Consider the following 72,089-nt stretch of genomic DNA (forward strand, 5'->3'; position numbering starts at 1 on the left):
AGGCGGGGAAGCTAGCGAGCTTGTGGATCCAGGAGTTGCTGTGTGGCTGGCGATGTGCGGAGGCACGAGGCAGCGGAGGTCACGGATGGTGAAAAACAACATGGCACCAGCCTTCCAGAAGGCAGGAGCTTAAGAGCAGAGCGGTGATGAGCTGATCTGCTACAGGTGTGGAGGAGAGCCAGGTGCCGAGCCAGCTGCCACACCCCCTGCACAGAGATAACTACAACTGAGAGAGAGAGCACACATCCCAAGCAGCCATATAACCCAAGTCGTAACAGTTGCTCTGCAGCTCTGTGGTTTATTAATGAAGTGTCTGAACTGCACTGCAGACTGGAGTCTGTTAACAGTGTCTTCCATCAAATGTCTACTCTAAACTATGATTAACCGATTAACATTAGATCCTTACCGATCCTGTCGGAGTGTCTGGAGATTTTAATTATCAATGAAGTCATTCTGCTTTGCCTTGTGTGTGAATGTGCACAGCGTCTCTCTTAAGAGCATCTTACTATTGGAATGATGCCCCCTAAAATAACAAAATAACTTTGAAATACTGTGCCATTGATCACAGACCTGTTTTTTTTTTTTTTTGTCCACGGTGCAATCGCTTTCTGCTCAAGATAGCAAAGTGCCAACAATTTGCCTGACCACACCTTATGTTAAGACTAACACTCTCATGGGCGCACAGATGGGCGCAAGTGCATTTGCTATTTAAACAACATGGGTGCTGGACATAAAAATAACAACTGCATCAGTTGGAAACTAGTAATGACAACTGCGATGCGCTTTTTGCTGGGTGCAAGATAGAGCGCTTGTTGTCTTGATGCACATAATTATGCAGAAAAGCGGCAGTGTAAAAACATTCACTCCCAGGTGGAATTCTACACGATGGAGTTGAACTCAAATGCTACAGAGAGTAGGATTGCTTCATTTTACTGACCGCAATTCAAAGATCCTAGTAAGTAGAAAGACTACAATTAGCAGAAAATGGTTTCGATCCATCGACCTCTAGATGATGACCCAGCACGCTTCTGCTGCACCATTCTGCTCACTTTACTGAGTATCAGGGCTAGCAAAGGGTAACTAATCAATTAGTTGGGCAGCTTCCAGCTCATGAGGTTTGAGAGGATTCCGGCTCACAAGTTAAGTTAATTTCCCTCAAGAGTCTTGTAAATCCAGAAAAGTGTCCATATATCCAAAGGAGTTTAATTGAAATCAAAGAGTTGTCACAGGCTTGGACAGCAACAAAATTTGCATCAACTGCTTGGAATGAAAATATGGCATTTAGCACTAAAGAAAGGAAACATTTCACAATATTAGCTATTTGCAAAAAGGTACAAAGTAATGCTAGCTCGATTAGCATTATTCAGAGAAGGAAGCTGTTCACAGGAACCCACAGATAACAAACTTTGCTAAATGGCAGTGGTGGGATTTGAACCCACGCCTCCTGAGAGACTGGAGCCTTAATCCAGCGCCTTAGACCACTCGGCCACACTACCTACAAGGGTGCTTTCATTGTGCAGTCAATGAACAAGTGAGGAAGCAAATAGGCAAGCTACTTGGAGATGTCAGTGAAAATAAGAACCACCATAATTAATGAACGACATCCGTTTCCACCTTACTGCTTTTGTGGACTGCACAGGTGGGAGATTACAATCAATCTCCTTGTGGGTTAAGGTAACAACATGCATCAGATTTGCCGACTCTGCTCGCCTTTTCATGACTTGCACACCTGTGGTTTACTAACCAATTATCTATGTGTAAAGATAGTGGGAGCACACAATTACTTCACTGGAGAGAAAATTGTAATGCAATGGCAATGAGTCGCTTTTAACTGGTGATCAAGGTTTGGGAGGATTCCAGGCAGGGATGTACTGGGACTGAAATTCAGCCCGGGACTTTGAGACGGCGAGGCCTTTTATACGAGCGCCCTTTTGGGGGCGGGCATACATATTTTTTGCTAGTTATTTTAATACGTATTACTGTTTTTATTGTATTCAGTGAATCAGATTATGCTGAAGACCTTCAAGAAACTTCGGGATGACACCTGGCTCTTCAGTTTGCAAGGTAGGTCTGCACTGAACAAGACAAGGTCAGTCAGAGGGCTAAAATAATTAAATATACTCAAAAACTACAAAGCATTCCCATAAAATAGAGCAGTGTGTGCATAACAATCAAATCCCTCAGCTTCAGCTCTGAGTAGGCCTCTCTCTGGCTCAGCTTTCTCTGTGCTGGACCCTCTGCTTTTACTGATTGTACAGTTACATATACACTTTGATATACACTATTGAGCCTATCACACAACCCAGCGCTGCCTTCAGCCCCGACGAAGCGTTTGGAGATTAAACTCGCTCCAAATGGAAAGTAAACTTCTTTGATCGGCCCTGTTGAGCCAATCAGATTTCAGCAAAATGAAGATCGGTCCAAGTTGGGAGGGGCTGCTCGTACACCCCCTCCATATAGAAAGTATTGGTTTGGCCCAGTCAGACACACAGACAGTGTTCGCTGCAGCAGACTGGCCGGCCGGCGTGGTCGCAGATCAGATAGTAAAACAGAAACTGAAAAATAAAAACTCCTGACCCCAGTCCGGTTCGGCCTGAAATGGCCATTCGGGATTGCTCCCGATTCCGCAAAATTTGCATCAACTGCTTGGAACGAAAATATGGCATTTAGCACTAAAGAAAGGAAACATTTCAGAGAATGTTAGCTATTTACAAAAATTAATAAGTGACTATTCCTGCCTAGACTCCCTATGACCTCCTCCACCTTCCCCATCCGGTTATGTCTCACTACATACACTCTTAGGACTCCTGGAGGGTGGGCAGACTGCGAGGCATTTGGTGGGTATTGCTGCTTTATTGCAGCCTCACCATTCTTTCTCCCCCACTGATTGCCCCTAAATTTTAATCACACAATAGACACAGAGGGCGTGGGAAGGGCACGTTGGGAGGCTCCACTACCTGCCAGATGTGGAGTCCCCATGTCGCTATTACCCTATAATTTTAACTGCACCTTAGTTACCACGCTGTGGGGTCGGTGTCGGCCTTGACTGGCCTGTCGGTGTGTGCCTCGGGCTTTTGCTCATGTCTGGGGTGGGTGGTGTTTCCCTAGGCCAGGGATCCATTGTCTCCTCTCCTCTCCGGGGCCCTCCTCATCAGTGGTGGGGCTCCCAGTGCTTCCCCCTGCCAGCTCTCTCACAATGAGGGCGTGCGGTAGTCCCGGGGGCACATGGCCGGTGTTGCCGGGGTGGACAGTGTCAAATATCCAATTTTCTGCCAGTGACATTAAACGTTACAAACAGGCTGCGCTGCGCCATGTTGCACGTGTGCACAGAGAGTAACCTCCTGTCGCAGCCACACACACACACAGGCTGAAACACGTCTTAGGTGGAAGTTAGTCACGAGTGAAGAAGACGCAGCAGTCACTACATCTGCAAAGAAACAGAAAGAGACACGGATGTATATTTAAAGCACGGAGCAGGTAAAGCAGCAGTGAACACAGCTGTTGGTGACGATGTCATTCAGACCATGGTGGTCTCTATCGGTAATCAACAACCATCCTCCTCCACACGCTGCTCATCTGCTGCTGTGAAAACGGAATCGTGGGTGAAAAACCAAACGTGAGTTCTTTTAAATAAAACTGCAGACAAAGTCAGAGCAGACAGAGAGAGACAGACAGGTGTAGGTGTGTGCTTCTGTGTCTGACGGGAAAAACAAGGTGAGCAGATTAGCCTACTGTGGTTTGTGATTAAACACAAAAATATTATTGGAGAATTAAGTAGAATTAAAATTGTATGCAATTTATTTTCAGCTCCTTTCAGTGAAAATGTTAATGTTATTTTATAATTAATGTTTCATTATGACAATATAATTGAAACCAGAGAGAATAGCTAACATTTCCTATCCTGGTGCTGATGGGGATCCTAATAAAAATGTATTTTTCCAATAAACAGTTACAAAAATGTTTGTATGCTGTCAGTTACAGATCTTAGAAAGAAATAAAATAAGAAATTAGAATCGGCATCTCTGACCTTTTAAAAAATCAGTAACTGGAATCAGCCAGGAAAAATGTAATCTGTGCATCTCTTACTACAGCGTTAATCCTGTATGTGAACCGATATTAGGCTGATACCGTAGGTCTACTGTTGTAGAGGCAGATCAGTTAGCCTGCTGCCATTAAATATCTTGTGTGTACTATTGCTTTGTGTTGTTGGCCAGAAAAATAGTAGTAAGACTTCTCTCTCTGTACACGTATCCTATACAAATACAATTTTGGCTCTTGAGAAATTATATGTTTATTGTCCCCCCCTACTGTGAGACGCCCATGGTGACAGGCTTATGCACACACACACACACACACACACACACACGCACAGAGACAAATTTATGTTGTCCATGGTGTCTACAGTTAGAACTATTATTTATGCTTTCATTAGATTGTTTATTTTAATTACTTGTTATTATTCCAGCTCTCATGGCTGTGCTGTTTTTATTTATTTTAATTGACATTCTCCATCAGTTGTTTTCTTATGTCAGCTGTTTATTGCTGTTTTTCGGCTTGTTGTCTCTTTGTTTTGTTTATTTGTTTGTTTGATTTTTTTCTTTTGTTGTCTTCTCCTCACTAAGCCCCCCTCCCTGTTCTCCTGCAGATGTCTTTGCTTTCTACAATTGGTACTTTCTCCTCCAACCAATTTACCTCCAGTTCATCCCTTCCAGCACCCAGGTCTGATCCCACCAAATGCCTGCTCCTCTTCACATCCACCCAGATCTTTAACCATTCTTTTCGTCGTCAATGGGGTCTAATCGCCTATACTATTCACATTCTCATCTTTATTGTGCACATGTCAAATAAAAATTCATTATTTCCTGATTGAACTGTATTTGAAGTTTGGAAGTTTTGAAGCTACTGATACACTCGCCTTTAACAGACAGTGAGGCAGCAGAGGGACCTGTGGCCTGAGAATGCTTGGCACTCCACCACACTCAGCACATGTTTTATATCTGTTGTGGATCATCACTCTATAGCATCTTGAGTACATTCATTAATGTGTCTGCACTGCTTTGCTGATGTTCATGCCTCTGTACGGCATGATTGGCAGGCTAACAGGGAGCCTGTGTGCGCGCGTGTCCCTGGTGCCAGCAAATTACATCTTGCTGTCCTGACAGTTCAGTTAGTTAACATGAGCTGCCCTGTCCTACCTTAATTAAACAAAGTAGACTGGTGGTGTAAGAGGACCATTTTCTCCTTCTATTCTAATGCCACTTCTTATTAGAGACTGGCTGTGTGTTTCTGGAGGCCAGTAATTACAGAGACTCCACTCTGAAACAGTTTAGATGATTGTGGAACATATTTACTTTACTGACCTCGATACTGTGTCTGTACTCTTTTGCTCACTGGTTAAATTAAACCAGGTTATAAGGATTGGAAACATCAAAGAAACCCATAGGCAGCTGGAAATTGTGTAATTTATTATAAATAACTGTCTGAATGACTCAGCCGTAGCTTTCTTTCAGTATCTACGTGTGTGTGTGTGTGTGTGTGTGTGTGTGTGTGTGTGTGTGTGTGTGTGTGAGAGAGAGAGAGAGAGAGAGTTTACGTTAATTTGCATACGTTTGTGTCCAGGGGTGTGATCTAAACCCATCAAAATATGTGTGTGTGTGTGTGTGTGTGTGTGTGTGTGTGATAAACATCTGAACATGAACTAGGTTATCTTCTGTAATTTATGCAACCTTCTCAGGTGTATTTACAGGACATGTGCGCAAGTAGGACAGGTGGGTGAATAATGGTGTGTGTATGTGTGAGACTGTATAATCAAGAGTCTTCTACATGGAGGTGAAAATAACATGTGGAGAGAAGATGTGTGTTACAATATGATAACGGGGTTTGTGTGTGGTGAAATGATGGGGTGATAGGGTAAAGGGGCTTGTATATATGTCTGTGGTTTTGTGTGTATAGTGACTGTAGTTATTCTTTCTGTCCACATAGCTGTAAATAGATCCCATTATGAATAAACTGTAAGGAACATGGGACAAAAAAAATACATTCCGAAGTTTACCTTAAGCTGAATCTATGAGGCTTCAGAAGTAGCCTAGGGATGGGTATTGCTACTCGATACCTTTATGGTATCGACCGAAACAGCCCAATACCCCATAGAATCGAAACGTCACCAGTCAAACCAGAACTTCATTTGCTACTTTTTATAACCAGATCTATTACTATTTGTAGGGTTTTGCTTGCAGCCAAACAAGCAAGCAACACACCAAAGAGAAGAGTACCCCCTTTTTTCCTTATGTGCCTGCACCATAAACTGTATTAAAAAAGTCCATGCGTGATTTTAATAGCCGCTCACCTTTGGCCACGGTCTCAGGTATTTTTGTCACAGTAGCAAGTTTATCACCACAAGCTTGGCTTTCTGCTGGTTTCATCTTCTGGTGTCATTTAACACTTCTCTGTACATTTTTATTTGCTAGATCACTTGTCACCGATCGATCCATCAATTAAACGCTTTTGTGGCGCAGCGCACGGAGCCTTTGGCTGCAGCTACGGCTGCTTCAGATGTAGTTGGTTTGATTGGCTGGACGTGCATCCTCTCCTTTCCTCTGTTTGCTTCTTTAGACTCTTTAGTTTAGTGACTTGTTGAAACAGACTCCTTACGTCCTTACTTGTTACTGTTACTTTGGAGGACCCAATAAAGGTAAAAGCACTCGCGGAGATCTTTCAGTTCAGTCTATTGGTCGAACGTTAACAAAATCAATTTCCCGTATAACACTACCTGTGATTGATCTGACACAAGTTCGCAATACTTTGATGTAGGCCTAACAGTTATTTGAAAAAATAATAAAATAAAACAGATAAAATTGCTTGTCTATAACAACTATAAAAATAATAATATGGCTACCAATTAACTACTCTGGCTTCAACAGGTAGTTGTTTTATTAGTAGTTGTACTTTGATTTTCACACACACAGCAGCATAAATCCATGATCAGGGTAAGGATTAGGTGTAAGGGTTAGGTGTATCAGGACCCATCCTTTGTTGGTGTGTTCAGAATAAACAGGAAGCAAATTTCACATTCTTTCATTTCAGTTTGCTCAAACTTGACTCCTGCAGTCTGTGTTTATTCACCCCTGAGTGTAAGTTCTTTATGTTGTTTTTCATTTTTTAAAATCTTTTTTCTCATGTCTCTGTTTATTAACTGGAGTCCTACCCTTTGGCTTTTTATACAATCACACTACAAAAATGTTATTCAAATGAAAACATCTTTATTTTCATATGCAAGTAGCTAATTACGGTCTTTTATTTTATTGTTTGTTACCAACAAAGGAAACTGTATTAGATGAAGGACGGTATGAAGGAATTCCAAGCTTATGACTACAATGCTGCTACAAAGTGGGAGATGAGCGTCACTGCCCCTTAGTTAACAAAATATCCAAAAGCAAATCAAGGTGAGTTAATTGGAGCTGCAGATTGAAAAGTTTTATGTGTAGCTTTTGCTCATCCGTAGTGGAGCATGCAGCAGAATCTGAAGCTGCTTGATGTATGTATGCTTGTATGTTTCTTTACAAAATGCACATTGGGAGTTGTGGTTAGTATGAAGGTACTACTGGAGGAAAACAACTGCCCACTAGTGACTGAATTTGTAGATGTAGAAAATAGTTAGGCATGTAAATTTAAAGTCAGGGAAACTGCTTTAGGATTTTTTTTTTCTCTCCGACAAAACTGTTACACCTTCTCAAACTCTTCATTGCAGGTGCACAAGTTCTGTTCTACAATCACAAACTAAGAGACTCACGCTCACATGTTGCCAAGTTGCCAGCCGTATCAAAAAAGGTGAAGTCATGGAAAATTCAGTATGTGGATTCATGCAAGGAGAGTTGCATGCATGTATAATATTTCCCCACATGTACATTTTTTTCTTGGATCTTTTTCTAGCACAAACACAAGTCAATAACTGTTTGAATCTGCCTGAAAGTCTCAAATGCTGTTTTTTTGTTCACAAATGACAAGTTCAGCTTGCTCTCATTTTTGCACCACGTCTCAGTATTTCAGTGCTTTTATTTCTGAAACCCTGCCTAAAAATAACTCATCCCACTTTGCAGCTATGTGGTGACATAATGTTCAATTTATCATGCATGGGGAAATCTTTCACATAAAGGTCAAAGGTTGAGGTCAGCCACACAACAGCCAAAACCAACCATAAAACTTTACATTACCTTGCTATTTAGTGAGTATACATGGCAGCCTGAGCTGCTGTCATCTTTATCCCACCCTGTCATCCTACACAGCAGGCTTGGGGTATTCTAACTTGGCTACAACTTACATAATAATGCAGAATAAACACAGGGTGGGGCACTGCTACCACTGTTAGAAACCCTGCTCAAATGTAGGGAAGATGAAAAGTGGGAGGCTTCAACTGTAGAGAAGCCAAGGCATCAGGGAGTGATGGTAAGTGTAAGAGAGGCTTAAACTCATTGTCTTGCTCCCATTGGTAATACAGGGGTTAAGACGGAGTGGTCCATGTTTTATCCACGCTTTGATGGACTACAGCAGCAGCATTTCAATTGTGCCAAATTTACATTTCTTTCCATCTATCCTTTAGTCTCTTTGTCTCTTTCTTCCACTTTCCACTTTTTTCTATCTCTCACTCTGCACCTTTTCTTTCCTTTTTTTTGTTTTTACCTCCATGCTCTTCTGTGTCCATCTTTCCCCCCCTCCCTCCGGCACTTTGTATAAATTTCAGAATATTCCAGAGAGTAGGATTGAGCTAGCATGAAATGGGATTAGCAAAAGAGACAATTTTCACTACAAAGTCTCTCCCTCTTCAGCTCCTCAGTTCTGTCAAAGCCAACATTTCCCCAAAAAGCTTGTGCATTTTCTGCTCCACTGTTTCGTCCTTCTTCATTTCTTCATTTCTCAGACAGCCATGCCTACCATACCTTCCTTTAATGATTGGCTGCCTGCATGTTACCTTTTACTTCCAACATCAAAAACAAAAGTTTGACCACTAGAATACACAATGTGGAGACTATACAGATGTAACTGCACTTGATAACCAGTTTTCTATATAAATTGTCTCACGCTAGTCCTTTCCACTCTCCTTTCTCCAACTTTTTCTCCTTCCCCACTGTCTGATCCAGCAAGTCCTTCTATCACTCCAGCTCATTAACAAGCTAATCAGTTAGCATGTATTAACTCTAAATGATTTCTAATGCCTAGTGGCAGATTACAACGGGATTATGGGATTCAAAAAGACATTAACGACAGTGGTGACATGCAAAACAATATGGCACAGGGCTATATGTTTTGAGTTGTTTTGTCTCGCAAATTAATTTATTATGATGATGCAAAATTTTCCTTTATCTTTTTTGCAGAAAACATGTTAGGAGACATTCTTGGTTTTTTACCTTTCGTTGTAGTGGTCTGTTGATATCTTATTTAGAGGGGGTAAAATTGTAATTTGAGGCAAAAGTTACCTGTGTACATTTTCTGGTGTCTTAATGTGCATCGTTAAATATTCTAATAACCTTTGGTACATTGAGTAGTTCCATTATAAAATGCCAATGTAATTATGTCAACTTTAAAAATGCCATTCCACTGCATGCCATGCAAGAAAATAAGTAAAGGTGATTTTTTTCCCTACAAAATGTTTTAATGATTGTCCTTCACTATTATTACTTTGAGCCAATTATTTTGCGGTGTAACCTCCACTGTATTTGTTTGCCTTTAGTTTTATCCTCAACAAGATAGAACAGGTTAAAAATGGATGAAACATTAACGTGTGGAGTTTACCTTTTGCGGCTCATTGCACGGAAAGTTCAATTCACCAATTATTTCAGTTGAAAAAAGTTATGAGGTAGCACCCACTTTTGCCTAGAGGTGTATCGACTGGAACAAGAAATATGTATTGTCCAACAGAGTGGCTGTCAACACACTAAAACTGAAATGTGTTTGAGAGTAACACCAAACCTTGCAATATGAACAGACCAATACACACAATACAATGATGAGATCCCAAGGACTCACCTTCTGTGCGTCTTTTTATTATTTTTTCCATGATAGCATAAATAATAGCAAAGTAGCCACAAACAGAAATCAGAAATATTTTATTAGTCCCCTAGGGGAAATTTGTTTCGTTACAGTTGCTCATGTAACAAGGCATTTAAGAAATGGACTAGAAATAATATAATAATAATACATATTGATAATATAGAAATATAAAAAAATATATAAAAATAAAATAATAATATATTAAAATAATTAAACTAATCTAAGTTACAGTTTCTCAGTCTGACTCTCTGAGGGAGGATTTAAAACATTTTGGGGAAATTAGTCTTGCACTTAAAGTACTTCTGTGTTTGACCAGCACATCATAGAGTAGGTGGGAGCCATTGTCCAAGATGATATGTAGCTTGGCCAGGATGCTTCTCTCTGATACTATAGACAGTCCATCTCCACCCCCAGAACACCACTGACCTTGCAGATCAGTTTGTAGAGTCTGTAAGTGTCTGCTAACCTCAACCTGCTGCCCAGCATACATACAGCAAACAGAATAGCACTGGCCACCACAGACTTATGAAACATCTTCAGCATTGTCCGACAGATGTTGAACAACGTCAGCCTCCTCAGAAAGTAGAGACTGTTCTGCCGTTCTGTTCTTGAAATCTGATTCTACTTATTGAATCCCTTTCTTATTGAATTTCGTTTCTAAATCGAACACAAATCATGTCACCTCTCAGTGACATTCAGCCATTTTCTGTAGGAGAAGTTTCTTTTCTAGAGGGGTGCCTGCAACTCGTATCTAAGAAAAAATATATATTGGATTAATTTGTAGACAATATTAAAGGTGAATGTCAGCTCATCTGTGCCACTGTACAGTTCGCTGTAATGGGGAACTGGGTATTGTAGCTGGGAGATGGAAACACATGCATTCTTTCGTATTTACACCGTGTCAAAGTCAATGCGTCGTCATACTGGAGGTGCTTCCTCCCTCCTTGCATGACATCTTCTTACTGCAGGTGTTGCATTTTGCTGTGTCATAATCGATTTTAAGGAAGTTAAGCCAAACTTTTGAGCATTTGCTGCGGTCCGCCACGGCCCAGGAATGTAAACACAGGTACTCTCTTTTCTGTCACTGCGTAACAAATGATGTGACCTTAGGTCCATGTAACTTTTATGTACTGTAAAATGCTCACAGCATTTCAATTGGGGGTGCAACTGAAATGCAAAAAGTTAGGAACCGATAAGCAGAATCAAAATACACGTCTTAACAAATCCACACTTCTTGGAAATTTGGTAACGGTTCCAACTTGGAACCGGTTTGTTAATATCCAACCCTATTTGCAGATGAAAGTGAAACTAGCAGTGGCTCCTAGGAGAAGTTAATGTTTTTTCACTATTAGTAGAGATAATTAGTAGAGATAATGGTTATTTCTGTAAGTCGACTATGACAACCTGTGTATTCTTGTTCTCTCATCTGTGCTTTTTGCTATCTTTCATGAATGTAGCAAGTTAGCTAGCTAGCTAATCCCACCTTCTAAGCTGTGATTGATTGACTGTTTTTCCAATTGGTGGAAACAGCCGTCAATATGGGCACAACACCAGATGTACAGTATGTGATTGCTGAAGAAATCAGAGATATGGGCAGTGACTGAGTGGCCTGAAGAAGGCTGGAGAAAATCATACCTCTATTGTACACATCCGTGAAAATTTTTAATTGAAAACACAAATATCAAAGAGTGACAACACTGCTGCACTTGGAGATTGCTATATAAATAAACAGCATTAACCTAAAAAAGATATTTTTAGCTTTGTGAACTTGTTGAAGCTTTTAAGCTGACCAAAATTAGTGATGTCACCACTAAGCACAATGCTTCCTATGAGCTGCAACACCTGTAAAATGCAAGTATATGAACTGTAAAGAGGCAGCTATTATTGCATTGCAAGTGCTTTAAGCATACACCATACAAAAATGTTGATGCAGTGACAAAATGCTGCTCTGCTGTGGAATAAATTCAACACATCCAAACATCTGAATGTACAGCATACTCTGCAGTCTAGCTGGTATCTAGAATCAGACGGAATTAAAAACGTAGATAAATAAAATGAACATGGTCGTTAATTCTAATAGTGAAATGCAGACAACAGTTCTGCTGATGCATCAGATTCTGAGTCTAGACTCTGTTGTTACTGTGAAATATACCACACGAAGATTTCCTTACCACACATAATTAGATTTTAGCTAGCATGTTAAAATTCACCAAAACACTCCTTTACCAAGACACACTGGTTTACAGCATCACTTTGTCTCTGAGAGTTGAAATGCTGTTCAGTGTGTTCATATATGGGACTGCAGGGAGTTCTGCTGGAGTTCATTATTATGACTTATACTGTAAAAAAAAAAAAAGACAAAAAGATCAATCTCTGCTCGAATGGACATTATACTTGAATTACACTGGCACACTGCTCTACAGTAAATACTCCCTAAAACCTGAGCTGGAGTATGTTTTTTCTGTGTGCGTCTGTGAGCCAGAAAGAGGTTCTCCAGTATCTGTACTAAATTGTGGCTGACAGGTCCACATATGACTGCATGAACTATAAGCTGCCATACTGACAAATGTGTTTTTGCATGTTGGTGTGTGCACACGGACATGTGAGAGGCTTTTGTTGGTACATATGTCTGACAGCAATAAATTCTGCTTGCCATATAGTCAAGCCTTGTTCGTATGGTGTGTGGGTGTATGTGTGTGAATGTGCAATTACCATGTGTCATTTCTGTCACACATTGAGTGTGAAGGTTCCCTTTAGGTTCCCTTTTCAGTAGTTACGCAAAAGCATTTCCATTTACTGCTAATGAAACGTAGAAGACATATGGGGCTGAACAACGACTTTTAATAGTACCAATAAAACCTAACAATAAAATACACGTGTAATTATGAAACTAATAATATAAACCCATAATTTTTACCCTATTACTACCTTCAAAGCACAAAGTCTCCCATCCAACCACATACATCTTCTTGGAAGAATAGTTCTTTCCCTTCTAAATCACCTCTGCTGCCAATATAACCATTAAAGGATGTCACGGGTGCACTCTGAGTATAATAATTAACAATCATGGAAAGTAATGGTAAAACAGTAGCTATGTATTACTTATGTAGGATGAAGTTCTACCTCAAATTATACAGATTTGATTTAAACAACAACTCTTATGTGCACATTATGGACATAATATTAGTATGTTACCATTAATCCCTTAAGTTACCTTTATAGGGCCATGGTGACACTAGTGATTTTGTTGCCTTTATGTAAAACTGATACTTAGAACTGAGTACTATATCAATAGTTGTTTACCATGTTCACTATTGTCTACAGTGCGTTTGCATGCCAACTGAACACAAAGTATGGCTGAGTCTGATTATTGAAAAAAATGATATTTGGACTTGAGGATGGCACTAGATAAAAGTTAGAATTATAAGTGATTCCATCTAATAGTAGTTAAGATATTTCACTTAAAATCACAGGTGTCAAACTAATGGTGGCGCTACAGGAAAAGTCATCCCATCACCAAAGTTGTCTGTACAAAACTTTGTGCCAATCCATCCAGTTGTTCGGTTAAAGCCAAACACATCAGCCTTTTGGGCAAGGCCAGGGGATCACCAAACAAGTCAATATGTAGGATTCATTCTCTGGGATCCATGAATAACTACAAAATTATATAAAAATGATATATTATTAATACATGTATTAGTTATTAACAGCTGTCTGATAGACAGAAAGAGACATCCATGGAGGCACTTAATAGCCTTTAACCAGAACAAAGAAATATGACCACATTACTCCTATTTTAGCTTCACTACACTGGCTCCCAGTGTGTTTTAGAATTGACTTTAAAATTCTATTGATCACTTTTAAAGCTCTTCATGGCCTCTCGCCTTGTTATATTTCTGAACTTTTAGTCCCATACGCACCAGCACGTACCTTGAGATCCTCGGGCAGAGGTCTGTTGTCTGTTCCAGAGTCTCGACTGAAAACTAAAGGGGACAGAGCGTTTGCAGTCAGGGCCCCGAGGCTCTGGAACAGCCTGCCCGAGGAAATCAGGTCAGCTGAGTCAGTGAACTCCTTTAAGTCCCTTCTTAAAACATACTTTTATAGGAGAGCCTTGCCCGATCTTATTTGACTTTATTTTATCCCTTTTATTTTGTTCTATTTTACTAATTTTATATTTATCTTATATGTGTATTTTAGTCTTTTCAATGTTTTCTTGCTTTTATCTTGTATTGTTTTTGTATTATTGTCTCTTGGGTATTATTGTCTTTACACTTGTTAAAGCATTTTGTAACTTGTTTTTGAAAAGTGCTCTACAAATAAAGATTATAATTATTATTATTACTATTATTATAATGTTACTGAACAAACATTGTTGCATGACCATAGAGCCACAAAAAACCAGGAGTCCTCATACCTAAACCTAAGTCACTTGTTAGTGTCCTCCATATGTTAGTAGTTTGGTGTAGGTACATTTCAAGGTATGTCTTTGTACTGTAGTTAAGTATTCCCATTATTTGTTACTTATACTATACACTACATTTAAAGGCAAACATTGTGCCTCTTTTACATTTATTTGACAGCTACATAAAAAAACATAGAACAGGCTTATAAAAGTAATTGTTAAAACATCCCAAACTTTTTGGCATGTGAAGCCTTACTGCCTTACTAGTTGGGGACCCTTGTCATATTACAGATATCTATGAGTTGTTAGCAGTCCCACCAAAGAAACATTTCTAAACTTCTCATATGGTTTCATTTTAATAACAATTTTAGGCTCAAATTATAAATACTTCACAAAACACAAAGGTTATAAGAGTAATAACTTTTATATCTATCTATTTTTTTTATTCTTTATCTTTCTCCCAATAATCATCTCTCAGCCCCCAGATTTATCTTTCTATCTTTGGAGGTCCCTAGGTTTGGAACCTCTGGATTACCCCACCTTACTGTACTTAAAACTAGCTACAGTGTGATCAGCTGCACCAGTAAAATGCTGGCAGGGGGCCACTTTTATGTAATGAGTACTTTTACATTTGAAGTATATTTTGTTGAAAATACTTATGTATTAAGTCAGAATTTGAAATTAGGGCTTTTACTTCTATTCTTATATTATGGTTACTTGAAATCTGAGTACTTCTTCCACCACTGCCACAGGACACATGGTGATTTTATCCAAATGTCATTGTAAACGTGATAAGCTTTTAGAGGTGCTTAAGAAGATATTTAAAATGTATTTGGACACATTAGCAAGAATTTTTGTTTGCTTGAGCCATCCATGTTGTGGACTACACATAGGGACATTTAGATGTAGGCAGAACAAATGCACATGAACGCAATAATTTATACTTGCAACATTTCACCAGCTCACTTCAGTAGTGTGTACCGTACTGTAAATAAATGCAGAGTTAGCAGTGGATGTGTATTCTGTAATTGTAATGGAGCATAAGGGTTTGGTTAGTGTAGAAGTGTATCTGTATTACTGTGTTTAATCTGTTCATGCTCAGTTGCGTCCATTGGCATCCTCATACACCAGGTGCTGAGACAGGTGCTGTGATGGGCGCTAAATGTTCTGGAGATGTTTCCTTGATTGAGAACATCAGGGAAACAGGACTTTACTTGCTTATTAGTTTGGCATATAGCTCGAGCAACAGACAGTAAGTATGTGGTACTTTGTGGTACATGGTAGGGTTCCAAGTATTTCCAGGAAACACTGTCACATTACAGTAAAGTATGTAGTGGTGCATAATGCATATTGAATTAGTAAACAAGAAATAAGAGGGCAATTATTATTATTAATTAATGGAAATACAATATAACACCACTGTAGTATCCTACAGTGATGATATGGGAAAAGGTACTGGTTAATGACCAGATGGTAGCGCAAATAAAAATAATGTGCTTTGGGGATTGAGGTGAGGATCCACCTCAAGGTAAGTTTTCCAATGGAAACATTACCATAGTCATTTACCAGTGCTGTAGACAATATAAGAGCATTTCAAACACTCCTAAGCAGTAAAATTACATCTTAGAAGAAGACATCCATGAAAGACTCCAGATTACTGTATATGGGGACAAAAATAATTCTTCTTGCCACCGCAAAGTAAGGGCAGCCTGGAAAGAGTTGGCTCCTGCATTAAATAATTCACACGTTGGCCTACTGATGACTGCTGCTCAGTGTGGGGAACAGCTGGATGATGTAAACCATATCCAAAGTTAAAACAAGAACCAGCCGAGAGAGACTGGACATCCTTTAGCATCCAACAGTAGCTCTAGACGTTGCAGCCTCCACCCTCCTGCCAGAGAGTGTAGAGGAGTTCAAAGGTGGGAGGACAGATTTCCAGAACAGAATCTTTTGAAAAGTAATATAATTGCAACACTGCTCAAAATAATTAAAAAAAAAAATCTTCGACCAACACTCTAACCAAATAACCTTGTTAGCCATACAGCTGGCAGCTGCTGTCAATACACCTGCAGGAGAAGGACAAAACTTTATTATCCATTTCTGGAAACTTGTCTTTGGCATATCAAATACACATAACACAGGACACATATGACCATACATTTGAAACACAGAACCCAATAGGAGCTTCAAGTAGACCAGTTATCAAGATACAATAGAAAAAGGGATAAAAGAAGTTTTGAAAAGGTTTCTTGTTGACCTGGGTACGCTACGCCTTCCTGAGGGGAACTTGTCAAATTCAGTAAACAGGGGATGTGACGGATCTGCCACACACAAACACTATTTTCAGCTAACAGTGAAACTGCCTTACTACTGAAAGTAACCAGTGATCTTCTGGCAATTGCAGTTCTGCCACTGAACATTATTCATGCTGCAGTTTTCTATGTATGTTTAGTTACAATACTGTATTCATTGTGGTGTAGTTGATTATCTAAAATGGTGTGCCACAGGGGTCCCTTCTTGTCCCCATTTCATCCATTATTATAAATACTGAATTCCACATAATACATATTGATTTTACATAAATGCAGCAAGTGTTTGAGTAAGCATTTGGTAGGAACATAAGGTATAAAAAAGTGCCAAGTGGCATCTTGCCCTCAAACTCTAATCCTTTGTCTTTTATCTGTAGCACACACGCACGCACACGCACACACACACACACACACCAAATGTGCCCTTTGAGAACCAGCAGTAATTTCAAGTTGTTAAGATACCGATCTGTCTCTCAGGATGGCAAGACAGCAGGATGCATAATGTGTGTGTGTGTGTGTGGGGCGGGGGGTTATACATTATCTTTGTGACTGTGAGAATAAGAGAGATATTGTAGGAAATGTAAAAAGTAAGCCAGATAATGTTTTATTATGTATTTGTTGGTATGTTTGTGTCTTCGCATGTGTGTTTGAGTGTGTGTGTGTGTGTGTGTGTGTGTGTGTGTGTGTGCTTGGGCTTTTAAAATGGCAGTTGGTGTGTGACAAGGATGGATGTGGTGGGCTTTCTGCGATCAAATCACAGTGAGGGAGAAGGGGAGGGGTATGTATTATTGCAGAGTTAGTGGGAGTGTGCAGTAAATGCATTAGTTTGTGCGTCCTTGGTAGCTCTATCGATTTTTGACTTTTTTCACAAGGGCATCTTCTGCTGGTTGTTATGACAGAAGGGCTACGGCAACAATCCATAAACTACATAATTCAACATTCCAAACTTCAAACTACAGTTTCTAGTAAATTCAATTACTGATCAGTGTAGGAATGTGTGTGCATTCCTCTTTTGGGCTGGAAATTTGTACAGTAAATGTAATGTATTTCAAGCATATCTTTAAACCTTGCGCTTGATGTTAGTGTTTGACATGCTGTATGTTACTGTATATTACTGTTGTTAGAGCAAGTAAAACCCACTGCTGTCACTGTTGAATGCTGAGGCCAATGTCTTACAGATTTAAACTAATCATTAGGGAAACGTTTCATAGTTTTGGCCATCATTTGCCTTTGCACTTTGACATTGCTAGATTGCTAGAATAGAGCACATTAGAGCAGGTTGCTATGTGTTCAGACCTTCACAGGTCGTCAATAGGCCTCCAGTTTTAGCAAACCTATATGGAAAACAAAACTAGGCAATGCTACTGGTCTGTATTTTAAGTTAAGTTGGATGTGTTGAGTTCATAAGCAGCTGTTGATTTCCAGAGGAATTTCTTTGAAAGAGCTGCTTCATTAAGGGTGTTTCTGGTGCATAACTTTCCCAGGGGACCAAGAATCTTTTAGGGAACGGAGAAACTAAACCTGTGTTTCCAACAGAGGAACTGGGGACTAAATTTAGTTCCATTTCAACAGTTCCAGATCGAAAATTGTGCCCACAAAGATGGGGGACTATTCTTGTACTTTCTTATGGCTCAGGAAATGTTGGGGAAGAGTTTGCGCTGCTGGTTGGTCAAAACATTGGACAATATTAGACATTTCTTTTTGTTAATTAACATAAAACATTGTTAGGCTTTGTTGCCGGTTTCCCAACTAGTTTTAAAAGAGAGAGTGACCTCTAATCGAGTGAACAACTATAAAGTGTTTTCCCAGTCTTCTTTTCCTCTTCTGCAGGTCACCTTTTGTGTCATTCATTGCATCCAACTCAAACATCATAGTCACACTGCAGAAACTACATGTACAAAAAACAGTGACGCTGATGTTGTTTCCTTGTGTGTGAAAACTACATTTCAAACACTGCTGCTGCAGTTTTTTTATTTTGTCATTGGTGTAATTTGCTATCATGGTTTTCAGATATAGTGGAAGTGTAAACAGGACTTTTAGATCTTACTTCAGTTCCTGAGTTTAGTTCTTCTGGTTCCATTCCTGGAACTTTTTCGACAAAAAAAACCCAAAGTAAATAGTCATTATGAATGTATTATTGCTTGTCTGTATGTTGTTCACACTGCTGTGCACTGTTATAGCCATTATTGCTGTTAATTAATTAGGTGAACCAAATGAATGTTGTCTCCATTTATTCTATTATCTTATATTAAGCACCAAATTACATATCTTTCCAGGAGCCCTACTAAGAAATTATTAAGAAAATATACGGATACATAATGCAGTGTCATTCAAAAGTGACGGGCAAATATTTAGTTCTATTACATTTTGAAGAATCAGTTGAGTACGTTTTTTCTATATACAGTATTTCTATACCACATGAGGTTGGCATTTGTGGTTTTGATTTAAATATTTCAACAACTATTGTATTTATTGCCATGAAATTTGGTTCAGGCATTCATGTCTCCCTCATGAAGAATTGCAGTAACTTTTTTAAACATTTGTTTAACCGGGAGACATTTTGGTGATCCACTGTCCTTTCAGCTAGCGCCATCATTGGGTCAAAAGATGTTGAATTTGTCCAATAGTTTGATTTATGACCAAACACCTGCAAAACGAATTCCATCAGCCTCAGGTGTACTTGCGTTTAGTGCTAATTAGCTAAAGTTAGCATGCTGAGAGACTAAACTAAGATGGTGAACATAGTAAAAAGTTATACCTGCAAAGCATCCACATTTAGCATTGTCATTGTGACAAGTATGCCTGTGTAGTGGGTAGCCTCCCAGAGCAGACTCTTGTTAACAAATATTGGGTTCACATTTAATGTCGTGTGTGGTTTAGATAATAAAGTATAAACCTGACAGATAGCCTTGTCTGTCTTACTTTACCTACCTTGCCTTCATAAATGATGCCTCAGTTCCAAAACTCAGTAATGTGTTGGTGAGTAATATGTGTTTGATGTTGGAATTAATTTTCATTCCTCTGCTTCTCAAGTGACATATGGTGAATTGCAGATGGGAAGTGAATAAGGGCTTTTCAAACCAATATTGAATCGAAAACAAAGCTTTCTTAAATTCCCTTGTAGGGGTTGCTGTATCTTTGTCCATCCTCAGCTCCACTCCTCTTTACTCACATGATTTTGGCCTACTGTAGGTGTAACCAGCTTCTCCCAAGAATGTACTGCACGGTCCTGACTCGAACCGGCGTCCTCTGGTACGGGAGGCGGACGCCCTGAGAAGGAGGCTAAAACCCATGGGCACTAGCGTCACTCGCCAGTGCGTCTCTTGAGGTGTCAGGGTCGCTGGCTTCCGTCACACTCACCCCCCGAAACCTTACTCCCATCTGGGTCACGACACCAATCTTGTTGTGGGTCTTATGTACAAATCCAGGACACACGTTTCAGGATTATCTTGGAGCAATTGATTTACCAGCAGCTGTAGCAGCTGCAATATGTCTGTAATTGTGGAGAGACAAAACATTCAAAGTTTCCCTCAAGTAGGCTACATGCTCTCAGTCCCCAAACCAAGAGACCTTATAGCATAACAATAAAAAAAAAAACAAGTAATAAAATACAAAGAATAAGTCTGCAGCCATGCTACTGGCTCTGACAGACTGTACTTTGGCACATAGGCACAGTGGTGCTTTAAGCTAAATACTCAACATTTCACTGTTTTCTGTTTGGACAATTTAAAATTTTGACCTGATGATGAAGGTAGAGGACAAATCAGGGGATGACCAAAAATGTTTCAAATTACGCTGAATGGGGCATAAATGTGTAACAGTTTTGTAGACATTCCACGTAAAACCAAGAATATCAACCTCAACATCATAGTTCTGCTAGAGGAAAAGTCAGGGGATCCTGAGTTGCAGAAAACATTATTCTTCTATAGGCGGAGTACTCAGGATGAATAAGCTCTCCTCCATGTGTTAAATATGTCCCCCTTTAAATCACTAGCAGTGGCTAACAAAAGCCAGGTTGTTTAAAAAGTCACTCAAGGTGTCTCTACAACTGCAGGTTGTATGGTATTGAAATTAAACATTTAATAGTATTCCCACAGAATCCCTTTTTATCTGACCACTATTTGATATCTTTTGAGTTTGTATTGCTGAACTACACGCCATTAGGCAAAAACTTCTATGCAAGATGTCCTGCTGCTCCAGCTAAATTTAAGGATGTGATTTCATCAGCTCTAAATTCATTATCAAGTCACAAAGTAACGGAGGACTCCTATGCTAATTTCAGTCCCTCCCAAATCTATCATCTTGTTGATAGTGCAGGCTCGCTACGAATGACACTTGACTCTATTGCCCCTCTAAAAAAGAAAATAAACAAAAACCATTAGCTCCATGGTATAACACTGAAACTCGCAAATTAAAGCAAATATTGCAGAAACTTGAGAGGAATTGGCGTTCCACCAAACTGGAAAATTCTCCTTTAATTTAGCAAGATAGTCTTAAACTTATAGGAAGGCCCTCCGTAATTCCAGAGCAACGTACTACTCGTCATTAATAGAGGAAAATAGGAACAACCCCAGGTTTCTTTTCAGCACTGTAGCCAGGCTGACAGAGAGTCACAGCTCTATTGAACCATGTATTCCCATAGCTCTCAGTAGTTACGACTTCATGAGCTTCTTTAATGATAAAATTCTAACTATTACAAACAAAATTCACCAAGACCTGCCCTCAACTGGCACTGACTTATTTATTTAACCTTTATTTTAGCAGGAAAGAAATCCATTGAGATTTTTAATCTCTTTTACAAGGATCTCTAAACACAGGATATATGTAATGCAATAAGGATAACTGCACCCTGGATAGGATTGTGAAACAAAACCCATTCAAAAATGTGGGGGAGATTCACAAAGAGTGGACTGCTGCTGGAGTCAGTGCTTCAAGAACCACCACGCACAGACGTATGCAAGACATGGGTTTCAGCTGTCGCATTCCTTGTGTCAAGCCACTCTTGAACAAGACACAGCGTCAGAAGAGTCTCACCTGGGCTAAAGACAAAAAGGACTGGACTGCTGCTGAGTGGTCCAAAGTTATGTTCTCTGATGAAAGTAAATTTTGCATTTCCTTCTATAGGGAGAGAGGAGAGGCACAGAATCCACGTGTCCAGTGTAAAGTTTGCACAGTCAGTGATGGTTTGGGGTGCCATGTCATCTGCTGGTGTTGGTCCACTGTGTTTTCTGAGGTCCAAGGTCAACGCAGCCGTCTACCAGGAAGTTTTAGAGCACTTCATGCTTCTTGCTGCTGACCAACTTTATGGAGATGCAGATTTCATTTTCCAACAGGACTTGGCACCTGCACACAGTGCCAAAGCTACCAGTACCTGGTTTAAGGACCATGGTATCCCTGTTCTTAATTGGCCAGCAAACTCGCCTGACCTTAACCCTATAGAAAACCTATGGGGTATTGTGAAGAGGAAGATGCGATAGGCCAGACCCAACAATGCAGAAGAGCTGAAGGCCACTATCAGAGCAACCTGGGCTCTCATAACACCTAGCAGTGCCACAGACTGATCGACTCCATGCCACGCCCCATTGCTGCAGTAATTCAGGCAAAAGGAGCCCCAACTAAGTATTGAGTGCTGTACATGCTCACACTTTTCATGTTCATACTTTTCAGTTGGCCAACATTTCTAAAAATCCTTTTTTTGTATTAAAAATTTTTGGAGATACTGAATTTGGGATTGTGTGTCTGTGTGTAATGAATGAATGTAATATCCAAGTTTCACTTTTTTAATGGAATTACTAAAATAAATCAACTTTTGATGATATTCTAATTATATGACCAGCACCTGTATACACTGGGGTAAGGGAGACAATGAGGCACAGTGGAGCACATTAGGGTAATTACACATGAAGGGAAGGCAGACGAAGACCTGGAACAAGACACAAGATGAGTCACTGAAGCACAACAGGAAGTAGTAACAGACAAAAACTGAACACATAACCTAACCGCAGGAGCTGGGCGTGACACTTAGTCAGCACTTCTTTACTAGATATGATCAGTCTGTCTTTATTAAAAGGCTATGTACAACAGTACTTTAAAGTAGCTGTAATTAAACCTCTTCTGTAAAAAGCCAAACCTTGATCCAGATGTTTTAGCCAACTATAGACCTATATCTAACCTTCCATTTCTCTCTAAGATCCTTGAGAAAGCAGTTGACAAACAGTTGTGTGACGTTCTACATAGCAATAGTTTATTTGAGGATTTTCAGTCAGGATTTAGAGTTGATCACAGCACAGAGACAGCACTGGTGAAAATGACTAATGACCTCCTAATGGCATCAGACAAAGGACTTTATTACTCTGTACTGGTTTTATTATATCTTAGTGCAGCATTTGGTACCATTGACCATCAGATCCTATTACAGAGACTGGAACATATAATTGGCATTAAAGGAACCGCTCTAAGTCCTATTGATCAGATCGATCTCAGTTTGTACATGTTAACGAGGAATTCTCCATGCAAGCCAAAGTTAGTCATGGAGTTCCACAAGGATCTGTGCTTGGACCAATCCTGTTCACTTTATATATATACTTCCTTTAGGCGATATTATCAGGAAACACTCCATAAACTTTCATTGTTATGCAGATGATACTCAATTATATCTATCGATCAAGCCAGATGAAACTAATCAGTTAGCTAAACTTCAAATGCTCAAACCTTCTGTCACGGTTTGTGGTGGTTAGGTAGGTTGGTGTACCCAAACGCAGGACACAGAGCGGAGCAGGTATAGTTCGAAAAAGGGTTTATTGAAGCAAACAGAAGGCGAGCACACTAACTGGTTGAGTGGCTGATAACAGAGTCCAAAATCAAAGTAATCCAAAGGGAAATCCAACATCCAGAGAAGGCAGGGAAACACGACAAGTAAGGCTGGCAACACGACAACAGGAGACAGAGCATATACACGCGACAAAACAATGCAACGACCAGGCAAAGACTAGACAGAAACAGCAGGTATACACACACACACACACACACACACACACACACACACACACACACACACACAGGGACTAACGAGCGGGGCGGGAGCAACACAGGTGACAGACATGAGACTAACGAGACACAGGCAGGCAGGGAGAGAGCAGAGGGGAGAACAGAGAGACAGCCAGGCAGAGGGATACTGGAAGGAACAGACATGACAGGTTACCGAACAGATAACAGATCAGAGGAATAAATATAAACTAATAAAGACACAAGCAGACAGATCACCAAGAACTACAACCAACATGAAAAACAGACTGAAGCTGAGATTAAAGTGAAAACAGAGCAGACAAGGGCAACATTACACAGAGGTAAATAGACCAAAAGTAAACACTAAGACGTGAACCGAGACACAGAACGAGGAGCTAAGACACAGAGCTAATCCTAAGATACAAGACACATACTAAGTAAACCTAAAGATGCGGATGAATGAAATAATAAACAAGGCCACACGGAAACTAAAGCAGAAAGATCACAGTCATAATAAACTAAACGGATAATAATCCCACAACCAGACACACAGATAGTAACAGACCACCCAGCACAAGCACACAGAGTAACTGGACACAAGAAATAACTGAAACTCAAAACACAGACTAACTATATAACAGATACTGGACACCGGGCAACAGACAGGACAGAACCCAAAACTCAACATACTATATGACAGATACTAACAAGACTACAACAAGACCAAATACTAATAAGACAGATACTAACAAGACCAAAGTAGAACAGACCACAGTGTGACACCTTCAGCATGTTAAAACCTGGCTGACCTGTAATTTTCTTATGTTAAACTCAGATAAAACTGAAGTTATTGTTCCAGGGCCCAAGCACCTCTATGACGCATAATCCAAAGATATAGTTTCCCTGGATGGCATCGCCTTGGCCTCCAGAACCACTGTGAGGAATCTTGGTGTTATCTTTGATCAGGACATGTCATTTAAGTCTCACATTAAGCAAATTTCAAGGACCGCCTTTTTTCACCTACGTAATATTGCAAATATCAGGGACATCCTGTCTAAAAATGATGCAGAAAAACTAGTCCATGCATTTGTTACTTCTAGGATGGATTCCTGCAATTCCTTATTATCAGGCACCTCGAAAAAGACTCTTTGTCTGATCCAGAATTCTGCAGCACATGTTCTGACAGGAACCAGGAAAAGAGATCATATTTCTCCTGTCTTAGCTTCTCTGCATTGGCTTCCAGTAAAATCCAGAATAGAATTTAAAATCATTCTTCTTACCTACAAAGCTCTTAATGGTCAGGCACCATCTTATCTTAAAGAGCTCATAGTACCTTACTACCCACCAGAGCACTGCGCTCCCAGAATGCAGGGTTACTTGTGGTTCCTAGAGTCTCCAAAAGTAGACTAGGAGCCAGAGCGTTCAGCTATCAAGCTCCTCTCCTGTGGAACCAGGTTCCAGTTTGGGTTCAGGAGGCAGACACCATCTCCACATTTAAGAGTAAGCTTAAGACTTTCCTCTTTGATAAAGCTTATAGTTAGGGCTGGCTCAGGTGAGTCCTGAACCATCCCTTAGTTATGCTGCTATAGGCCTAGACTGCCGGGGGATTTCCCATGATGCACTGAGCTCCTCTCTCCTCTTCTTTCTCTCCCTCTCTTTGCAAACTCATCCCATTGTTATTAGTCCTATCGTTATTATTGTTATTATTATCATTAAGATTGTGATTATTATCATTAACACTACTATAAATATCTGTACCATTATTCATTAATTCTATAGCAACACCTTTACTGTCTGTACCACTGTGTGTATATTGTGTAGGCTGCCCCCCCCCCCTCTCTCTCCCAACCGGTCGAGGCAGATGGCCGCCCACCCTGAGCGGTTCTGCTCGAGGTTTCTGCCTCTTAAAAGGAAGTTTTTCCTTGCCTTTGTTGCCTAGTGCTGCTCTTGGTGTGAATTGTTGGGTTTCTAAATAATATCACAGAGTGCGGTCTAGTCCTGCTCTTTTATGAAAAGCACTCCGAGAGAACGGTGATTTGGCGCTATATTAATAAAATTGAATTTTACATGTCTAAACACATTAGAGCCCACATAAACCTAAGGTCTGAGTTTAACATGCTATACAGTTTGTTTTCTGAATAAACAAAATAAATGCAGAGTGGCATGCAGGTATGAAATGCCAATGAACAAAATCTGTTCTCTTTTTTAATTGGTTTTTCACTACCAACAATGCCTCTGCTTCAGTATCTCCAAAGAAACCTTTACTCCAGTGAAACCTCTTATTTGCAACAATTGTGTAAATGGTAAAAAGTAACAAAAGTATAAACGCTGATTGTAATGTGAATATACTGCTTTGATTCTGTGAGCCTAAAATGACTTTTAAGGAAGCAGTGCAATGGTGGACAAAACATTTCCAATATGTAACAACATAAACCAAAAAGGCTCTTTACCTAATGCTAAAATGATGTGAATGGAAACTGATTGCCAATGTGGACTTCCAGTCTTTCTCTCTATTGTTACTTCATTAAAGCACCAAGCCTAATGTTTTATATATCACAAATTACAATATATTTGCAGGGCAGCATAAAATATGTATTGTATTGTTCTGTGTGTGTGTGAGAGAGTTTCCTTGTTCCCACTTTCCTATGTTCTCTGATATTCACCCCTAATCTAAGAGGGAGGGCTAGTTGTGATGCAGAGAGAAAAAGATTAAAAGAGAAAATGAGAGAGAGCAAGAGAGAGAAGTCAATATCACAGAAATAGTCTGTTCCTTGTGGCAAGACAAAAGTGTTTCTATTGATCCATTACTCCAAAATGTCACTAATCTTTTTACCCTATAGTCAGCACGAAGTAAAGACAAAAGCTGGAAAAGAAAAAAGGAATGAATTGAATGAATTTGCCTGCATATGGCGTACAAAAGTGTCATTCAATTTTCCAGTGTTCCTTGCAATTTAGTCAATTGCCCAGGAGAAAAGAAACTGTATTTCAGGGTGGATTGCAAGGTTCGACAAACACTGACCCAAGGTACACATAGTAAGTGATCAAATGATTTGTCTCTCTTGCTAATTTAAAAAAAAAAAAAATATTGCTTAAAAAATCACAATGTGTCTTTTTTTGACCGAAGCTCATTTGATTTACTGTGTTTGGAGGCTCTGTCATGTTTATAAACCCTTTTATTTTAACTTTTGTTGTAATCTATTTAACCAGATAAATCCCCTTGATACTGAGATATTATATACATGTTTTGTTATTACATTTATTTATCAGGAATTGGAGGAGCGCTCTATCAATGCACATTCACAAGTTCCTGGTGCCTTCATCATTTCTCCTTTATTTAATCCAATCCACTTTATTTCTATAGCACATTATACAAACACAAAGTTACCAAAGTGCTGCACATAAGACTCAAACATACAAAACAATTAATATAAAAATTTGTACAAACAATAAGAGCATCAGGTTTAAATACTAAAATACAGTAAAACAATAAAAGACATCAGAGGACCACACAACTCATGCGGAGTTAAAAGCCAAAGAAAAAAAATTTGTCTTTAGACGAGACTTAAAACACTCAACTGTAGGGGCTGTTCAGACATGGCGGGGCAGAGCGTTCCAGAGTTTAGGTCCAACCACAGAAAAGGCCCTGTCCCCCCGAGTTTTAAGTCTCGTCTTGGGGTCCGCAAGCTGGAGCTGGCCCTCTGACCTCAGTGACCGCGCTGGTGTATAAATTTGGATGAGGTCCGAGATATATGTTGGGGCCAGTCCATTCACAGCTTTAAAAACAAACAAACAAAAGCTGCAGAATTTAAGGAGCACTTTACAACAATCTAATCACAATTCTGCACACTGTCGTAATACTGTGTGTTGAGAACTGTTTGCCCTTCCACTCCCGGTGAGCAGCTGTTCACCTGTCCTAAGTCAACAGGCCCACCACACCTCTCGTCACACAATCAGACTGATCATCATGGTTATTATAGCGCCAGCAGAGCAACCAATCTTCAACACAGCATAAACAGAAACTGCACAAGGCTGTAACATAATTTTAAATAACTAAGGAAAATCAGGAATTAGAGGCCAGTGCATTGCAAGTAGTTGCCGACTCAGATCCTCACTAGTCTGAACTGGCTTTTTGTTGATAATGTAGATGACAAAATGGAAAATACTAAATATGTGTGTTTTTATGTATTTTTGATGTAATTAAGATGTTTTTTATTCTTAAAGCAATAATAAAAACATGCAAAACCTGCAATAAAAGCCTTGAATGGTTTTTGAATGATGCAGTCTGACATGATCTCAGTCATCATAGAATGGATCCATATGGCTCTTTGTATGAAGGCGTCAAGTGTGACTGCGTGTCTTGGGGATTGTGGGTTATTGTTTCCAACCACCCAACAACCTCACACTGGGTAGTTTCACGCTAGGAGATTCTGTAACATGTCTTCCTGTTTAAATGTTCATGCAGAGAATACAAATCTACCGTTATCATATGAGTGTATGAGATCTGTGCCTTTCTGTGTATTTGTGTGCATGTGTGCACGTAGCTCCTACCATCAGGTCTAGCAGATGTTTAGCTGCTGGTGAAGATGACTATCACCCAGCATGATAATAAGGTCACGTCAAGGAGCATTTGGATGCAGATGTCTACAAGCTGTGTGTGTGTTTGTATGTGTGCTGGTGTCTGTGTGGTGTGTGTCAACCTGAGCTTTGCCAAGTGTAAAAACTGACATTCACGCAGTCCACCTTACAGAGACGGGCAACACACACGCACACACACACACACACACACACACACACACACACACACACACACACACACACACACACACCTACTTCTAGCTCACATTAACAGTACTCACATACACACAAATACACAAATACACAAATTCACACAGAGATGGCATAAGCCTTCAGGGTTGTAGATCCATATGGTAGCGATGGTAGGAGACAATTGTTGAAGGGATTTTGGAGCCTTGTATTTGAGTCCCTGTTTGCATCTCTGCTGTGTAACATATGCTGTACACACACTCTATTGAGACAGACACAAAATAACTACTCCACTTGTGGAGTTAATGTTGTGTTTTTGCACTTGATTTACATGAATGCATTGCATCTGGCTGCAATAAACATTCAGGAAATTACCTATGTATTGTTGAATATTTACATGTAAAATGTCACACAACGTACTATCTCACTTTTTGGTAGATCATATCATCACTTCTGGCTGGCAGTTTATTTGAATTGCGGAGATATGAAAAATCAGCAAATTTGTTTATGTCTGTTGTCATTTTCAGCTGTAACTAGGTAAATGCGGTGGTCTGACCTATCTGATGTTTCTACTGTGCTTATTTTATGTACTGTGTTACTTGTTACTGTCTTTGATGTACCAAATCTACTAAACAGAGACATCTTTCTGCCAGCTGGATTTATTTTGGGTAAGCCCAAGCCTTTATTTTCTGTGGCACAACAGGTAAATTAGGTCTCCAAACGATTGTGAAAGTGGGGTTATTAATAAAAATTAAGACATGAAACATGCATTTTAGATTGAGATGAATACACTTTCAAATGACATTGTGAAAAACGAAAATATTCAACATGTTACTGCCATTAACTTCTATATCAATATAGTTATATTTAATAGAATACATGATTCAAAGTCGACTTTGTGGCCAGCTGGAGAATGTAAGTCTAATATTCACTCTTTTAGGTCTGCTTTTGGTCTCTGAAGGAAATGCTCCACTATGTTCACCAGGTAGTTGCTAACTGTCTGTCTGCAGACTGGTGCGGAGTAGGTATTTTACAGTATGTTTTGGGAGCTTCGAAAACATCTATTTCTCTGTAAAGCCAAGGCAAGTGAAGGCACTTTCACTTCTAGAATTTTTGTAAGATAAGAATTTGACCTTTGCGGCATTTTGTTGTGGCGGCGCTGGGCGGATAGTTTTGCCGTTCAGGACGAGGAGGTGTGGTCCACCCGCAAACTGGTAGAAGCCCTTGATCTGGTGTTGACGGAAGAGCGGGAGTTGGATGGCTCCACTCTTCCCATTCACGGGTCGCAGAGCGGCTCCTCGCTTTCCCCGTTCCAACGTCCGATGCGTGTCGACCCAGTGAGACAGAGACGGCGCCTCGTCCCCAGCCTACTGGCGGGACCCCCCTCCTCTCTCTCGGTCAGGGTTCCCCTGGGCAGGGTCACGTCCCATATCTCGGTCTTCACAGACGCCTCCCTGATGGGCTGGGGCAGGACCTGCCTCTCTCAGGTGGTGGGCGCTCTGTGGCAGGGCCGCAGGCCTCTCCACATAAACGTGCTGGGGCTCCTCCTCTGCTGCGGGTCCAGCACCGACAACAGGGCTGCAGCCGGCCTATATAAACCGCCAGGGCAGGGTGCGCTCGGCGCAACAGCTGAGTCTGGCCAGGCAGCTGCTCCTGTGGGCACACACTCACCTGCTCTCCATCAGAGCAGAATACATCCCTGGCGTGCTGAACAGAGGGGCGGACATCATGTCGAGGGGAGGCCCTCGCCCAGACGGGTGGCGCCTCCATCCCTATCTGGCACTCCACGAGAGGAGTCTCCTTCTCAGTGGCGTTGCACGGGATCGCGCACATGCCAACACCAATGCCACGGTCAGCGGGCGACTGGGTTACTCATTATGTCTCTGGGCAGGTGAGTTGTGCTTGGTGGTACTGTATGGGCCAGTGAGGCGTTGACTCATCCTGCTTCGCCTCCAACCAAATAGCGATAGCTTTAGAGGGCGAAGCCTATACGAAATAGAACGGAGAGATTACGTATTGTAACCCGGATTCTATGAGTATAGGCACAGCCCTCTAAGTTGAAGGCCTCACTGGACCTTGGTTCTCAGTGCTGAAGAAAAGGCATTTTGGGAGCCGAAGGCTGGGTCTCACTGTTGTGTATACACACACACACACACACACACGGTGCGGCTGTAGGAGAGGCCCACGCTGGGTGGGCGTAGACTAAAATTGTCGGTGCCACGCAGGCGTGCGGAAGGGGTAAACCCAATTGCGATAGCCTTAGAGGGTTACGCCTATACTCATAGAATCTGGGTTACAGTACGCAACACCCGTTCTTTATTCTAAAGATTAAAATAAAATTTTTAAGTTATTTTAATCAACCACTCAGCCATTTTAATTTTAAATGACAGCCTGTTGTTAATGCTGTTAGACACAACTGAGCTATCAGTACTTGTGTGTGTCTACTGTAAATTGTCACCACTAATCTAATTAATATCCCTTTGAGAGCTACTGATGCACTCAAGTCTTGTTAGAGTTCCCATATCAAAGTCATCCATTAATATAGCACACACATCACACCAGTACAAAAGGGCTGAACACATGTGTATAAATACACATACTTGAATACACTTGAGTGAATCCATACCAAGATATTAGGTAACCCTTCAGTGTTTAGCATACAGAATGTCAATTATCACCAAGCACACTACAGTCAGACTCCAGACGGTTAATGAGGAAAAAGAATAGACAGTTGAAGAATAGACCATTTTTATGAAGTCAACAGAAATAATTTTTAGTTCTATTGCAGAACACGGCTTCCTGGCAACACAGTTTTAATCACGTTAGCAACAAATGGAAGCGGAGTTTAGCAAAATGTAGTGCCTTTTTGGAGCATTTGGAGCATGCTGAGTGAATGGAGGGACAGTGGAGAAGTGGATTAGGCTGCAGTAGTTGTTTGAAAAGTTTCTATGAAAATTTTAATACTTTTATTGGCAATGAAACTGGGTCACTGATAGAATCCATTGTAACCATCTTGAATTAAAGCTGACTACAGCTCTCACTCTCCACAAAGGAGCAAGCTACAAACATTTAAGAGCCACCTTTGAAAATGTGGAACATAGGCGTCGCTAGACCCTTTTTACTGGGGCACGTGCACCCTGTATCCACGTGCTGTGCTCCAGTAAAATTGTCAAGACCCCTTGGCGTCGTTTTTGGACGGGTTGGGCTCCTCGATCTAGTTAGCAAGATTTGGCAACATCTGCAATGTGTGGTCAAGTTAGCAATACAAGGGTGAGGAGACACAGGGAGGCAGGCAGAGTACAGAGAAAAAAACAGGGAAAACAGAATCGCAGACAAAAAAAAAAGGAGAAATAACCAGGACACTCACCATGCCCCCACAACAATAATTAAAGGTTCAATGTGTAGGTTTAAGTGACATCTAGTGGTAAGGGTTGTAAATTGCAACCAACGACTCACTCACCGCTCACCCCTCTCTTTGCAAGCGCTTAGAAGAAGCTATGGTGCCTGACATGGTCTGTGGGCTCTTTTGCTAAATAATCCATGTGGTCCTCAATTTGTCTCTCTTTTCTTCTTACTTCAAACATACGGCTACTACTTCAACTACTTCTACTTCTTCTTCCTTCTAATTCATATGTATTCAACATAGTGACGAAACACGTATTGTAGCACAGTTAGTCTGTTTGGGCTACTGTAGAAACATGGCAGCGCAACATGGCGACTTCCATGTAAGTGTATGTAGATAGAAATAAATTTTAAGATAATAAAAACATAATGGTTCATTGTGTAAGGTCTTTATACACCACTGAAAACATAGTTATGTATATTATATTGCATTTCTGTCAGAGATCCCCCTAAATATTACACACTAAACCTTTAGATGTGCCATGATAAAAAAACAAAGTTTTGAAGTTTCAAGACTCATACCTACACAAGGTATGTGTGAAGGTGACATTCAAAACACAGCATGCCTTTAAAATAAAATTGAAACACTTGTTCAGTGACTTGTGCAATGACTATGTACTAATGTACTTTTTAATGAAAGTTTTATGCGCTAGACTCTCTGCTGGTGTCCACATTTATTCTCTGTCATTTGCAAAAAACAGTTGTTTCAAGCATTGAGCGTAACGAGTTGGGCATCATGCTGTTCTATGCCATAATCTAACATGCTGTGTAAATGATTCCTTTACATGTAGGCTTTTCATTAAAGTATCTGTCTAATGACTATACTTAGATTTGTCTGTGTGCCTTTCTATAGCCGATATGATCTGCTCCCCATTTGCATTTTCCATTATTACCCCTGTCTGAAGCTTTTAAAGTGTAACAATTCACCATGTACAAGTGTCTGAAATGAAAGCCCAAAGCAGATCCATGCATCTCCTGCCACATGGATAGTCATGATTTTGCCTGCAATAAAATGTAGCCAGACATCAGTTCTGATTGGGAAATGGAAAGCAAGAGAGGCTTTTCCAGTAGATTTCAACATAAGACTTACTTTGTATCTGGATGTGGAGTAAATTTTTTAATATTGTCAGAGCCAAACCAGAGCCAACTGAATTGAAACGTCGCAGCTTTTGAAAACATGAAAACATTTTGTATCCTTGCCAAATTAAGCCTCTCAAGTGTTAAGATTTCTGTCACATCACATCACATAGAGAGAAGAAAATGTTCACACACTGGACTTTCAAAAATGGAGAATATTAATTTTGATGTATGTACTCAGTTTTGTTCATTTATTGTTGCTTTTACACCAAACCTGTTAAGTGGCAGCGATCATGTACCAAGAAGTGAAGTGATGCACCAGCAAAGGCAAGGAAGAAGACTGCATTCAACACATTTGTTAGGCTTCAAGTGTACACGTTTATTGTGATAAATTTATGTATATATATAAATAAATGTAAATGTGACATGTAAATCTGTAAGAATTGAGACTACTCTCCACCAGTTGAATTCATATAAATAGGAAGCAACATATCACATTTGTCATACCTTTCTAAAGATGCTTTATCGTGACTATGGCCGTCTCATTTGTATCCCTCATCAACATGCTCTATGGGGTTCCTCAAAGTTCAATTCTGGGTCCGATCTTATTTTCCATCTGTGTGATCCCTCTCGGTAACGTCTTTCCTTGCTGAAAAAAACAGCTACAACTGGCTAAAACCAGCAACCATCTTAAGCTTGTTTAAGCTGTTTTTTTTCAGCAGGGTAACAGTAGTTACCTGGTTGCAACTACCATTCTATTTCGTACAGGCTTCGCCCTCTAAGGCAGCCCACAGGGGCTGGCTGAGAAGCGAATAGATCCTGACCCCTTCTAGGGGAGTTTCCACAGTGGCCCGCCAGTGGCTGCTGGACGCGGGGAAACTAGGACCCGCTCATGTGCTTCAGAGCCAACAAGATCACCGCCAAGACTGTAACCTGTAGGCGGTCCAGGAGGCGCGGGATCAACCAGCAGAAAAGCATACAGTAGCCGGGGAGGCTACAGGGGCTGTGCGAAGGTGTCCACCCCCCAGCACAGTGAAAACCACAGGGCACACTGTGTGTCCGAAAGCCCCCCCTCAACATCATGTCCGCCCCTCTGTTCAACACACCGGGGATGTACTCTGCTCTGATGGAGAGCAGATGCATGTGCGCCCACAGGAGCAGCCGCCTGGCCAAGCCCAGCAGCTGCATCAAGCGCACCCGCCCTGGCATTTTATGTAGGCCGCTGCAGCCTTGTTGTCGGTGTGGACCAGTATGTGCTGGTCCCACAGCAGAGGGGCAAAGTGTCGGACCACCTTCCACAACGTGAGGAGCTCCATCACGTTTATGTGTAGAGACAGATCCCAGATGGGCCTCACACCCCCGTCTTCTTCCTGACCAGGAAATAACGGGAGTAGAATCCCTGATTCCTGACGGTCCACCTGTACGGTGGTGTTCTGCTGCAACCGAGGCCAGTGGTTAACAACCTCATGCTCCACTGAAAAGGAGAGCTTAGCACCTAGCGGAGGGAGGGAGGTTCATGGCGGGCATGTGCGAGTAAATCTGATGGCAACGCTGTCACACACCTGCGGATGATGCCATGATTATGCAGGAGCTTGGAGCCGGTCACTGCCAGGGAACATGTGTAATGTGAACAGCATCACACACTGCCTGGCAGATTTCTTCATCTTCAGAATATCTGTTAAGGTTGTGTATGTGTTCTGTGCACACGAAGCGTAATGTCCGCTCTTGTGGGCTCATACAGTTTCTGTGAGGAGGGGTGTGTGAAGGGACCTCTGACTGTGAACAGAGAGTGTACTGCTTGTTGCTCTGAGCTCAAGTTGCAGATTAGCCACCTGGCTAACGGCAGCTCGCTCACACAGCGTGGAGAATGCGAGCTTGGTGTGGCTGACTGTTTGAGTGAGACAGGTACAGACAGCATTTGTTCAACACGTTCCACAAAAGGAGCAACAAGATTTCAACACACATCTTCTTTTGACCCATAGCTTACCAGACGTCTACTCCGAGCGACGAGGGTCGGCCAGCAGCAAGCAATCCGTTTGCTATTGTATTAGCTGCAGCTAATGTGGAGCAACATGGACACAAGGGGTCTCCCTGGTCGGCTGATCCAGGGGCAGGTCGCATGTCAGCTACATGTTAGCTTACTGTTAGCCTGACGTTAGCATCCTGGTAGCCTAACGATCACTTGCCTCGCCCCAGCAACATAGCAACGTCGAAGCCGGCACCGGAGGTTGGAACTGGGGAGACGCACTTTCGGTAAGAACAGGTCGAGGGCTTCATCCAGAGAGTGGGTGGACTGTCACACATCCTTGTCCTAAGGGCAAAATGAGCTTCTCTGCACTGCCTCTCTTCGGCTGAGAGAAGGGCGCAGAATGAGCAACGTGAGCTGGGGGTGAGCGCTTGGCCTGCGTGCTCCGGTCCGCATCAGGGATGGAGGTCCCCCGGCAGGACAAAGCCTGTGTTCCACCCTGCTTGTGCCGAAGACATCATTCTTCTGTGTCTTCTGCCAGGCATTTGTACTTCCGTCCGTGTGTCCGTCAATCTGCAATTACACCCCCAAAAACTAGTCGGCAGTAGCACTACAGCGTCGACAGCGTGTTGACTTTTGCTGGCCGAGCAGACTAACTTCCGGTTAATGCTCCGCTAACGTGAATGGGGGTAAAATTGTAAACGTGCGGCTTGTGTAGCCTTTTCAAAAGTTATTGACGGAATGGATCACATTCTGATCATGAAATGAGTCATTTCGCTCGGATTGTGACGGTCAAATATATTGATCCACCGTGTTACAGACGCTGTTTTAGCCGCTAGTAAAAGTTACTTCAAAGCACGGGCACTTCCTGTCGGCTCGGAGGCATTGCGAGGCTACCCAGCCAACCAATCACAGTGCATACGGTGCACGTCAACTCGACCTGTTACTTACATTTTTGAGGAGGTGCATGTCAGGCTGGCAGGCAAACAAGGTAATTCAAAGTGCTTTACATAAAACATAAAAGCAACAGGGAAATATAAAAAAGTTTAAAAGCAACATAGGGAAATTGAAAAAATACACATTAAAAAATAATAAAAGGTACAGTGCAGTGTACAATCAGGGTTAAAAGAGTTATAAAAGAAAATAAAAACAGGCTGAGGGGTTGACCAAATAATTGAGTTACAATTATTTTGAAAAGAGAATATACAGAGAAGTACACTTAATCTACTCTCTCTAGCTAGTCTGTACTCGGGTCCATAGCAATCTTTGGGTCCACCGAAACTCCAAAAATCCTCGGACACTACAGAGAAACCAGGACGTCTGTCCGCAGGCCACTTTGATCCAGTTATACTCTGGACCCACCTGCACGTTTACAGGTGGACAGAGGTTCCTGCAAATCACTCAGGCGCGAGATTTAAGACCACTTCCTTCACTCTGTTCAATCTCACTCTCATTATCTTTTCACTCAATGACCTACTCATTTCTCACCGTGTAAATATTTAATTAAAAGCAATGGTAAAAAGCTAAAAACAAAGAAAACAAAAACAGGACAGTAAAAGTTACAGTGCAGTGTAAGTTATCAATCTACTAGTTAAAGGCAGCGGTTAAAAGAAAAATCTTAAATATTTAATTAAAAGCAATGGTAAAAAGAAAAGTCTTCAGTCTTAATTTAAAAGAACTGACAGTTTCAGCAGACCTGCAGTTATCTGGGAGTTTGTTCCAGATATACGGAGCATAATAACTAAACACTGCTTCTCCATGTTTAGATTTGAGTCTGGGGACAGAAAGCAAACCTGCCCCAGACGACCTGAGAGGTCTGGATGGTTCATAACGAAGCAGAAGATCAGAAATGTATTTTGGCCCTAAACCATTTAGTGCTTTATAAACTAACAGCAGGATTTTGAAATCAATTCTTTGGACACTGTTACAGTTGTCGAGTCGACTGAAATTAATTGCATGGATAAGTTTTTCCAGGTCTTGCTGAGACATAAGTCCTTTAATCCTTGATATATTCTTCAGGTGATAGTAGGCTGACTTTGTAATTGTCTTAACGTGGCTCCTCAAATTCAGGTCTGAGTCCATGACTACACCAAGATTTCTGGCTTGATTTGTGGTTCTTAACATTACAGATTGAAGTCAAGCGCTGACTTTCAATCGTTCCTTCCTGGCTCCAAAAACAATAACTTCAGTTTTATCTTTGTTCAATAGAAGAAAATTCTGGCACATCCAGCCGTTGACCTGCTCAATACAGTTGCTCAGCACTTCATCATAGTCCCCTGGTGAAATGGTTATGTAAATCTGTGTGTCATCTGCATAATTATGGTAACATATTTTGTTGTTTTTCATAATCTGAGCCAGTGGAAGCATGTCAGTGTTAAACAAAAGAGGCCCCAGAATGGAGCCTTGGGGAACTCCACATGTCATTTTTGTCAGCTCAGATGTGTGATTACCTATAGACACAAAGTAGTCCCTGTCCTTTAAGTAGGATTCAAACCATTTTAGTACTGTGCCAGAAAGTCCAACCCAGTTTTCTAGTAATATGTTGTGGTCGACCGTGTCGAATACAGCACTGAGATCCAATTATACTAAGACTGAAATTCTGCCACTGTCAGTGCTTAAATGGATGTCACTGAAGACCTTAACAAGAGCCATCTCTGTGCTGTGGTGTGGTCGAAAACCTGACTGGAAGACATCAAAACAGTAATTTAGTGCCAAGAAAGCACTAAGCTGTTGAAAAACCTGAGGAGAGACATGTTGACAATTTGTAGTAGATCTGAGGCCATGCATTTAGAAACATTTTTGACCTTACCAGAGACCACCTTCACCTTGGCTGGTGCAATGGCATCAATAACATTTGTAATTTTAGAACTGAAATTATCTACAAGCTCATTCACTGAGACCCGTGAGAGGACGGGTGTCGACGAGAAAACCTCAAGAAATTTTTCACTAGTGTTTTCAGTGATATGCCGTTTTGTGATTACCTCTGTTTGTACATTTGTGTGCACGCAGATAGCACTCTCAAAGAAAACACAGCAATGATCAGAGACAGCAACATCAGTCACCACAACCTTGGAAATGTCCAGACCCTTGGAGATGAGTAAGTCCAAAGTGTGCCCCTTATTGTGTATGGGCTCCGTTACATGTTGGGTCAGTCCATAATTATCAAGAACACAAAACAGTTCTTTAGTCTCGCTGTCCTGGTGGTTGTCAACATGGATGTTAAAATCACCAACAATAACCACACAGTCAAAGTCAGTACAGATTATAGACAGCAGTTCACCAAAGTCCTCAACAGCACAGTATTTAGAGGGCCTGTAGATATTTAGAAAAATAGCTCAAGAAGAGGAATTCAGCTGAAGAGCCACATATTCAAAGGAAGCAAAATTCCCATAAGACATCTTTTCGCATTGGAGGGAGTCATTAAACAAAAAGGCAACTCCACCTCCTCTCTTATGCACTCTAGCTGAGGTAGACTCGATAAAGACAGCTGCACTGTTATCTTGGTCCAACCAAGTTTCAGTTAAAAACATGAAATTAAGATTGTGAGTGATTATAAAATCATTGATTAAAAATGTTTTTCCTGCCAGAGACCTAACGTTTAACAAAGCTAAATTTAGTGTGTTAAAAACAGGCTACGCTGGTGTAGGGGCTACGCCGTCGATTTGACGCAGAAGTATAAATTGCACTTTAGCCTTAGGCACACGCCCCTGTGAAGGTAAGGCTTAGGGGCAACAGGGGGGCACAGGGGGCAGTCAACGCCTTTAAGACTATTACAGTTAGCTAGCTGGCTAACACTACAAAGCTAATAAAGTTAAGTAGCGTTAGCATTATTAAAAAAAATAGATCAGTCGTGTTTCACACAGGAACCGAACGAAAGCAGATAACTTACTATAATTTCACCCAACCCACCTAAAACGTTTAATACATGACTTTTGTGTACTTTCTGCCAGTCCATTCATAAAAAAGTTCAATTTTCTTTTATGTTATGCTAAACATTATGAGCATATATTTTGGTATTCAAGTTAAGTTTAACATGAATTAGTTTATTTTAACTTTAGGTTGCATTTCTTTCCTATATTACAGAGATGTAGCAGCCCACCTTTTGTTATTTGGGTGCAGATAATATGGTGATTTTTTAGTAAAATGATGGGAACTGAAGCCATGGTTGCGATAGTGTTTTGACCACTATTTAAGCCCTTGATAATATATGCCTGTTAACTGTTAACATTCACATGGTCTGTGATTTTCTGTCTTCCTTCATGAGGCAGCTGTGTTGCTTATAGCCTGGATTATGTGTAGCTTACCCGTAGGTTATATTATAATTTGCTCTTTCTTTCAAAAAACTGCCTCTTTGCTGCCAGTACACTTGTCCATGTTTGCGAATGATCATGATACAAACACTGCCCCTTTTATGTGAACGCAATCATGGCTGGGACATGACTTACTGAGTTGATAACTAGCATTGTGTGTCTGCTTAGCCTGATCGCAACTGTTAGGGAATCCAGATAACTAAGAAATTAGAAATCCTGGATATGCTGAATCTCCCGATCTGTATAATGGATATGTATTGTGCCAACGTCCTACTACATGTTGCCAATTTGCTCTTTTTCTTAATCTTTCTGATTAAAACATAGTGGCACAGTAACTATCTGCCTGTAATATTACCTAAACTACAGATGTGAATGCATCCTAACAGATAGTGATTTAAATGTTGAGCAGATATTTAAGAATTATGCTTCTTTATGCAGGCTGGATTGTCCTTGCCAGGTGTGTCAGGAGATCAAAGATTTGATGCCTGTATTTTGTGAAATGTGGTTTGTCTGTCAGGTTCGGCAGACTCTGAGGTAAAATCCTACATCTGTCATGTGGGTTTTGACAATTGAAAAGTAGCTTATTTTGCATTTTCCAGGGCTGATGCTGATATACAGTGTACTTACATGATTTTATTAGCTAATAAATTCTGGAACAGCGGGATAACATCCAACAGAGTCAGTGATTCTGCTCTGTGAGAGCATTGCTTTGAACTCCTTTACAGTCATATTGACTTGGTCATAAACTGACCATAAATCCATAGGCATTTAATAATGAGCCTATGTCATGAGCCGACAGAAGCATATGTCTTCTTCTACTTCTCAGAAACCAATAGGACTGGTGATGGTAAATACAATCACCAGAATAAGGACAGTGAGCTTAAGTCATTATGCTTTGATACTGGCAGTGATGAATTTAACTTTAAATAGAGAATGCAAAGCAAAATACCTGACTGTCAGCATTTACTCACAGGTCTAAGCATTGTAAACCGGTGGCACCATGAAGGCCCAGTGGCTCACTGTCCCCACTGAACTTTACTGTGTCAAAGATTTAACAGACTTCTTGCAATGTACAGCCAGCACAAAATGCACTAATGAAAATGTTTCCTTGTTTCCATTCTATTTTCTGAAAACACTTTTTATAAATGTATAAAAGTTCACAGAGCTAATGCACTTATTATATTCCTTGCACAGAACACAAGCGTTTTAATGAAAGCGCTAAATTGTAAAAGGAAATTTAAACCCATAACCACTGAGAGGCAATTTCATAATACTGGGTCTTGGCATGGAGCATAGGCAGGCAACACAGCACGGCTTGTTGATTGAAAAGTCCCATCAGCAATATGGAAAGTGTCACAGCATTTGCAGGGGAGCCAAAAAGAGAAAAATTGTCTCCTTGGAACCATATTATCCAACTTTTTCAGCTTGGTCACAGCTTTTTGGATGCATATTGGACAAACTACACTTCTATAGAGTATAAAGATGCTGTCTGAGTGTGTGATGGGTAGATATATCCAAATTGTGTCATTCTAATTAAAACTGCCTGAGATTACATTCCGTAATCAAGATGTCATACCCACACAACCAGAACACTGGAATTAACCTTTTCACCGAACTCTCCAGAATTTACCATAATGTTGCTTAATTTTGCTTAAGGAGAGGCACTGCAGGTGAATAGGGTAAAAAATTACTAATAGATATCACCATGAAACGTTCCTCATTGATTACTTACATTAAAACAATCTTTCTTTGTTTTACAGGTTTTATGAAATAGTGTGTTTAAATATGCAAATATATTATACACACACACACACACACACACACGCTTACTGTTTTATTTATTTATTTTATTTTTAATATATTTTTACTTTTGCCAATAAAGCTAATTTGAATTGACTCCACATCTTTTAACTTTTTAACATCTTTTTAACATTGCTTTCTCCTAAAACAATTCCTTCATATTGTCATGCTTATTTGCTTTTATAAAAATCATTTAGATTTAATGCTTCACTCTGTGCAAATAATAAGTATGTATAACTGTGCTTTGACTCCAACAATCAAAGAGAAAGCAAACATGTGTCTTTCACTACAACTGGAGTGCTTATTTTAAGTCCAAACTGGAAACCCTTAAAAACAAGTTTTGATTTAGTGAACTCCCTGCCAGGTAATACAATGCCCTTGTCACAAGATGGGATTTTGATGGGTGGAATGCCAGTGTCTTTGAATGGTTCCTCTGAAGGAGTGGCAAAACCACCGTAACACACAAATGCGTAAAGATCATGGGGATGACCTACATGTAAAATCTTGCAAAATGAAAACAAACTGTGGGAGTGAACTATTGTCGAACATGTTAAGATTTTTCTCAAAGTTAAAGGTAGGTTTTGGGTCAAAAACATTTCAAACACTTTCCTGGCAGACTTGAAGGTAGAATAAATGTACTGTGTATACTCTTCCATCACTACACCTCCACCTGCTAATTCTTTGCTGGTCCCAGTCTTGTGAGGACTGGTTCAAATGAATGAATGTGTAGCAGGCCTCTGGTGAAGGGCTCAGGTGTGTGAGTTTCTCAGAGGGATTTGTGAGAAAGCAAATTACACATATGACAGCTGACGTGATTTTAAATGCTTAGGGAAAATCTAATCCTTCAAGGAATAAGTATGAATAATGAACATCGTGACAACACAGAAAATGTGAAATTAAGCTGAAAGTGTTCACAATGGCCTGATTTATGCCAGGGTTCAAAAGCTTGTCCCTAACCCACCATATATCTTCAATTAATCGACCATGCTGTTATTTCTTTTGGCAAAGAAGTTCATCCAATCCATTACAAAAACCAGCATTTATATCAGAAGACAGCTGTCTCGCATTGTGTATCTATGACAAGCAGATAAAATTTAATTTGACTCGGCCATTTTTTGAGCTCAAACATTTGCCATAGCGGACAAAACATGACATTGTCCTTCTGATTATAAGAGGCATGCTGTTATTTGATACTCACTGCATCTAATGGAATGGAATACAGCATGTTTTACTCCTATCAATCAGGCAGATTGTCAGACTTCACTGACAAGAAGTGGTGGATTGGTTTATAGTCCACTTTATCTGGTAAACTAATAATGAAAGTCCAATTTGAAGTCCATTGTAATGGTGAACTAGTGATGTACTAGAGTAACATGAAACCTAATTTTGAAAAGTATATCAGACTAGATTTCATAAGCCTAAAATATCCTCCAACTCCAATCCTCCTCAAGGTTTTTATCCAGTTGTGCTCTCCAAACGCAGCATTTAAAGCATCAGAAAAATAGCACCCTTGGCTCCTTGTTTGTGTTGCTATGCAAAAAATATGCGCCTGTTTTCGTATGAAAAGGGTACATGATTAATTTGATAATTTCCTTACAACCTTGACAATGAACAAAGCCTGAAACTATTACAAGACTAAAACTAGCAAGCCACATCATTTATTCATTATCAAAATATCACAAAAGTTATCACAAAATAACTCTTTGGAAAGTTAATTTCAGGCAGCAGTTAATCAAAGAGGCTTGAGGTCTTGGTGGAGAAAATGATTAAGGCTCTTGTCTTCCTGAACCACTTCCAATTGAGTGCCTTTGAGCAAGGCACTCATCCCCTGCAAAGTGGCTCTCAGTACAGGACTGACTGCACTGGGCTCTGAAGTGAACGTGAAATAGCTTTTCTTCTTTAAAAAAAGGGGGCATGTTCCAAAGTAAAAATCACCAACCAGAAAGGTTTGCATAAGAAAAAGAAATCACTTATTCAAAGTTGACAGAATGTGCTCTTGAGCAAAGACTTCAAACCACTACAAGCATGCAAACTAGCCAGTGTTGGGCAGTACTGCACAGTAATGTGATAACATTTTTTCTGTAATGTGTAGTGTAAGGGATTACAGTTTGATAATCAGTTTTTTGGTATGGTTGCATTCACTGGAAGTCGAAGAACTGGAAGACTCTCAAGGGACCTTTAGGGCAAGGGCGTAAATCTCATGTTATGGAGTTATGTAAACTGAGGTTCAGGAACAGGACCACGCCTCTCTCACTTATTCTACCACCTGCGCTTCATTCAATTCTTCCAATCAACCACCCGATTTCGATTCTTTCTTTTTAAGAATTATAACTGACAGCATACACAAACATCTTAGTAACTTTTCTTAGTAATTTTATTAGGATCCCCATCAGCACCAGCATAAACATTGGCTATTCTCACTGGGGTCCATCCAATTGTTTTATCATAATGAAACATTGATTGTTATTTTAGTGTTTACTCACAAACTACATTAATCTGCTCACCTTGCTCTTCACTTCAGACCCACAGGCACCTACTCCTGTCTGTCTCTCTCTCTCGCTCTCTCTGCCTGTATTTGTCTGCTCTGAACTTATTTGTCAGCAGTTTTATAAAAGACAATTTGCGCTTGGTATTTTTCACCCGTGATTCCGTTTTCACAGCAATAGGTGCGTCGCGTGTAGAGGCTTTAATTACCGATAGAGCCACCGTGGTATGAATGACATCAACGGTTCACTGGTGCTTTGCCTGCTTTGTGCTTTCATTTTTTTTTTTTTTTTTTTTTTAAACCTGTCCTGCCCAGCAGCCTGGTATAGAGTATAATGACCTGGATACCATATTGTGCCAGACAGATTTTACTTTAACAAGAGAGTATTAAAATACTCCTTTGTCTGTTTTATTATTTATTTAATTATGTATTGATTTGTCACCGGGCCGGACAGGGGGGCAGACACGGGGATGGGGGGGCACAAACAGACAGCACAGAGAAAGGACAACACCTGCAAGAGAAGGGGGAAAGGGGGATGGAGGGTGGGGACAACAGGGAAAAGCTGTGGGAAACACCAATTGCAGAAAGCAACGAAACCTGCAAGAGAACAGAGAGGGGGGCTTGGGGAGGAGAAAAACAACAACAAACAAACACAAACAAAAAAAACAATAAAAATAATAATAATAGTAAAAGAAAACCAGCCGAACAGCAGCAATAAACAGCTGACATATTAATGACATATTAAGACAACTAAGAGAACAATGAAAACAAGAAACAGTCACACACTAAATAAGCAACACAACACAGCCACGAGAGCTGGAATAATAATTAATTTAAATAAGTAACTGAAAGAAAGGCATCAGGAATAATTCTACCAGGGACAACCTAAGTTTGTTTGTGTCTGTGTGTGTCTGTGTGCGTGTGGGTGAATGTGTCTGTATGTGTGTGTATGTACATGTGTGTGCGCATAAGCCTGTTAAAGAATGTAGTTGTTAGAGAGAGTGGGACGCCACGACTGTAACAGGCAGGCAAGAACCCCAGTAGCCAATAGGGGTGGAAGAAAGAAAAAGAATAAATCAAATAAAAAAAAAACAAAGACTCCCAGATGCACCGCGATGCAAACGCAGAAGACCCCGACCCAAATGCCAGTTGACAACGTAATGCCGACGGAACGCAAAAGAGGAAGAGCAGCACCCGGACCGACCGCGGCGCAGACACAACATAGACCAGTGGCCTCCCCCATCCAGCACCCCACCGCCGCGCAGCAAACAACCACAGTGCCCAAATGCCACGCAATCATCAACACCAATGCACAAGTGACGAGCCCAACGCGCACACTGCGCGAGCACGGCGACACCCATGCCCAGCAGCCCCCCGCGAATCCCGCGTGCGAGGTCGGGCAAATGAGAGAGAGCAAACGGAACAACACGACAGCGAAAGCCAGCGGAGAGAGACACCAGCAGCAAGTCCCAGCCCGGCAGCAAACGCGCCGCACAGGTCACCGTGCACCCGCCAATAAAAGTCCACCGTCCCCCCAACCGCCGGAAAAAACTAAGGCCGCCGGCGCCAGCCGACATCCCCATGCCCAGCGCGCCCCCCGGCCGGCATGCAACACCAGCCAAACCAGCAACGAGGTAAAATCAACTAGCTCAGCTGCATGCCACCAACAACCCACCCATCCATCAAGGGCCGAGAACTCCAGGCACAAACCCAGAACAAACCGGAGCACAGCCCTGCCCCGCACCCACACTGCACATCCCGAAAACTAACTATATACCTCAGTATCCAGAGGGGTCCAACAACTGGCCGACAGAGAAATGGGCAAGCACGGATCCGAGGCCAACGAAGCAAAACAGGAACTGCTTTGTGCTTTCAAATAGGCTATCCACTGTGTCTTATAACTAATACAAGAACGTGTCTCTTTCTGTGTGTTTCTCTGCAGATGTAAATTGCGAGGGTTATGTTTTCTTCATTCCAGTGAAGAACTTTCACATCTAAGGGATGTTTTAGCGTGTTTATGTGTGCCTGTGACAATAGCCAGTTACTGTCTGTGCCGCCGTGTGCAACGGTCAATGTCACCAGCAGAAAATCGGATATTTGACACCACTCCGCCCCCGTCACCGGTCAGGGTAGATTTTTCAGTCCTCAGGCGATTGATCGCCGCATCTCTAGCTGTAGTGGGTGACTTACTATCCAAACAAGCTATTAGAAAAGCTACCAAAAAAGCTAGGTAATGTTACAATAGATAGCCTAATATAGTGGACTCATGGAAAACACATCGGTTATCTTATCTATATGACTCTTAATCTGTAATAAAGACAAAATAATCAGTTCATCTGATGTTCTAAGTGAATAAAATAGTCCAGCCAGCCTCACTGGAGTTCCACAACTAGCCTACTGAAGTGGTGCAAACTTTCTCTCCAGACAACCTTCTGACCCCCCCGTTCCCCCATGCCATTTCCGCCTATGCTGTAGGGTGACGGTCATGTCACTAACAGGGTTGGCTAGGCTAACATTAGCAGCAGTGAGCTAATCTGCTACTGCTGCTGCTGCTTTGAAATGTTACAAGTTAAGTATTTTAGTAGGAAATCATCTCCACCTAACCCACATATTATTTTGAGTTGAGGCTTTTGCACTGTGACAGATGATTAAGTAAGCGCGCGCGCAGACACACACACACGCACACACAGTAATTACTTTAAAAGGGGCATTATGGAGTTTCCAGCGGGAACTAGCGGTGCGGTTCTAAGATTGCAACCAGGCGTGTGCTCGTACGCATGCTCGCTTGAACTCATGAGCGAGCATAATCCGAAACACTACCTTTTTTCATACAGAAATACCAAAATAAATGTTCAGGCTCTGTTACTTCGATGTTCCCGTCTCAAGAGGCAGATCAACACCAGCACCGTACCTGTCATTCAGCGCAGTGAGCGGCATATCGGCTCAATACTCCCGAAAAAAGGCAGCGTGACAGTGGCTATAGACAGGAATGTTATACAGACCTTAAAATGATAAACTTTTTTAACTATTAAACTAATAATAACGGCCTATATAAGAGTGCCGGAATGTTACTGTATTGACAGTCTACAGGTGCGGGTCATATAATTAGAATATCATCAAAAAGTTGATTTATTTCAGTAATTCCATTCAAAAAGTGAAACTTGGATATTATATTCATTCATTACACACAGACTGATATATTTCAAATGTTTATTTCATTTAATTGTGATGATTAAAACTGACTAACGAAAATCCCAAATTCAGTATCCAAAAATTTGAATATTACTTAAGACCAATACAAAAAAAGAATTTTTAGAAATGTTGGCCAACTGAAAAGTATGAACATGAAAAGTATGAGCATGTACAGCACTCAATACTTAGTTGGGGCTGCTTTTGCCTGAATTACTGTAGCAATGCGGCGTGGCATGGAGTCGATCAGTCTGTGGCACTGCTCAGGTGTTATGAGAGCCCAGGTTGCTCTGATAGTGGCCTTCAGCTCGCATCGCATCTTCCTCTTCACAATACCCCATAGATTTTCTATAGGGTTAAGGTCAGGCGAGTTTGCTGGCCAATTAAGAACAGGGATACCATGGTCCTTAAACCAGGTACTGGTAGCTTTGGCACTGTGTGCAGGTGCCAAGTCCTGTTGGAAAATGAAATCTGCATCTCCATAAAGTTGGTCAGCAGCAGGAAGCATGAAGTGCTCTAAAACTTCCTGGTAGACGGCTGCGTTGACCTTGGACCTCAGAAAACACAGTGGACCAACACCAGCAGATGACATGGCACCCCAAACCATCACTGACTGTGGAAACTTTCCACTGGACTTCAAGCAACGGGGATTCTGTGCCTCTCTCTTCCTCCAGACTCTGGGACTTTGATTTCCAAAGGAAATGCAAAATTTACTTTCATCAGAGAACATAACTTTGGACCACTCAGCAGCAGTCCAGTCCTTTTTGTCTTTAGCCCAGGCGAGACGATTCTGACACTGTGTCTTGTTCAAGAGTGGCTTGACACAAGGAATGCGACAGCTGAAACCCATGTCTTACATACGTCTGTGCGTGGTGGTTCTTGAAGCACTGACTCCAGCAGCAGTCCACTCCTTTTTGTCTTTAGCCCAGGCGAGACGCTTCTGACGCTGTATCTTGTTGAAGAGTGGCCTGACACAAGGAATGCGACAGCTGAAACCCATGTCCTGCATACGTCTGTGCGTGGTGGTTCTTGAAGCACTGACTCCAGCTGCAGTCCAATCTTTGTGAATCTCCCCCACATTTTTGAATGGGTTTTGTTTCACAATCCTCTCCAGGGTGCGGTTATCCCTATTGCTTGTACACTTTTTCTACCACATCTTTTCCTTCCCTTCGCCTCTCTATTAATGTGCTTGGACACAGAGCTCTGTGAACAGCCAGCCTCTTTAGCAATGACCTTTTGTGTCTGTGTTTGGAATGAATGTATACATTATACAAGTTTCACTTTTTGAATGGAATTCTAATTATATGGCCAGCACCTGTAGTGTCTACAAAATAACTTCAATCAACAGTGGTCTTCTATTGATGATACTACAACACTTAGTTTGAAAAAATTTGCTTTGAGGTAATTTTGGGGGATTTTTATATTAAATAACTTCACTGTTATACAGAGTACTCAGCTAGACATTTTACGTTCCTAGAACATTTTGAGAACTTCCCTGCTGGTGTCAAGGACGCTGCGTTATAATGTTCCCAGATTGTTCCCAAACGGACACGATATGGTGTTCTTTAAAGTGTTGTGGGATGTTATTTGGCAGACCTTCAGAGGAAGTTATCTGTCTGCCTGACTGGTGGCAACTGTTCTCAACATGAGACCATTGATGATTGGGGTGATTTTGGAGACACTGCAGCTCATTACAGTAAATGTATTGAAAAAAAAAATTCCCCTAAATAATGCAAACCTGTATTTCTATGAACTTAGTGTTGTAGTATCACAAGCATTAGATCACTGACATGCAGGGTGATTTTGGAGACAATACAGCTTATAACAGTAAAGTTATTGAAGATAGAAATTCTCCAAAATTATGCAAAACTATATTTCTAAAAACTAAGTGTTGTAGTATCATCACCATGAGATCACTGATACCTGGGGTGTTTTTTGAGACACTGCTGCCTTTAACAGTATATTAAATATACAGAAGAATAATAAACAGAATATTAAAATAGGCCTACCTAATATACTGTATATGCAAAGGTCTTTTTTCCCCCAAACTAAGTGTTGTAGTATCATTAATGTGTAAGGTGATTTTGGGGGCACTACATTGTATAAGTGTGAAGTTATGAATATCTCTGCAGTGTGTGTTTTTGGTGTTGCACTCGGACGGTCCCTGCGCACTCGTCTCACAGCCAGCTGCGCGTAGAGACCAATGTTATCTGTTCCGCTCCTAGGAAGACTCATTTATGTGAAAATGTATTGTAGCTTGTTGTCTACTTAACTACGATAATAAAGAGGTGTTGTTTGTGTTTTAAACACATTTGTTTACGAGTTATTGATCCCGGAAGTTCGTGTGAAATATTTCCAACTTTACTAAACTCTGTAATAAGTGGCACCTTTCCAGTTATCTAATAACAAGATCCGGATCTCGCAATTATGACATCTTTTAAGGCTTCCAATTTTTTTTCCTTTGGTGAATGTAATGCGCTTCCGTAGTAATCAAACCAACCTCGTATCTGAAATATTCAGTCTCACATACGTGTAGTCTGGTAAGATCAAAGAATCACAGCATGTGCATGTGCACATACACTCACCTAAAGGATTATTAGGAACACCTGTTCAATTTCTCATTAATTCGATTATCTATTCAACCAATCACATGGCAGTTGCTTCAATGCATTTAGGGGTGTGGTCCTGGTCAAGACAATCTCCTGAACTCCAAACTGAATGTCAGAATGGGAAAGAAAGGTGATTTAAGCAATTTTGAGCGCGGCATGGTTGTTGGTGCCAGACGGGCCGGTCTGAGTATTTCACAATCTGCTCAGTTACTGGGATTTTCACGCACAACCATTTCTAGGGTTTACAAAGAATGGTGTGAAAAGGGAAAAACATCCAGTATGCGGCAGTCCTGTGGGCGAAAATGCCTTGTTGATGCTAGAGGTCAGAGGAGAATGGGCCGACTGATTCAAGCTGATAGAAGAGCAACTTTGACAGAAATAACCACTCGTTACAACCGAGGTATGCAGCAAAGCATTTGTGAAGCCACAACACGCACAACCTTGAGGCGGATGGGCTACAACAGCAGAAGACCCCACTGGGTACCACTCATCTCCACTACAAATAGGAAAAAGAGGCTACAGTTTGCAAGAGCTCACCAAAATTGGACAGTCGAAGACTGGAAAAATGTTGCCTGGTCTGATGAGTCTCGATTTCTGTTGAGACATTCAGGTGGTAGAGTCAGAATTTGGCGTAAACAGATTGAGAACATGGATCCATCATGCCTTGTTACCACTGTGCAGGCTGGTGGTGGTGGTGTAATGGTGTGGGGGATGTTTTCTTGGCACACTTTAGGCCCCTTAGTGCCTATTGGGCATCGTTTACATGCCACGGCCTACCTGAGCATTGTTTCTGACCATGTCCATCCCTTTATGGCCACCATGTACCCATCCTCTGATGGCTACTTCCAGCAGGATAATGCACCATGTCACGAAGCTCGAATCGAAATCGAATCGAAAAAAGAAGCAGATGAACGCTTGTGTGTGTGGTGTGGTAGGCACATTCCAAGTAACACAACCACACGCATGTGGACTAAGTACACAAACAAACACACAGGGTGTGACAGTGTCACAGTGTTGGGGCTGGTGGCTAATTGCCTCAGCTAACAGAGTCAGGAGATTAGCCTAGTTTTCTCTAAAACAGATGAATGAGGAAGACACTTTGGGAAAGATTGAAGCATGAAAGTGAAGCTGGATGGCTGGAAAGAGAAGACAAATGGAAGTTTTAAAGGGGCCAACTTAAGGATTCCTTGCTTCATTTACCTAGCCTAATTGTCATTTCGAAAGCTCATGTTGGCAAACACTGTGATTTTGTGACTTCTGTACTCTGAGGATTAGCCTAGCTTTCTCTTTGGAAGAAAAAAAGGGTTGGTGAGAGGATGAGCAGGAGGGGGAGAAAACCAAGTGTACTTGAGAACGTTTTGCCATATTTGTGAGGGGGACCCAGTCCACATGCAGGTATTATACATGTACTATAGGGCACTCAAAATATCATAGGAAACCATCAAAAGAAACGTGATGCAAGTTATATTTTCTGCATTCTGTAATCCAAACATCAAGAACTGAAATTTTCTTATTAAGCTTAAAGTAGGGAACCGTTAGCATAGTATGCACAGCTGTGTTTTGCAGAACTAAACCCCCCCCCCCAAAAAAAATTGGGGCAGCCTACTTTTCACTGAAATGCAGAAGCTCTGGCTAAGGGCCAACCTGAGGCCTGTACCACGAAGCAGGATTTCAGCCTATCCTGGTAACTTCGGGGTTAACCCTTGGTTTTCAGTACCACAGCGGTGGTTGACTTCTTACCAGGGTAAATCGCCATGATAACTACTTATAACGGCTAACCTGCTTCAGAGCAGGTTATGTTCCAGGTAAGAGATCAACTCCATAAAAACACCACCTACTGACCAATCAGATCTCTTGGAAAATGATATCGCCATACGTACACAGCAAAATCGCAAGTGTAAATTCAACTCGCATAGTGTTAAAATTAACACTATCCCAGTGTTTATATAATTCTCACCGGTTCGGTGTTAAAGTTACACTTTGGACAGTGTTAATATTTTAACTCTTTTATAGTGTTAAATTTCTGACACTCAGTGTTGTTTTGTGACATGAAAGTGTTTTTTTGACACTAAATTGTGTTAGTCCCTTTGACTTACAATTGCTAACTTCTAACAGAATGTTTTCACCAAATCTAAAAATTTCTATAAAAGGCTACAGAACAGTAGTAACACTAGCATGCAGTAAATCTCTTAACTGTACGTTAGCACAGTTATAGTAAACTGTGAACAAGTATTAATAATCATTAAAACAACATTATAAATTAACATTTTTTATTCAGGAAAAAAAATAAAAAATCTTCCTTGGACCAGTCACAGTGGGCACAATAATGCACATTTACATAGAAAATAAAGGTACAATATATAGTCTCTGATCTCCACCATAAGCACTTTGTAGATAAATAATCTTATTTATTTTGCAAAACACAGGCATTTCATGGTCACTCACTGCAGATGATAAGTCCTGCCCTGTACTCTGTCCCACTGATTTTAACCCAGTTAGTAGAGAAAATGTCTTTCAGTACAGCGGAATGCAGGGCTCGGGCAAATAGGCCACTATTGTCCTCATTGTCCACATTAAATGATTTCAGGGGTCCATACTCAATATGGTTTGAAGGTGACGTCTCCCGGTGATAACCTATGGACATTTGGCGTTTTTTGCAAGTCTCATGCTCCACATGTATTAGAGGTCCTATTTTTCTTATACAAGCCGGGTAGTGAATCATAAAGTGATGTTTTGGGATCAGGTTTCTATCTGGATAGACCTGTTCGAACAAATCATGGTTGTTCTATTATTAAATGCTTTAAATGCACACTCATGCCAAGTGTAAGAGATGGAGAAAATATGATGTTGATTATCTGCAGTAAAAGCAGCAGCAGAGTCCAGTTTTGGTTTCCTTCCTCCACAATGTCACCAAAAAGCAAAGGAATGTTTCTTACCAGACAAAGAGTCTGAATGGAATTGAGTCCTATATTATTGCCATCACTGTCCAGGTTAATCCTTGGCAGGTGATTTTTGCGCTCCAAGTACCCATAGTCAAAAGCATAGATTCTAGACAATAGATCGGGTTTTGACAAAACAGTTTTTGAGAGATACTCCAAAAGTAACTTTAGCTCATACTGAGCCACTCCTTCAAGAACGTCGTGCATTATGTCCAAAGAAAAATTGTGGCAAACATGAAAGAACCTTTGGCTGTTAAGAGTTGAATTCTGCTTTAAACCAAACATGGACAACTTCTCTGGGTCTGATTGCAACTCATTGCAGTGCATTTCAAAAAGCTCTTTACCACACAAGATTATCTTGGGGTCATCCTCACTGTAAACATTATGGGCATCATCTTTTTCAATCAAACATAAATGACAGAAATAACATCCACCTTAAGACTCTGTAAAACCAAGAATGGCGTGCACGCCCAAGTTGTCCCCAGTTATCTGGCATATAGTACCACAGACTTTTTCAGAAGACAAGGACAAATCAAGGCCATGACTCTCCAGTGTTTTGATTAATTAGAGGCTGTTGAATGGGACCAAAATCATATTTTTTCACATCTTCAGTGTGAAACAGTGCAACCAAATGAATGTTCATCACAGCAGAGTTAAATTTTGGTGGCAGATTTGTGAGGACAAAATAGAGAGCACCTATTTTGTGAACACCACGTTTTGAGCCCAGTGGGTTAGCAGTTTCAAAGTCGTCATAGTACATCTGAATTTGTAAAGAAGTCTGTTGTTTAGAGAACAATGGGTGTGTCTGAAAATAACTCCCATCACATAAGTCTTCATATCTGTCGGTTTTTGATACACAAGGTTCCCCAAGCAGTTTACAATTTTCAGAATTGCGGCACATACATTTTATTGTTTCCAAAATGGGAATGTAAGCAAAAGTGTCTTTGACTGGGACTTGATCATAAGTGCCTGTTTGTGTATTTCGCCTCGTATCAAATCGAACTCCTCACATTATTTCTACAGGCTCCACAAGCCCCCATTTTTCATTGAAGTATTTAATTCTTTTAGTTTCAGTATTAAAGCCAACAAATGGGTTTTCAAAATGATCTAATGTGTCTTCTAAAGTAGATCTTACAGGATAATCTTCAGGCACAGCAGACAGTATTTCATGTTTAACTTGGGAGTGCAATCCAGTAGCAAGCTCTTCCAAATCACTAACAACTGCTGAAACTAAACTATTTGCTATCCCACTTCCTTGGAGTTTAGCAATGATTGAAGTACAAATATTTTTGTATTTTCTTTAAGACCTGATCCATTGTCCTCAAACACCTAGCCTCTGGCCTCAGCGTGGCACTTGTTTCACCAACTTCTGTAGAATCTTGGAGACTGTGAAAATTTGCTTGAAATGACACTGAGTTTGCTGCATCACCGCTTTGAGAAAAATCCTTCTCATGAACACTGCTTAAATGTGTTTTGAAACCCGAATATGTTGAAAACTGACGCCTACAACATTCTTGTGCACAAAACAACTTAAACCCGGTGCTAGGATAGAAACTGAGATCAATTCTTAAATGGGTTATCAAGGACCGACAAGCCACATGTACAGCTTGACAAATGAAACACCTGAACATTTTTTACCCTAGTTCAGCACGAACTCTTGGAGACTCATCTTTTGTTGTAACATTGATGTTGTAGACTGAAGTCAAGTTGAACACGTAGTGGGATTTAAACAGTTCATCAAAAGCACCCAATGAGCTGGTGGACTGGCATGGGAAGAGCTGTTTGTCTACGACAAAGTAGAAAGTGTCAATCCTGTTCTGGGTCCGGCCAACAGCAAAGATGTAGGGTTGTTTGCCATCTCTTCCCCGCAGGCGTTCATCAATGCTGCAGCATGACTGAAAAACAACAATAACATGAACACCTTGAAGTAACTGTTTGGATTCTTATCCAGACAGTGGTTTTGCTACTCCATGCGATGTTATAGATCCTCCTTTTGTCCAGTTAGGTGCTCCTGTGTCATGAGAACACGCACTCTACTGTGTCCCATGTATAAATCTGAACTATCACAGGGGGAAGAACATTGACCAGATTTGTAACTACTCACTGCATATGACACTAGAAAAGTTAGAGTTGCTAAACAGACAATGGCATATCGCATTGGTGGATGTATGTGTGTTCATGTGTCCCCAAGAAGTCTTTGCTGTTGAGCAGATATTAAGTTAACAAAGTTATCTCTGGGGGAAGAGAATACCACTGCAAGTTGTCTCTTGTTGAGTTAATATAACTAAACAACTGGCTCATGGAATTTCAACAGAGTAGAACAAATGTACCCTGTGAAAGTGTCCACGGCATCACTGGGACTTATTTTGATCCTCTTCCGTCCAGCTGTGGGTGGCAAGAGATGGAGACGGAGCAGCAGGGAGGCCATATCACTGTCTCTAAGGAGGGAATACAAAGGAGAAAAAAGTTATTATCTAGTATCTACACAGAATGCACAAAGTAAATAGCACCTGCTATTTGGAATATAAACACAGCATGTCATGTAGCATACTGGTGTCATCGTTCTCTGTGAGTTTCTCAGCAGCTTTCAGAAGTCGGCACAACTCGGTTGACTGATTCAGGTGTTTGGCCTCTTCAATAACCTTGGCCTTGAATGCTGTGTCCCACTTCTCAAGCATCTTGGAGGCAGTTTCAGCACCAAACAGCAACAGGAAGTCTTGGTTCAGCTGTTGATCATACATACATGCAAATACATGGAATCAATGGTGAGTGCTTTGTTGGCTGCTTACAACCAACAAAGTCAAAGACTGGATCTTAAATAAAATATGCTTAACTCACTAGTCCTTTGACATCTAAAAGATGTGGAAATATCTTGAACACATCTGTGGTTTTCTACGGGTCATGCGCTAGTTCCTGGCGATGTTGGAAGGTCACCTCCATCTTCTTAAACACACCAGCTTCATCAGGACAGTGAACAAGGAATGATATAGCCTCCCTGCAGGCGTCCCCATCAAGCTGGTGAGGTGCTGCGGCTGCTTTGGTCCTTGTGCTTCAGGCACCATGGCTGCCTTGACTGGCTGTTGACATTTATTCCTGGTCATGGTCTTAAGGCGCCACGCTAAATATCCTGTACCTTTTTCCCCATCATAGAAGTGCTCCTGTCATTTGAAAATTACAAAGGTCTATTGAGTAAATATTCATATATGTGTGTGTGTGTGTTTGTTTAAACTTACATAGCCCTTTGGAGAGAAAGGATCCTTCAGCGAGGGAAAAAGCATAATGATTCCCACGGCATATTTCTCCTTCTACTTGCGGGAGGGAATCCTCCTTTAAAGCAAGCACAATACAAACACATAAAATTCATATGCTCCAGGATGAATATAGGACCCCACATATGTTAATTAAACGCTTAGTATTTAGAAAATTCCTCCCATTCCATTCCCATAATAACCCTTTCAGTCTCAAACTTTTTTAAACGTTTAGGAACACTTACCCATGCATCTCAGTCATATGGCTAGCCAGTATGTTGACAAGCTGTCTCCTGGTGCGGTGCTTCAGGGAATTCTCTAACTTGTATTCTTCAAGTACATCCTCCCCTCCAGGTTTCCTATGCAAGGGTAAAAGTAATTCACTCTATCAGAGAAAGGTCAAAAAGCAACAGTACTGCAAAAGACAAACACCACATATAGGAGGGACACATGTAAGTGATAACCAGAGGTGGAAAGAGTACTAAAATATTGTACCTAAAAATACTGTTACATTGATGAATTTTTACTGAAGTACAAGTAAAGTTACTGGTATAAAAATCTACTCAAGTAAAGGTAGCTCATTTAAAGGTTACTCAGAGTCAACATTACTTATTTATACTTATTTGTACATCTTATAGGCTACTTAAAATAATTAAATCGCAGTCTTTTGCCATTTGATAAGGGCACAAAGCCAGATTTTAGTTCATTTGACAGATACTTACATACCAAAGCAATGGTGCAAAACAATGTTAGAGACCTATTATGTTATTATGAGAAGTTTTGTGAATGTTTGCTTCATTATGAAACTGTGGCGGAACAGATTAGACTAAGGCGGGCCACACTGGGCTGGGAAAATGGGAAACACTGGACTGTATATGAAGTCATATCCCTATTTAGGCTACATTCAAACAGGTGGTAATTTTAATGGGACTTTATAGGCGTTAGCATAATACATTTTTTATTAACATAGGGCTAAGCATAATTAACTACTTACCAGCAGGTTGCTAGTGCCAACCAACATTAGCAATGTCATGCACCGATGTCTTATCATATCTATCTATCTATCAATCTATCATACGTAAAACAGGAGCGTCGGACTTTATCCAGCCAGAGAGAACAATCACCGATCGTCTGCAGCGAGAGGGAGTGGACAGGGCCAGGGAGAGGAGGTCACGGAACGGCCCGACGCGCTGCAGACGGTCATTGTCACTTGACGAAAGTGAAATGGTGTCCGTTTGAGAAGATGATGTTGAATGACCTGAAGGGGAAAAGTAAAACATTACAAAAATATATCCAGTACAAGAGTGACCTGCTAGAGCAAACTGTAGGACAATCACAACCAAACCAACATTTTTGCAGTTGGATGTTGATTTGTCTTTTTCTTTGATATTTTTTCTTTGTTTATCTACTTTGTAACAATAGTCAGAAATTCAGAGACATAAAGAGGTCTCACCTAGACTTTTTCCACAGAAAAAAACCCAATGACAATGACACCAACCTTCATCTGAAATGCTGTCACATACTGTCAGGCATAAGTCAGGACTGGTCTCTATTAGTTCAAGAAGGATGTCTTCCTCTACTGCAGTGTCACTTTCTCAAAAATATGAAGTTCAGCAGCATCGGGAAGCCCAAACTTGTTGACTACAGGAAAACAAGCAAGATACATGATAAATCAGTGGCTGCTCAACCAATTTATCTCTAAAACTGATGTGACATTGTCAGAACAGCTTGATCATGATGTTATATATTGGTCATTACCAACATTACAGTGTACAAGACAAAACAGCACTTTTTTGTCTGAGGTACTGAAGTTTAGTTTCCAAATTAAATGTCACTTTCCAGGAGTTGCAACTCTTTAATTTTAAGACACATAACCAAAGGAACCAAGACAATGCAGATGAAGGAATTTTTAAAACTGTCTCACTAAGTAAGAGCAAGAGTTTTACATTTTTAAGTGCCTGTATTTTCAGTATAAGAAGAAAAAGGCCTATTTTCCCTAAATCTGATGCCAACATGAACTACCATGAGGACAGTTTTAAAAAAGCCTTAAAGCTTGTACTTTCATTTTGTTACACAAGATAGCTACTTGCCTTCGTTGACGAACTCCAAATAGGTGAAACCTGACTGTAGTCTGATGTACTTCTTGGCAGTCTGGTATTTCACCTTCAGCAGCATGATGGCATCTTAAAGAAACTGCAGAAAATGGAGAGAACTACCTGTATTGTTTTCTCAGGTGCAAAGAATTATTAACAGAATTTTCAATCAAGCCATGAAGCCAAAATATTCCAGTAAAAACAAAGCTATTATACTATTAATTCTGAAAGGCATGATTAAATTCCTGCTGCAGTTGATATTGACTACCAGCGTGCCAACCTCTACAACCCAGCTGTTTTCTGGTGTTAGCATAGCTATCCTTATTAGCTAGGCTCTTTACATGCTTGCTAATAACTTTTTTAAGGTGGGTCTCCCACATTGACAGCGTTGTGTTGGACAGATTTGTGCAGCGGTGTTCTAGAGAAAGAGAGAGAGAGAGAGAGAGAGAGCGCGCGCATATGTGCGCAGCTCTGCAGCCAAATACGACTTTAAATAGGCTTAAGCTACTTTATGTTTATATATTGTGGCGGCCGCCACAAAGAACTCAATGTGTGGGAAATAGGGCTGCAGCTAATGATGATTTAGTAATCTACACTTCTATAGATTATTTTAAGGATCCATCGATGCTTCGTTTAAGAAGTGTTTTTGCTTGGCGGTTTTTAAACAAAGCGTCAACACAAAGAATTTGCATCGATGCAATTTAGTAATCGATTTTATCGATGAATTGTATCAGTCCTAATGGGAAACACTGATAATACATGATAAAACATAGTATTTGCAGCAAATTGTGGTAAAACAAATAACTTACTGTTAAAATGTTATTCGTTCTCTTAACCCTGGGCCTAGGTATCAAAATTAGCTAGATATGGCCTCTAACAGTTGCTCAACCTCACCACTAGTCACAAACTTTTGGTGCCAGTCTGCCAACTGGTTAATTAACGTTACCATGGTCAGCCTAATGTTTTAAGCGCTAGTATTTGCCTAAAGCAGCTAAACCTGCTAAAATTGATCGCACAGTATTTATTTGAGTTTATCTGGATATCCTAAATGTCATGTTAACATGCCACTATTGTTATTACGTTAACTGACCATCATTAACTGCTTGTTAGCTAGCAAGCACTTAGCTAAATTAGTATTAGCTGGTATCTACCAGCTTCAAAAACACACGTCAGCCCACACCCCACTCGACGTTAATACCCAATTTATGAAGCGAATAATGGTCAGTATAAGTAAATATACCTGTTCTTACCGTTTAAAAGAGTATATTGCCGACACTTGGTTTTCTTCTCCGTCACCGTGCATCCACAAAAATGACCGCAAAATAAACGGATGTGCAATTAACACCGTCAAGTGTGCGTGCACTCAACTCGCTGAAAAGGCACCGCCCCCAGAGCTGTTTCAGCGGTCAAAATCATGAGGAAAACTAACTCCAGTTCACACTACCGGTTTTGCTGTGTAGGACATCCTGCACACTGGTTTATAGGCTGCTTTTATGTTTGCTGCGGTGATGTGGAGAAACTTTTGTATAGCGATATTGTCACAAACCCCCGGTCGTGACCCTGGCCTGCCTGTTGCCCTGAGGCTGCTGGTGGGCGTGGTATCTGAGCTCCAGGCTTTCCCACCTGAAGCACATCCTCATCCCAACCTCTCCCAGGACACCCCTTGTGCTCAATAAACCACTTCTGTGCATTTCTCTAGTCTGCGTTTGAGTTTCTGGCCCCCAGTCCTGACAGAACGATCCGGCCAGAATGGACTCAGCAGACCAGGAAATCATGGGAGGACTACAAGATCTGTCACTCCGAATGGGAAACCTCCAGGACTCCCTGCACGGTCCTCCACCTGCCGCATCAGCAGCCGCAAGCTCCGCCAGGGAACCGTGGGTATCCCCACCAGAGAGGTATGATGGCAACTTAGGCCAATGCCAAACTTTCCTTATGCAATGTGGTCTTATCTTCGCTCTCCAACCCCTCACCTATGCCTCAGAAAGGTCGAAAATTGCCTACCTCATTGGACTGCTGCACGGAGCAGCGTTGGAATGGGCCTCGGTTCACTGGAGGAGGCAGGACCGGATAACCACCTCCTATGCCGCCTTTACCACGGAGATGACTAAGGTATTTGACCACCTGGTTCGAGGTAACGATGCCTCCATGAGACTGCTCACCCTCCGCCAGGGACTCTGGAGCGTGGCTGAATACGCCGTTGAGTTCAGGACTCTGGCCGTTGAGAGCGGTTGGAATGAGGCATCTCTACTGTCTGTATTCACCAATGGGCTAAATGAACATTTGAAAGATGAACTAGTGTCCCACCCTGAACCTGAATGTCTGGATAATCATTACCCTGTCGATTCGGATAGATAATCGCTGCCGGGAGAGACAACGGCAGAGACACGGCAGCCTCAGCAGGGATGTTGCCCCCCGCCGCAGAGGGAACAACGCCTGTCTCTACTGTGGTCTACCTGGTCACTACAGTCTTCCCGTCCTCGAACTCAGCTACACGCCACTATCAACTGGGGAACCCAGACCCTGGAGCTCCTGGCTTCGACTCAGGAGCCGACGAGAGTTTTCTGGACACCACGTTGGTGAAGCAGCTGGGGTTAGCCACAGAGCAGCTAAAGGAGCCGCTGGAGGCTAGCACACTTGACAGGAGGCTGCTTGATCGAGTGACGACCCGCACCTGTCCGGTTCAGCTTCAGTTGTCAGGTAATCACTTTGAAACAATCTCCTTTTTTGTGATAGACTCGCCATTTATTCCGTTGGTGTTGGGGCACTCTTGGCTTACTAAACACAATCCTCACATTGACTGGGCAGCAGCTAAGATCCGGAACTGGAGTCCTACCTGTCTTGCTAGTTGCTTGCGGTCTGCTCTGCCTTCCCCTGTGAACCCACAGAGACCCGAACCAGTCAGACCAGACCTGTCATCCATCCCCACGGAATACCACGAGGTATCGGAGGTGTTCAGTAAACAGGAGGCGCTATCTCTTCCTCCTCATCGACCTTATGACTGCACCATAAACTTGCTACCTGGAGCTACGTTCCCACGGAGTCGTCTATACAACATCTCCAAACCGGAGCGGGCGGCTATGGAGGAGTACATAAACAACTCACTGGCAGCAGGTATCATCCGTCCTTCGTCTTCAGCCCTAGGAGCCGGATTCTTCTTTGTGGGCAAGAAGGATGGGACCCTCCGCCCGTGCATCGACTTCAGGGGGTTGAATGATATCACTGTTAAAAACAAGTATCCGTTACCTCTCATGAACTCTGCGTTTGAATCCCTCCAGGGAGCCTCTGTTTTTTCTAAGCTAGATCTCCGCAATGCCTATCATTTGGTTCGCATCCGGGAGGGGATCGAGTGGAAGTCGGCCTTCAATACCCCCCTGGGACACTTTGAATACTTGGTGATGCCTTTTGGCCTGACTAACGCACCTGCAGTATTTCAGTGTTTGATTAATGACGTGCTCAGAGATATGCTGGGCAGATTTGTTTTTGTCTACCTTGACGATATCTTAATCTTCTCCCAGAACCAAGCAGAACACATCCAGCATGTCCGACAAGTCCTCTATCGTCTCCTGGAGAACCGCCTTTTCGTTAAAGCAGAGAAGTGCGAGTTCCACGCCTCTACTGTAACATTCCTCGGCCACATCGTCGCTAAGGGACAGGTGAGAATGGATCCCGCGAAGGCGAGAGCAGTTTTAGACTGGCCCCGACCAGACTCTAGGAAACAGCTACAGAGATTCTTGGGGTTTGCCAACTTTTACAGACGTTTCATAAGAAATTACGGCCGCACTGCTGCACCATTAACTGCACTTACCTCTCCAGCTAGGCCATTCCACTGGACCTCTGAGGCTGAAGGAGCTTTTTTAGAACTCAAGAGGAGGTTTACGTCAGCCCCCATCCTCACCAGTCCTGACCCGTCCCGGCAGTTTGTGGTGGAGGTGGATGCTTCATACGTAGGAGTGGGAGCCGTCCTGTCCCAAAGGTCACTCGAGGACAAGAAGCTTCACCCTTGTGCATTCCTCTCTCATCGGTTGTCTCCCTCTGAACAGAATTATGATGTCGGGAACCGAGAATTATTGGCCGTTAAGATGGCCCTCGAGGAGTGGCGACATTGGCTCGAGGGCACCGAGCAACCGTTTGTGGTCTGGACCGACCATAAGAACCTGGAATACATCCGCTCGGCGAAGCGCCTGAACTCCTGTCAGGCCAGGTGGGCGCTTTTCTTTGGTCAGTTCAATGTTGCCCTTACCTACAGGCCCGGGTCCAGGAATGCTAAACCTGACGCTCTATCCCGGATGTTCGTCAGAGAGGACTATGGCAGACCCAGACACCATAATACCCAAGACTTGTATCATTGGGGCGGCCCTGTGGGAGATTGAGAAGGAGGTGAGAACGGCCCTTCAGCATCAGCCAGACCCAGGTAACGGCCCCCCGGGCCGCTTGTTTGTGCCTCTCTCTGTTCGTTCATCTGTGCTACAGTGGGGTCACTCCTCCAAACTCTCATGCCATCCGGGGGTGACCCGCTCTCTGGCCTTCCTGCGCAGACGGTTTTGGTGGCCAGAGATGAGAGCCGATGTCCATGCCTTTGTTTCTGCCTGTCCCATCTGTGCACAGAACAAAGCCTCTACCCATACCTCGTCGTCCGTGGTCCCACCTATCTCTGGATTTCATGTCTGGGCTGCCCACCTCAAAAGGTATGACTGTGGTACTCACTGTGGTGGATCGCTTTAGCAAATTTGCACGTTATCTGCCTCTGCCCAAGCTGCCCACAGCTAAGGAAACCGCTGAACTCCTGGTCTCGGTGGTGTTCACGGTCCATGGCCTACCATTGGACATCGTCTCAGACCGGGGTCCACAATTCACATCAGCGGTCTGGAGGGCGTTTTGCCGTGCAATCGGGGCCACCGTCAGCCTGACCTCGGGGTTCCATCCCCAGGCTAACGGCCAGGCAGAGCGAGACATCCTCCAACCCCACTTCCTGGGCTTCCCAGTTGCCATGGGTGGAATACGCCCACAACACTCTCCCTACGTCCGCCACAGGTCTGTCACCCTTTCAATGTGTTTATGGTTTTCCACCTCCACTGTTTCCCTCTCAGGAGAGAGAGTTGGCTGTCCCCTTTGTCCAAGCTTACATCCGCAGATGCCACCGCACCTGGCACAGAGCTCGAGCCACCCTCCTGAGGACATCTGCTCGGTATGAGTATCACGCCAACCGTCGTCGTACCCCTGCACCCTTCTACGCCGTAGGGGACAAGGTGTGGCTCTCCACCCGGGACCTTCCGTTGAGCACTGACTCCAAGAAGCTGTCTCAGAAATACATTGGGCCCTTGGTGGTGGAGAGAATCATCACCCCAGTGACCGTTCGGCTTCGTCTGCCCCCCACACTTAAGGTTCACCCTACGTTCCACGTGTCCCTGCTCAAGCCTGTCCTCATCAGCCCCCTGCTCCCTCCTCTCCCGGCCCCTCCACCGCCCGACTCATTGATGGCCACCCTGCGTTCACGGTACGTCGGGTTCTGGACTCCCGCCGTCGAGGGCGTGGCATACAGTATCTCATCGACTGGGAGGGCTATGGCCCTGAGGAGAGGAGCTGGGTTCCCCGACGACAGGTTTTGGATGCCGCCCTCTTACGGGCTTTTCACGGGCGAGGATTGCCGGGAGGCTCTCATCGGGGAGGGGGGTACTGTCACAAACCCCCCGGTCGTGACCCTGGCCTGCCTGTTGCCCTGAGGCTGCTGGTGGGCGTGGTATCTGAGCTCCAGGCTTTCCCACCTGAAGCACATCCGCAATCAGCACACCAGGGCCTCTGCCTGCAATCAACACGCCTTTAAGAGATCTGCCAACCTTCCATTCCCCGCCGGATCGTTGTACTTAACTGTATGGACACGCCAGCCAGTTTGTCTGTCTTAGTTTCAGTATTTTGTCTGAACCTTCGTACCAGTGTTAACTGCTCTCTTTGTCTCGACCTCAGAAACCTGCACATGCACCACGCGGATTCCCTCCTGTTCCCCGGAATCATCTAAGCTCTGGGACCAGAACCGCAGACCCTCAGAACGACCACCTCACCCCAACCTCTCCCAGGACACCCCTTGTGCTCAATAAACCACTTCTGTGCATTTCTCTAGTCTCCGTTTGAGTTTCTGGCCCCCGGTCCTGACAGATATCATAAGATGGAACAGTAAGCCTACTTACCACTTTGAAACGTGTTTTATATTTTTATTTGCTCCCAAGTCCGTTTCACGCTGTTGCAGATGTTAAAATATATGGGTTTCATTTTTCTTACGTGAGGCTGAATATTCTGAGCATATTGTTTTGTAGGCCTATTGAAATTAAGTTTAATATGAATGTGCTCGTGGCTGGATTGGGAAACCCCGGGTTTACTTACAGAGTTGATGACTTATCCCTACATGATCTTAAAGAAATTGTGAGGCTTAGTGAAGCCAGATAACGAAAAGATATCCTGGGTATGTTGAACTTGTTTCATGGTACAGGCCCCTGGCCATTTCAGTTATCCATCCATGCTTTTAAGATGTGTTGAAAAACTTACAAGAAATTTTGAAAACTAGAAAAGGCTGGGGCCATTGTAAAGTTAGAATGAAGTGGACTACAAGTAATTGGGTGGGAGAAGGAGGCTGATATAATAGACATTTTATAGAGGAGGCACGCTACTAACAAAATCCTCAGTTCAAATCTATAGGGAATGCCCGTAACTCCGAAGATAATCATCTGCTTTTAACATCCAAGCTGGGAAACATATTTCAGCCAATTGTGCTTTTAAACCTTATTTTGGGGCAATGTCATTAATCTTTTCCAGCTATTTTTATCAGATTTTAGTGCTGATTCTACACATGCAGTTTTTATACAAGTGCAAAGGCAGTTCGGGCTCTCTCCCCATTCATTCACAAGAGGTGCCTGATCTTGTTAGTCCGAAATAACTGCTCAGAGGCGTTGCCAAGATGGCTGCCAAGTCGCAGGACTTGCGTATAAGGGCTTTGGTAAAACCCAACCAGTTGGCTGCAGACGCATCTTTCGCACTTGTTTTTGTTTTTTCAATGCAACAATGACTAATTCGCAGTGGCCCATAGTCAGGTGGCCATTCTTGAATTTGTCCATTTTCCGTACGGCCAATCCTTCACTGGTGGCATTGTGTGAAATTGTGACTGGTGAAAAGTACCAGTGAAAGTGGTATAGGTTTAAGGTTTAGGTTTATCGCAAGTACTGAAAGTGTAGAAAAATTAAGGTGGACAGGTCTATTGAAGTAGAAGTTCTGAAATAAATTAGTGTATAAACTGAAAGATGATGTCAGTTCAAGTGGCAGCTTAAGTACAAGCCCTGAAATCAGTTGAGGTGAATTGTGTGTGAACAGTGGAGAGACAGATGAGCTGAAAAGGTTGTTTTATGGTGTTCAAAAGTTAAGACCTATGACTTGAAATGATTTGTAGTGTAAGCTTTGGAATGAGTTGAGATGTCAGTTGAAGAGAATGAAATGAATGCAGTTGGAATGTCAGTGAATGTGTAACCACTGAAAGCAGATTAATTGTTGCTAATAACAAACTAATAATGTAACTAATGTATCGCTGAAAGGAGTTGATGGTTTAGGTGACTTTCAGACTGAAACAGCTGTATAGGTTTGAACTTGCAACAAACCCTGCAGATTAAAAGTATTAATATGCAAACTTCTATGTCAGCGATTATATCATGTCGCTTGAAGCTCAGACTAAACACAAAAACAGACATGGCTTGTTTGTGAATGTAAACCCTCCCCACCAACCATTTTTAAATATATTTTCAAGTAAGTACAGACATACAAAAAATCATTACGTAGTGTAATCATTTTGATAAAAAATGGAAAACCAATCACCACCAAATAAAGATACCACACAATGTTAAATAATTGGCCATAAAATCCTATTGGCGTCTTATTACCCTTTGTTATCATCAATTTACTCAACCATTTATCCCAGAAATATCGGTATAGGTCATAAAAATGTAACTATATCACAGTGGTAAATTGCTGAATGATTATACAAAAGCCACCTACTGTTCATTATACAATATATAATAGAAGATGGAGAGCAATGTAGGGGCAGATACAAAGTCACAGGGCATGTGGCAGCCCTTGTCACATCCTTATTAAGCTCATGCGGTTTTAGATAATTGCTTTTTTAAGTCAGGGGGCATATGTTCTAATTCACCTGAGGTGTAGAGCTCAGACAGGTTTCTTATGTTCACATAGATTAAAAGGCAAAAAAAAAAACAAAGTAGAATTACCTTCAAATTTCCACGTCTTTTGCAGGGGTATGAGACTGCTTATGGATTTGACATGCAGACTTCGCTTGTGTTATGCATGTGATCATTGGCTGGTATGCTTTAGTTTAGGCTATTGAATGAAAGGCAATCAACAGAATTGACAGGATTGCAATTTAAGGTATTGTTATTAAGGAGACAAATAATATTCAAAATCTGCACGACTGACATTAAAAGTACAGGTGGCTTAGTACTTTTATTATATTACCAAGGTGTTTCAATGAATGTGCATTTGGCCTATGATACTCTATACAATGGTGGCACATTAAGATTAAATGAACAATTACATCCAGTCATATCAAACTTAAACTAGTTTCAGCCCCGCGAATGAATCAATATTTCTCCTCTCTGACACAGTGACCTTGGCTATCCTAGAAGGTGCCTGCGTCAGATCCAGTTAGTATATCATTAGGTCCATGGTACACTAAGCTAAGATGACAATCTATACATGCTCTACGTGGTGCCTCCGCTATTCATATATTATCAGCCCCCTCCCCATTGAGAGCTATCCCCAGAATTTTCATTTCTGAAAATTTGAAAATCTTTCATACAGAGATCCAGAAAATAACCGCAGAAACACCGGCATGCCGGCTGTGGCTTTTTATACAGAGATGTTCTTCTCTGTTGCTACCAACATTCCCGGCTCAACAATGACATCCTCAAGCCATCCGATGAGAGTGGGGCGGGATGACGGCAGCATCATGTGGGTTTGCCGCGTCTGCTGTAAGGGCTTATCCTGCCTGAGGACGTCCATCCCCGGTGTCAGGCTTGCCTCTGGCCAAAGCACGCCGGCAAGGCACTCACCCCCAGCGCCAGTGGGCATCCCCTATGTCCGCACCTTGTGTATATACAACAGTGAGACTCAGCCATCGGCTCCATAGTGCCTTTTCTTCAGCACTGAGAACCCCCCTTGGACTGTTCCCTGTAGTGCACAAACAGGCGCTGTGAACGGCAGCATTCGGCCATGCGTGCTACGTAGCAGGACAGCACCCGGCAGAGGAGGTGAGATGTAGCTTCATCCCCAGATGGGGGGGGGGAGAAGGAGCTGGTGATGCTCTCAGGCATGAAAGCAGGATTAGGGCGCAGGACAGCAGAGCTGCCGTCACCCTGTATCCGGAGCCACAGAGAGGGCAGCCAGATCGCTGACCCTCTGCCGCTAAAGGGTACCTTTAGCGGCAAATACCTACGCTTTGTCACTCTTTCTCAAATCGTCGGTATAGGACGCCCTGAGATGAGAACGGGCTCAAATTATAGGATATGAAACCCTTCTAACAGATGTATTGATGCTCCACATTAAAGGTGGGGTAAGTGATTGTAATCCAATACATTCAGACATACAAATTCAGAGAATAGCGTCTCACGGTCTGCTAGTAGTCTGTGTGCGTACACTGAAGAATAAACCCAGTGTCCTGGCTCCGTAAATGTAAAACAAACAAATTGGCTTGCGCTGAGTAACACAACACTATTCCAGCCATGATTTGTGTGTCAGGTAACGTTAAATAACTTGCCCACGGACATTTGGCTAGTTCACCAAGACTTGCTGCTGTTGTGATGTTAGCTATAGTAGCAGGTCATTTGGTTTACCTTGTGAACCGATAAGAGCTGGTCTTTTCAACAAATTTTCTTTTGGATTGAAAACTATTCCATGTCAGCAGACGTCATACTTTCAGTTTAATAATAGAAAATGACGAGGTGTGGAAATAAAAGGAAACCCTGAATGTGAACTAGGACTCACACTGTGTTGCTAAGTGAATAGACTACCTTTTTTATTATTCAGATAGAGAAGGTATTAGCGCTTTGACACTTGAGGAAAACACAGTATTTTTGTCTTTTTACTAGGATAAAATTCAGTTGCTGCCTGTGGCTTAGTCTCTCTGAGTCAGTTCATAAAAGCATTCATAGGGGAAGAATAAAAAATTTAATTTCAAGTTGTAACCGTGTTCAACAAGTTGACCAGAAATTTCCTGTCAAGGTCCTACACCAGAAAACATTTAGCGGTTGAATGGCTGCTGATACAATGTCTTGAGCCAACTATGAAAAGCATTCAATTGAATTGGGAGCTACTATAGATACCCTTCATGAAAGTGGTTCAAAAAATGTTTTTAAATCTGTTTGAGCAGGAATTTCTCTTAAAATCTAATTTATTGTTGTAATTTATTGAATTGTGTCAACTGTAGGACAACCCTGCACTGACATACATGTCCTGTTGTTAGACATGGAGGAACATGTCTAATGGTGGAGTTTACATTCCACACTAACACACATGGCCATGCTGATTTTAGACTCTGTACTATGTATATTTAATGCTTGGCAGTTAGTGAGTAATATAAATAAATATATTTATTTAGTGGCTGCTTATATACGTAAGCTGTTTAAGTGCTAAGCTAAGCTAATCACCTGATAAACGATAAAATTTAGAATTCTTATTGTTTGCTCTCTTTGACATTATTTTTTCTGAAAAAAAACAAACAAAGTCATTCTCATCTGATATTCATTCTGGAGCTATGTAAGGTGGCTGTAGACTGAAAAACTGCTGCATGGTGTCGTAGTGATACAGAGTTGCAAAAAGGACATTTATCATATAAAATACTATAGATTATTTCTTTAAATAATGGTGTTGTATGAAGAATAATTGATTTGTGCACCCGTTTGATACAGCAGTGGAACATTTTGCTGTTTGACTGGAGTGAGCTACAGCCTCTCCCTGCAGCTCATTGCGTTTGTCTTAGTCGTTTTTCGAGTGCATTCGTTAGAGGGGTAATTGATTTTAGCAGAGAATGTTTTTTCGGTAGGTAATTATGGAAATGGTGGTGTTTCCTGCACATCTGCTCAACCAGTCTGTTCTCTTTGGGTCCTGACAAATTACTTTGCAGAGCATGCTGAAATAATTGCAGGGCACATGCATACTGAAATGTGAATGCACTGTACATAGGTTTGCGCACGCACATCCATGGTCACTCATCCACCAAGCAAATGTCACATCTGAGTGTTCTCATTGTGTACGTAATGTAAGCTGTCTGACAGCATATATCCACCAGGACCCACACACACTTATGTCCACCCACAATCATGAATGCAAAATACACACTCATGCACATATAGTACCCTCTTAAGGTGATATACCCTGTGAGTGTGAGGCACAGATCAAAATATACACATACTCGCTGAGTTTATCAGGGTAATAAAGTCTGTCTCTTCCTCTCTCTCTCTCTCTCTCTCTCTCTCTCTCTCTCAAACATACACAAAAACGCACTCACACTCACATCTGCACAAACACACAAGCCCTCACACAAACACGTAGAAATAATGAACGAGACAGAATCACCACTAATAATCTAAAACCCAGTGGCTCGAATTTTGGAGGATGTAATGAGTTTCAGACTGAAGTGCCCTTTTAATCACATGCAAACACACAAACACAAGGCCACATAAGCACTCCTCCTATGCAGCATTTCTTGGAGCAGAAGCCCTGATATTAGTGACAATGCAGCAAAAAGACTGATGTCACCTTTGCCTACACAGAATATGTTGTGCCACTAATAGTCATTATTATTATTCATTATTTTTCAATAATCAATTGATTGATGATTCAATAAAACGTTCTAAAATAGTAGAAAAAAAAATGCTCTTCACAAGTCCGGCTAGCCCAAGGTGTCACTTCAAATTGCTCATTTTGTTTGACCAACAGTCTGAAAGCTGAAGGTGTTCAATTTAGACGGATATTTATAACAGAGAAAAGCAGAAAATCCGCATTTTTGAGACGCTGGAACCTGCAAAGTACATGCAACACTTTATAAGTTCCATCATTGGCTAACTGTATAAATGGCCAGCCTGCTGCCTGAGACACAGCACAAGAGCCACACACTTTAAAGTGCAAATTTCTGCACAATATCTTATCTACAAACATGGACATATGTTTTGCATTAAACCTTGGCTTGCGCAATGAGCTACCATACCACATCCACCAGGACAGTAGTGTACTGCTAATATTTGCTAGCTAATTGGCTAGTCTGCTGTACAGTAGTACGACCAAATACTGGTTTAATTCACTCTTCCATTACCACGTGGTCTGTTCTTGGCATGTTAAAAACACATGTTGTGTCTCGGTGCCCCTGCTGAATTAGCTGTCCATCAAACATATACACTGGCCCACCCTCTTAGAGGCTTCAAGACTAGGAGCATTCCTTTCTATTCTTCACGTCTTGTCTTTCTTCCTTTCACTATTATACATATTGACAATCATTTTAATAATTACCTTAAAATGATTTTTGACTGCCAAAAGGGCCTGCGAAGGACTGGCGACCTGTCCAGGGTGTACCCCGCCTTTCGCCCGATGTCAGCTGGGATTGGCTCCAGCCCCCCGCGACCCTGTACGCAGGATAAGCGGTTGACGATGGATGGATGGATGGACTGCCAAAAGGGATGTAAGGCTCTGGGGGACAAATAAAACCTGCAACAGTTTTTACATAACTCACCAGAATGTATCTTAGGTTCCATTTAAAATGATGGTGCCAAATTACAGGAAATCAAATTAAATCTTGAAACAACCACCTACAGTATCTGCATCAGCATTGTTTACTAATCTGCATGGAGAGATTATACAGTTTATTATTATTCAATATTAAAGCTATCAGGCATACTGGGCTGAATTGTCTGCAGACAGGAACATATATGGATTATATTTTTACATGTACATACGTACATGTATGTGTGTTTGCATCGACTCTCATATACGGCCTACAAATGTGTCGACACACATGCAGAGATGACACACACACACACTTGCTCTCCTTGTCCTTGTCTTCCGTGCATACAGAAACACACAACAACACAGTTCTATGGTATAGAAAACCACAGCTCAAATCATTGGCCCCCGCATTCTGACGAGCTAAATTCAGTGTTGATGATGAGGATGTTTTCAGACAAACTGTCAAGTACATTATTTGCTCAGGCAAAGCACGCCAATTATGTGTGTTGATAAGACCTGAATTAGACCTAATCACTGGGTAATCAGGTCAATCTATGGAGATGACAGCAGAGGTAGCACGCTTATACAGGCTGATGAGAGTCAAAAGTTGTAAAATCACGACATAAATACTGACTAACGGAGATCTCAAGGACTCATTAACTCACTCATTCGCACTAAATGAATCATTTCCACTCAGCTATTCCGTGACTCAGCTAGATGCCCCCCTTCCATATATTCATGCACGAATCAAAGCTTGTTGATTAAAATGCAGTGTGTTATTCAGAATCATAATCATGGCTTTAACCTGAGTTAATAATCCTTGACATTTTCATATAAATAAATGTCAGCTGTGTCACTCCATCACAGCCTGGTAGCACAACAATGATTCAAAATATGGCCACTTCTTTACTGCTTTGAAAACACTGCAGTGTGTGGTAGGTCTTTCCTGGTGTGACTGTAAATATGAGTCAAGTACAAAATATTTACAAAATATTACTATTTTAATATTACCTACATTACTATACATTTCCTTAAATGTCGGGGGAACGAATGACATGTTTCCCTATTTCAACCCATATCCGTGTAGAAATGAATGCAGCATTATTCAAGGAGGTGGGGTGAACTCGTGAAAGTAGTTTGTGTGGCTTTGTATTATGAAAAGCCAAAAAAAGGCTACCCCCTACAGAGAATGAAACATTTCATGAACACAAAATATATGGAACAGGATGTCACTGTACTGTTTGACTGGCGTGATCTTTGAAAAACGGTGTGCGAAAATAACAATGAGGACACATTTACAGTGGATTTGACATTCTAGCCAGTCCAATTTAATGAAACGGGCTTTTAGTAGTAAATACAACTGTAGATGCACAATGGCTTTCACTCGGTGATTGTCATAAAGACAATTAAGAAAAGATCAAAATTTTCTGAATCCCAATTGACTGACTCTGATTGTTTTGCAGCTGCTGCCATTTATTATTGAGTGCAGCCTGGTGGGTAAAGTTAACTCTACTCCCTATTCTGCAAATAAAAAGGTAAACAAATGCCTTACCCTAACCACCTGTTTACAATTGTTGAATCTCCAAAATATTCCTGAATTCCACTTCAGCATAAGGTGGATGTTGCTGGTAATGCAAATCATTCCCAAAAACAATAGATGGCTCACTGCTAATTGTGCC

The 72,089-nt window shown here is 41.6% G+C and overlaps 1 non-coding gene and 1 pseudogene across 1 annotated transcript; both read right to left on the reverse strand.

Annotated features, from left to right (window-relative positions):
- Positions 1-1,414: 1,414 nt before the first annotated feature.
- On the reverse strand, positions 1,415-1,496 carry trnal-aag. The gene has a single exon. It is a non-coding gene; the product is annotated as a tRNA-Leu (tRNA).
- A 32,694-nt stretch (positions 1,497-34,190) lies between these two features.
- Positions 34,191-57,724, reverse strand: LOC119889323 (annotated as a pseudogene).
- Between the last annotated feature and the right edge of the window lie 14,365 nt (positions 57,725-72,089).

Source organism: Micropterus salmoides, unplaced genomic scaffold (assembly GCF_014851395.1).
Source record: "Micropterus salmoides isolate LMB-PRFRI ecotype aquatic unplaced genomic scaffold, ASM1485139v1 Ms_hic_scaffold_5, whole genome shotgun sequence".
Classification (NCBI taxonomy): Eukaryota; Metazoa; Chordata; class Actinopteri; order Centrarchiformes; family Centrarchidae; genus Micropterus; species Micropterus salmoides.